This window comes from Numenius arquata, chromosome 5 (genome assembly GCF_964106895.1).
Source record: "Numenius arquata chromosome 5, bNumArq3.hap1.1, whole genome shotgun sequence".
In the NCBI taxonomy this organism is placed as follows: Eukaryota; Metazoa; Chordata; class Aves; order Charadriiformes; family Scolopacidae; genus Numenius; species Numenius arquata.
This window is the reverse complement of record NC_133580.1, coordinates 64,750,011-64,821,818: the sequence shown is the minus strand read 5'-3', so window position 1 is coordinate 64,821,818 and position 71,808 is coordinate 64,750,011. Positions and strand designations below refer to the sequence as shown.

At 41.6% G+C, this 71,808-nt stretch overlaps 1 protein-coding gene across 1 annotated transcript; it reads left to right on the top strand.

Annotated features, from left to right (window-relative positions):
- The first annotated feature begins 15,557 nt into the window (after positions 1 to 15,557).
- CCDC149 (coiled-coil domain containing 149) lies at positions 15,558 to 71,090 on the top strand. Its single transcript, XM_074147865.1, has 14 exons — positions 15,558 to 15,655; positions 24,955 to 25,116; positions 25,659 to 25,697; positions 37,841 to 37,948; positions 43,204 to 43,320; positions 45,726 to 45,898; positions 47,358 to 47,430; positions 49,248 to 49,332; positions 50,575 to 50,719; positions 57,514 to 57,590; positions 59,062 to 59,094; positions 62,848 to 62,955; positions 66,925 to 67,518; positions 68,126 to 71,090. The coding sequence occupies exons 1-13, from the start codon at positions 15,584 to 15,586 to the stop codon at positions 67,515 to 67,517; spliced, it is 1,785 nt and encodes a 594-aa protein (XP_074003966.1). The 5' UTR covers positions 15,558 to 15,583; the 3' UTR covers position 67,518; positions 68,126 to 71,090.
- Positions 71,091 to 71,808: the final 718 nt, after the last annotated feature.

The window sequence follows — 71,808 nt, the reverse complement described above, 5'->3', positions numbered from 1 at the left end:
GTAGGCACCTGGAGACCTACCAAAGGCAAAATGACTTGCTGCAGAGCTGCAACCTGCATCAGTTAAACAAAATTAACTCAGTTAAACAAAAATTAAGCAAACCAGACTAGATTAAGGATGTAGAGTAATCTCCCTTCCACATAGTCTACTTACATGCTCACTAATATAAATATATTTGTAACTATTAACTAGCAACTTCAGTGGTTACAGGTCTGCCCCATATGTTTTAAGGACAAAGTAGAATAGTGAGTGAATAACACTAGTTCCTTGTATTTCTCATAAACATGAAAAATCTACTTCTACCATAGAAATGAAGACTTGTTAATCCTCGTAAAGGCAGCCTTAAGGCATGGGAAATCCCAGATCTGAACACCAATGTGTTGCATCAATAAAAAACATTGAATTCAGCCATTACCTTCTGATAACAGAGAATTGACTGTATCATTTAATTTAGGACAGCCTGCAAAAAGAAACTATAATAGCCAGAAAATATCTTCATTCTCCCTGCCTTGTAATATGGGTAGGTCTGTGTAGAGTAAGATGGAACAGAGAGTTATTTTTCTTCTAAATTTCAGTATTGCACAGTAAAAGGACAAGTGATACGAGTTGCTGTAAGGGACATTGTGTTTAGATCTAAGAAAAGCAATTCTTCTCAATTAGTATGGTCAAACACTGCACCATGTTGCCCAGGGAAGTTGTGGGATCTCCATCCTTGGAGATATTCAGGACTTAACTGCACAGAGTCTAAACTCACCTAACTTTGACGTTTGCCCTGCTTTGAGCAAGGTGTTGGACCAAATAACCTCCAGACATCCCTTTAGCCTCAATTATTTGATAATTTTATGATAGATACCATTTTGACACATTAATTGACAAGGTTTTTTAGATTAACAAGAGGGGGCAAAATGTTTTAACTCACGTACACATATACACACATATGCTGGAAGTAGGCAAGGTGAGTTCTTAAGGCAGCACAAAAACGACCCTGTAGGCTTTAAATACCTATATGTAATAACAGGACTTCAGAGAACAGCCTCCTGCTCCGAGTCTCAAAGATGGATTCTGAGGTCTGCAGGTCTGGCTGTTCCTTAGAGGTGGGTCAACATCTTCATAAAGTGGCTCACAGACAGATTTGTATAGGGACAAGTGAAATTGAAAATAATTTGTCCAGAAGGCCATTTTCAGGCTTTCTCATTGCACTATCAGGGCCTCTTTTTTTTCTGGAAAGAATATACTACCTCAAAATAGACTAGATAGTGTTATGTTCCTCTAAGAGGTCACTAAAATTAGGCCAGTTCTTAAGAAGTTCTTAACAGCAGCTCATGTTTTCAAGTTACTTCTTTCACGATATTTTCCACGAATTCATTTTTAGGTGGTTTTTTTTTTTTTCCTTTTCCTTTACAAAATGACCCATTTTGATACCAAAACTATTTAAAAATTGTGTATGTTCAAGTTTCTATGAAAACACTACAGCAAATATACCGGTGCATGTACGTTCCTCCTTAGCGTGCATGGTCCTGCCAGCCCATTTGCTGTAAACAGTAACAGCATGTTGTACCTTCACACTGGGAAGAGGGAAAAAGCGTTTTCAACAGCAGCCTGAGTAGGATGGTAAACAACATAACAAGCTGTAGAAAGACTAAAGTGATGCTCTCTTGCAGAACAAAGACCTCTAAAGACAGATAAGCCGTGTAAGGTACCTGGGTACCAATACGGTTAGTGCAGATAGGGGCTGAATTTGAATTCCTCCGCTACAGAACTGTGAGATGCAAAGATGCTTTCTGTAGACTGAATGCCATTCTGGTTCAGACTAAACGTTGTAACTCAGTCTCATTAGAAGTTAGTTAAGTAATTTAGATTAGTCTCAGGTAATTTTGATATCCAAATCCAAAGTTTAAGTGACCAAGCAAAAATCTTCCTTCTTTTCATCCCTTTGCTTTCATATCGCCAACACATAGTGGAAACTCAGCGTTGAGAGACAAAGAGACAAAAAACCTCCCAATGTTGTGACACTGATGAGCAGATGACAAGGCAGCAGGTAAATGCCAGATATTTGGATTGCTACTGGTGTTGATAATCAAGAGTGATTTCTCTTTATTGTGATCGCTTTTTACATCATTGAGACTTTGATTTTTTAAATATTTTTTTTTTACTCCTCTATTAGTCTAAATTTTGGTATTTTTTCAGTATTTGGAGATTCACACACATTGAGGAATGGCATTATGGGGAGCATTCCCTCTCATAGTTGAACTTTGCACATCATTTAAGGTCAGAGTTAAGCGGAAGAAGCGTTGTTAGGTTTTGTGGGGAATGATGCTAACTCTCATGGTGGTAGAGATGAACAGTCAACTATGTTTTCTGAAGGCACACTTTGGTAAGTCTACACCAACAGAGCTCTGGGATCAACCAAACCTTCAGATGCTCTCCAAATAAACCATATTTGGAGACTTTTCAGTCTTATGCGGTGACGGGCACAATCCAAAAGAAAAACCGTGCTCCAAACACCTCAGACATTTTGGGAGGTAAGTTTGAAACTCTCACCCTAACATGGAGTCACCTTTAACAACTTTATTTACAGAAGCAAAACTCCCTCTGATTGAGACTGTGGTCCTGAAATCTGTAATGGGATCTGATTTGTGTGGTTTGATTTCATCAGGGGTTTTAAGACGGTTGGTTCATATTTCTTCGTGTGCTATTAATTTGTGTTCCCTGACAGAATAAGCACAAGATTCATTTACATGAATAACCCCTGAGGGCTGAAATGCTCCAGTACTGTAACACAATACCTCGTTTCTATTTATTTTTTGCGGCAGCGTTTTTTTCCCCACTGGTTAGTAACTGCTTTTGTCCCAACGTTACGCCAGTGTAAAACTTCGAAGCTGATTTAAATCCTTCCCTTAACAAAAAAGAAAAATGGTAGCTGTAGTGGCAGGCACCAACCCAACAGGCGATGCAACGGGGGGGTTCACCCCCACATCGGCTCTTGCCGGCGCGATACACGTGATCCAGGTGACAGAAGAAGCTTACACAGCCTTGTTGGCAACCAGACGGGCAACAGAGCTGGTGAGGGGTCTGGAGAACAAGTCTTATGAGGAAAGGCTGAGGGAGCTGGGGGTGTTCAGCCTGGAGAAAAGGAGGCTGAGGGGAGACCTTCTCGCTCTCTACAACTCCCTGAAAGGAGGGTGTAGAGAGGTGGGGTCGGTCTCTTCTCCCAAGTCACGGGCGATAGGACAAGAGGAAACGGCCTCAAGTTGCGCCAGGGCAGGTTCGGATTGGATATTGGGAAAAATTTTAGACTGAAAGGGTTATTAAGCATTGGAATGGGCTGCCTAGTACATACATCCTGCTGTATGAAGGCAAGAACCATCTTCTGGCTTTTTCCCAATCAATAGCCTCTCCCTCTCCCTTTTACTGTTTTTATTCTTTTTTTTTGTTTTCTTTTTTCAGCTGTTGAGATGGAAACAATATTGTCTTCACATATTAAGCTGTTTCCATTATACTCTCAGCTGGATATTCAACGCATTTGGCTTAGCTCAAGCCTATACCTTTTGCATCCCTAGCTTTATATGGTAGGTATTGATCTGGTTTGGTCAATTCTTGCGCTTTCCATCATTTTTCAAAGTCCTGCCTCACATACCCAGCCCACCCTCGTAGGGAGTGGAGTGAACGCTCAGTGCGAGGTGTGGACTGACCTTCTGGACCCAGCTCTTGTGTATCGCCCAAGGGAAAGGTGGTGGCCCAACAGCACGCTGACAGGTCCGTGTCTGTCACACACAGCCTCTGCTCACGCTCCGGTCCACGCGTGCTGCTCGCTCTGCTGATGGTAGTTACTCTCGTGGACTTACTTTATCCTTGGCTCACATTACTGGAGGGTCAGGTAGGATGTGCTGCAGTGCTTCACAAGTGCTTTCTTCATCACGCTCTTAAACAGCTTCTGATCAAACTCCAAACGCGCTTTGCGTCCAAAAGTAACTGCCAGAGTTACGGCAAAGTCACCAGTCCTTGCTCTGGCCTCACTCAAAAATGAGATGGGAGCCATGGATGTGACAGATCTGAGGATTCAGGAGAGGAAACCCTCTCTGATCTAGACTTTTGTGATGGTGAACTAGTCCTTCAGTCAGGTCCCGGGGTGGAGAGCATGGAAAGCTGCCCACAGACAGGCACACAAAATAAAATCTGAGGGAAAAAGGGCCCTTCTAGAGCCAAAGGGCAGAAAGAGATCAAAAATAAAATACAAAGCGGAGGAAAAAGAGCCAGTGAAACAAAATTGGGAAATGCAGAGTAAATTTATTGTAAAGAGGTGGAAAAATGGAAAGGGAAGCTGAAAGCTAGAAAATTACCCAGTGGGCTGATACAGGGCAGGTAGATGCACGCTGTCAGGCTCTAATTGTCCCTTCAGCTAAACTTTTATGCTTTTATTTAGAGTTAAGAGAAAGGAGATGGACTTGTTGGCACATAACGAGCTGCTATTTTAGATCACAGTGGCTATCTTAGATCTTGCAGCCCTGGGGATAATATTTTCTGTATTACCTGTGGGCTATCTCTACAGCACTCACTGCTGAGGTAACCGTGCCACAGCTGCAAAAAACTTCTATAACTCCTGTCTCAAAAGGGAGGATTGAAACCTTGGCCTTTCTACCGCCAAGGAAAAAACTCTGTTTCACTTCAGTGTGAATTCAGGATTTCATCTCAAACATGGAGTTTGCTCAATCCTGAGAGCTCTGTGAACTTAAGGTCATCGCCAAAGCCAAATCTTGGGAGTTCAGGTGGGTTTTTTCCCCGGTAACTAATGTAAGTTGGCAGGAGTTTCTCCCGTTCCTCATAAGTAGAAAGGCTGTACAGGGTTAGTATAAAATAAGCTGCAATTCTTACTTTGAAGAGGAATTGCTCTGTGTGGTATAGCAGGTTTCACAAAGGTGATTAGAAAACAAGCGTTTGCAGACAGGACTTTCAATGAGGACGTTATCTCCCTCTAATCCAATAATTCTCCTTTTTTTTTCCTGGCTTGGGGTGTGCGGGGCTTTACAGGCAAACACAAGGCAAAAACAGCCACGTGCTCTGAATAACTTACATTCAAATTAGATTGACAACATAATGAAAGCTGAATAATGCTATATTTGGAAGTCGTTGATAGAAATCATCCCCAGCTCGTATCTTGAGAGGATAGCAGGATGAGTGGTTATCTATGCCTCTGCTGCTTCTTTCACAGTCATTTTCTTTTCTCAACTTGCCTGGCACTCTTTAAAAATAGCCTCTTGAAGATATGAAATTTATCTTTATTCTTCTAAAAAGATACCCTCCTAACTTTCTGGATGGACTCTTATAACGCTCCGATTATGTTTTAGAGTTGGTGTACTCAAATCCTCACTGATTTCCAGGATGGATCTTAAATCACACGTTATATACCCTTATCCCCCAATACTCTGCTTTGGATTTACAGTTCCAGTTAAAGTTACATCTGTGAAGGAAGATGACATCTTGCTGGTCCCTCTTCTTTTAAAATACCAAATCGATTTAAGGGCTTAACTTATTGTTATAGTTTATCCTGAACCTTCTGAATCAGTTCATTGAATTTTAGCTGTAGCTATATAAAATTCTCTACAGTGAAATTATTTGGCCATACTGAGAAGGGCTACACCATGATCCATCAATGCCACTAACTGCCAGCAATAAAGAAATCCTCCTTTATTCTCCATTCATCTCAGTGAATTTCTAAAACTACTGTCGAACACCAGGAGTATATTTTACTAGGCTTTAATTTTCTTTCTTCTTCTTTTAAAGAGCATATCAATTATATTTACCTGAAATGCACTTCACCATCGAGTGGCTTCGGTAGCTGTCAAAAAGAGACACTGGGAAGACCCAACGAAATACAGACTTGTAAGACTGACTGTAGTAGTGAGCAAGATAATGGAAACATTTATAAGGGAGAAGATTACAATCCAGTTACAGCTGTGATTTAGTAAAGGGAAAGCTGCATGGTACTGTTAAAAGAAGATCATGTATGACAAATGTATTAAGGTCATTTCGATGCCTTGCTGAATTGATAAAGACGAAATCGTTGACATAATTCACCCAGATTTCAGGAAAGTATTTGTTACAGACTGTACGGGAGATCGATTTACAAGGTCAGAAAGCTGAGCATAGGGGACAACTCTTGAAACGGAATACAAATTGGTTTAGGCACAAGAAACAGATGGTGTCAGTAAAATGAAACAATTCAGGGTGCGCTGAGGTAGGGATATGCCTGAGCGCGAATCCTGGATACCACATGATTCAGGTCCCAAATCATTTGTTGCGCTAGGAATGTGGACACAGGCAGGTCTTCACAGCTTTGGAATTAAAAGATTTGCAAGCCTCTCCGGGGTGATTGATTGAAAACAACCATGAAAATGCAAATCATCCTGGAGAAAACCATGCAGTAAACGCACCTCTAAAGTCCTCTATGGACAGCAGAAAAATGCCTAAAATTCACAGGTGATTAACCACTTCTACCTGCTTTTTAACACCATCTGTGCACCTTGTTAAATACCAAATTGAAACAGATACATTTTCCTGGTGTGTCAGAATCTGCCCAGCCACTAAAGTTGAGACAAATGACATTGTGCTGTTAGTGAAACCCATGAACAGTGCAGAACTGGAGGGCTGGAGAGTGCAGAGTGCACTCTCCATCAGAAAAACACCCAAGCAAGTGCCTTAACCAGGCTTTGACTTCTTTGTTCTTACTGCGTGGATTTTTTTTATCTTTATTTTAGGAACAGGCTGAGAACAGTCTGGAACTGATAACAACTATGACTGAGCCCAGCAAGCTCATAAGAGGGTCCTAAAAACCAGCAGTGTTCCACCAAAGTCTCATTTTTTGCGTACACATGTTGGCTGCCATCCTACTCAAACACAGAAACACCGAGGGGCCTCATTACTCAGTACACTCCGTTAGACAATAGTGTTATTGCTTCTTTTAAAGCAGAAGGGCCATAAGTCTTAAAGTTTGGATGGGAATTAGGCTCCTCGTAGCATTTAATGTTCTACCACAGGTCTCTCCGGATCTTCTAGGCCTAAAGTTGCTTAAACAGTGTGGTCCTCTTGGACCCCACCTCCAGTGGTGAAAGCACTAGTTAATTTTATTTATTCCAGCCTTTAAATGTACGCATTTCTGTAGAGCAAAGATGCTTCTACTTAACAAGAACCTTGATAAAGAATCATTCAGGTTGGAAAGACCCTAAGATCATCGAGTCCAACTGTAAGCCTAACGCTGCCAACTCCAGCACTAAACCATGTCCCTCAGCACCACGTCTACACATCTTTTAAATACCTCCAGGGACAGTGACTCAACCACTTCCCTGGGCAGCCTGTTCCAGTTTTTGAGAACCCTTTCGGTGAACATACAAAACTTTTAAGTCCATGGTGGAGAAAACCCTTCACGGAGAAAATATTTCTGGCAAAACCATGTAGGCTCTGACCTATTCAGCGGGGATCTGAAAGTCTTTGGCTCCTTATCTCTGCATACAGCTAGCCACACCAAATTGCTAGTACACACCCTCAAAACCACTCCTTGTGCCCTGTTGGCAGGTTTCAGGAATCTCATTTGCAGAAGGTGGCAGATATAAAACAGATGGCTAAAGAAAGTACCATAGACACACACAGCATTAATGGAAATTAATTTTCACTCATTTCCGTAGGCTTGGCTTAAAATTGTGATTCTGAAGCTGTTTCATAATATTCATTTGTCCCCACAAGCTGCCTCCGGAGGACAAGGCAAAGGCCAGGGAGACTATCTGCTTCAGCCTCTGATTTCTGCCCGCTGCTGAATACGAGCCAGAGCCCTCAGCCCTTACGCCGTTTTATGAGGTTCTGCTTGGTACTGACTGTTTGGTGCCCCCACCCTTTGCCAGAGTAAATAAATAAACATACCACCCACATACGGCCTCTCACTAGGACCAGGAGATTATATTTTAAATTGATTCGGTGACCAACAAGCATGAAGAAAAAGCCCTTGGTGAAAAAGTTTATTTTAAAAATGAACCGTTAGGCACCAAGAATAAAAAGAAAAAGCTGTGAAATTGAAAGGTAAAGCAAGCAGCAATTAATAAATTAAAGGTATAGATTTACTTTCACTGGAATAATAATTTAATAGGATGGTAATCTCATCAGTAAAAACATCACTAATACAAGAAAGCAGCAAGGGAAAAGAAAAGAGACAGTCACCCTAGAACAGCATCTACTCCAATGGCTCCTGTGACAGAGGAATTACAGATTTTAATTTCTTTCCATCTGATTCAAACCGGAGCACAGAAACAGACCTCTTAATTTCTTCTGTTAAAGCTGTTGCACTTTTATAATTAAGTATTTATGTGAAGAGAGAGAGGGAGGCTCTATCCTGCCAGTTATGGCTTTATCTGGGATGTAGAAACCCAAGCTTCAGCTCCTTGATCCAATTAATGTTTAACTGCTCTTACCAACTCAAGAAGCTTCCATGAAGATAAAAGTATGTTCACCAAACTTCACTTAGAAGAGACTGAGGTTGAAGTCCCAAAGGTCTGCACAATTTGTATGTAAAACAGGCAAACCTGAGCTCAGTGTCTCTGTACGGTCCTGTTGCCCATCCTAAGGCGTGCGGTCAGGCTTTGATGAGAAATTTCCTCATTAATCCAGAAAAACTGCATACCAAAGCGCATACGTTTTTCTTTTTTTCCAGATAGACAGTTTCAAATGGAAAATTATTTTGCTGTGATATTCTCAACAAGTTCTGTTTCAATTTAAGTTTTGTGTTCTCTGTCAGCGAGCTTGCTTTCTTTATCCCTTCTACATTGACAAGGAAGCACGGGATCAGGCTGGTTGTCCTTCATGTTCCTCACCTTGTTCTTGGCTTACAGTCTGCCGAGTGGTGACCACATATGTAAAGCGACGGTCTTTGTGCCGAAGAGTCTGGTGTGGTCACAGCAATAAATGTCTTCGCGATGGTCAGACAGCTTTCAGGGATTTGATATGTCCCACCAGTTGAAAAATGAACTTGCAAGTCTGAAAAGCCACTCGTGTCAGATCTGATGACAGGACTAGGTCACTCTTCAACTTCATAGTAGCAGAAAGTAGTTTGAATTCCCCACCTGTATTTCTTAGTAAAATGAACTGTTTCATTTATTTTTCTAACACACTCAGAGGAACATAAAATGCAGTACACGTTTCCTTAGTACCCATCAGTTGTGCCTGTCTGAGTCACTTGACAAAATATTTTCTCTGATCTTATATTGCATTTTTAGTTACATCAATAGCACTATATTTTAAGGGAAATAATAATAATGCAAGGAGGGCAGTGAGAGACTTTCCAGTCTCCCTTGAGAGACTGTCTTGACAGGAGGATTTTGATGCCTCTGGGAAAACAGAATTCATTTACACTAGCTCTGTATTCAATCGTAATGACAAGGCCTTAAAACAGGCTCTGAGATTTTCTACTTTTTTTCTCTACTGCTGTCTTCTAGTTCCTACTGATTTGTCCTTATTCTTTGGGTGAGGGGAAGAAGAGCCATGAATTCTTCTGGTGAACATAAAATAACTTATAGATAATCCCTACACAGTTATCTACTATCGCTAACAGAGACAACAGTGCCAATTTTTTCCAATATAGCTTAGATCAAACCAATTCATTCTACAGATGTTCTTAAAGAACCTAGAGCCTTCATGGCCGCATGGGATTTGAACTCCCCCCAGCACCTTCCAGGGCCTCTTCCACGGCCTGGTGGTTTTGGGGGACTTCACTGAAGTCCATGCTTGGTGTCAGGCTGAGTATATCGACACAAGAGTGTGTTTGAACTGAGCAGTTCTGTATAATGGGTGTTTACTAGGAATGGGAAGTGGTTGAGCCACCATCCCTGGAGGTATTTGAAAGATGGGTAGATGTAGTGCTTAGGCACATCGTTTAGTGATGGTTTTTGTCAGTGTTAGGTGGATGGTTGGACTAGATGATCTGAAAGGTCCCTTCCAACCTCAGCAATTCCATGATTCTACGAATATGTAAGCGCTGGCATCCTGCTCAAACACCTCTTGCCAACCATCCTACCCATTTTCTGAGCACTTCAGCCCCAGCTAGCCAGGAAGTACCCCAACAGCAGTTTTCCAATGAAAACTTCCATATTACAAGAGGCTGAATATTTCTCTAGACGGAAGTGGCCCTACAAGTTAGATGCTGAAACATCACAGGGCCTTGGAGAAACCAGCCTTTAAAAAAAAATTGTTGAAAGCACTTACATATGGAGTTAGATGTAATATAATGCTCCTAGAAAATCTATACAGCAGAGCTGGCTTGTGAGATCACAGTCAGTTTATGTGTCTTCCCTCAAATTCTCCTTTTTCCACTCTCTTTAGGGGAGAGACCTACTCTACTCTGAACTCCACTATCCAGTCGTACCAGCTAACAGTCATACAATAGCTTTAAAAATAAAAAAAAAAAAAAAAAAGCCAAAGAAAACAAAGACTCTCTCCAATTTTAATGTTACACGCAGCATCTAATACACAGAGGAATAGAATACATTGAAGGTCCAAAACTGCTGAAGAGGAAAAAAGAAACACCATCACTTTAAAGATCTTTGTTGTTTGCCTAAGATGTGTCCTTCACGGACTTGACTGGGCACAAAAGGATTCAACATAAATGAATAACTGCTAAACTGCTTCTGATCTGCAGATCATATTGTCCCGCTGACAGATCATGCATGTGAAGTAGAAGAGCTGATACAGGATAGTGAAACCAGCAATGAACCTGAGAAAATTGAGAAGGCGCAGCTGGAATATCAATGGACAAAAAGGAGCCTCTGAGAAGGAAAGGCAAAAGCAAAGGAAAGCAAACAAACAGGGGAACAAATAAATGCTAAAAGTAATAGCACCCCACCCACAAACATAGGACGCTTCCTCCAAAATGTGTGTCTAAGGGTTTGAGTGTGTATTTATCTGTCATCAGATTAGCAAGAACATGAACTAGAATAATGCTGATATAAATTAGCAAAGGTACTAAAGTGGATGTTTTATCTACAATAGGTTATATCCTCATTCAGAGGTATTTAAACCCTGATTAAATGGAACCCTGAAACATCTGTGGAGAGTCAGATTGAATCATCCTTCAGGGGACAAGCACTACATGTTTTCATTACATTTCAATTATGTTGCCTGTCCAGATCTTAAGGATTTACACTGGTTTTTTAATCATATATTTCTTTAGAGTTAGACATGGATGTAATGATGATGTTAGTGCAAGAGACAAATGTTGACAAAAATAAGCTGCAAAATTTGAAGCGATCCATTCATTGGCTTACCCACGGATAAAAAAATGGGTTGTTTCCTTTCTTAATGTCTGACAAAGACAATGATTTCTGAAAGCTGTGTTTTAGAACTGTCGATTAAATCTCCTACAAGTGAAAACTGTTGGTTAAATCTCCTACATATGTTTACCTGAGCAGTTGCATCAAGGAGCCACAATAGCTTGGATCTGATTCTGAATGTGTAATTTGTCCAGGCCAAAAAAAAAAAGAAAAAAAAAGTATTTTTTTAAAAAAGTCTGGAGTCTCCTTAATGAAATGCAGAAAATGCTTAGAGAAGTGGAGGGTAATCTGGTGAAAAAACAGATGAGCTCAAGATACTGAGGGAAAGATTGATCGCAAAGCAGAATTGCAGAGAAGGGAGATGAAACGCTAGAAGCAGATAAACTTATCCAGTGAATGTATGGAGGAAGAAAGCAAAGAAGATAACGGATCTGGAGACAAAGGCAATGGCCTGGTAGCTGAAGTGGAAGATTGAGAGATGATTCTTTTTTTCCTCAGATGTTCAATGACAATACTGCATTCTTCTGATGTTGGCACGGTAACGGTGCAAAAGCAGCAACTGCAGCAGGTAGGAGAAGAATCAAGACATCTTGTTAGTTTTGCAATTAAACCAGCAAAATGGTACTCTTGAAACCTGCAGTTTTGCTTCCTGGTGATGTTTGAAACTTCGGTTTTCTTGGGCAAGGCAATTACTCCTCTCTTCAGTTTCCTATTTATAAACTTGAGGTGATAGTACTTCTTTTCTATCACCTTCTCTTTGACTTGCCTGAGTTAAGGCAGGAGCCATATCTTGATACACGTCTGCCTGGAGGCTGGCAGAGAAACCTGGTCCCAGCCAGGACCATTATGCAGGGGTGTCACAGTAACCCCCAGTAAGACAGACAGAAAGGATCAGGAAAGCTGAAAGAAGCTGCCAAACGGCTTGATAACAGGCACTAAAAGTGCTTACTTAAAAATACATATTTGGGTTCTTTTCTTTCCTTTCTGATCCTATCAAGTGTACTCAAGGCACGTTTCAGCTTATTTTTTATTTATTGCCTTGAATCTTTCTTTTACTTCAAAAGAAAGTGGTTATTCTCATCCAAGAGCTTGGGCTTTCTGAAAAACACCAGCTCTCATCAGACTTTTGATAAAATCATATGAGCTAGAAACACTGAGAGTTGTTTGGTTTTTTTTTTTTTTGTTTTAATAACCTCTCTTTCATGAATATTTACTTCTCATTTGAATAATTATCATCAATAAAAGTTAAAACCTTATGTTTGTAGGGAGCGGAGCAGCTCTGGGATTAAAATGAGTGACATCCCACAAAAATGAGGGCTATTAGAGGGTTATCTTTCTTACAAGCAAAGCTCTTTCTGCAAGAGCATTCTGAGTCTGGAATACTACAAGATCAAGAAAATGAAGGAGAGAAATTGTGTGAATGCAAAGCAGAACTGGGAAAAAGATTCTGTTTGGGTTATCTACCCTAGCAGTTATATAGCTTTAACGAGTAAAAATACTATTCAAATGATGGAGTTTCTAATATCATTAACAATTGTTTTAATCAGTGGGTTTAAATTACAGTTCTCGTTCATTTGATTTTCATTATTTGCTATTTGCCTGTGCAAACAAGATGCTGTTTTCAGCACAGGTTTGCCAAGAAGCACACGCAGGATTGTGATATATCACACCCATGACAACATAAACCACAGAAAAATATGAACAAAGAGGAAAGACAAATGCACGCTCTAGAGCACTGAAGTTACAGAATGCCTAGAGATGAGGAAGAGATAATTTAGGAGAAAATGGGCTATAATTTGGAGAAAACGTCTAAGTTTGATTTATAATTTGCAGGTAAAATGTATGAACTCCATATTTATCAACCTGGAGTTCCATGCTGAAGCTAGCTGCTCTCCTGGACTTTTTTATATGGAGATAACCACGGGCATTTATTAAACTTGAGAATCTTAGATTCAAAGACAGCTCCTGCTTGGTTTAGATGCGGCCTATGTTTCTTCCCATATAAGCCCGTAATTAAGCACCTGGAACAGAAATATTGTCAGTGGCAAGGCCGAGGCATCACCTGCTCAAAGGGATGTGAAGTTGGCAAAGGAGGATCTCTCAGCCATTTTAGAGATCAGAAGGACACTGCCTAGATGCCAAACCACAAACCTTAACAGTGGGGAAACTTCGGTCATAGAATCATAGAATCATAGAATGGTTAGAGTTGGAAGGGACTTTAAAGATCATCCAGTTCCAACCCCCCTGCCATGGGCAGGGACACCTCCCACTAGACCAGGTTGATCAAAGCCCCATCCAGCCTGGCCTTGAACCCCTCCAGGGATGGGGCCTCCACGACTTCCCTGGGCAACCTGTTCCAGTGCTTCACCACCCTCACAGGAAAGAATTTCTTCCTAATATCTAATCTAAATCTCCCCTCTTCCAATTTAAAACCATTACCCCTTGTCCTGTCACTACATCTCCTGACAAAGAGTCCCTCTCCCGCTCTCCTGTAGGCTCCCTTCAGATATTGGAAGGCTGCTATGAGGTCTTCCCGGAGCCTTCTCTTCTCCAGGCTGAACAACCCCAGCTCTCTCAGCCTGTCTTCATAGGGGAGGTGCTCCATCCCTCTGATCATCTTTGTGGCCCTCCACTGGACCCGTTCCAACAGGTCCATGTCCTTCCTGTGTCATGAATGAGACACGCATAGTATATTGTCTTGTCTTGCACTGTTTGTTGTGTTATTTAAAACAAAAAGTAATTGTGGCTGAAACTGACAGAATATTCCATGCAATTACACTTGGACTGTGCCTGGAAAACATAAGTCCTGGGAGCACTCGCCGTGTTAGGAGTATAACAAAGACTGCATGTGATGCGTCTCAAGGTAGACCTGGTCCGTGGGGACATACCATGCAGAGGCTGGGCCACAGGGCTGTGGAGGGTACAGCTGAGCCATGGAGGTACCTGGAAGCCATGGAGGTATTGGGAGGGTTTGGAGTGCCACGTGGGTAAGTGTGATTGGTTTTCAGTGCCCATGGAGGAGTCCGTGCTAGCAAGGAGAAAAAGCAAGTCCTGGGTCATTACATTATTTACACCTCCATGAACTGAGTGACAATAGAGACCTGTGCCCAAAGTGGGCAGTGTTCCAGTATCATGTTTTGAGAAGATGGTTTTCTACCTCTTTGTCCTCCTGCTGTGTCTTACTTTACATGTACAATGTGATTGTGTACCTAACTGACAGGGGTTCTGTTACGTACAAATAATATCTATGGTGGATGAAAAATTGGACACGAGCTGACAATGTGCGCTGGCAGCCCAGAAAGCCAACCATATCCTGGGCTGCATCGTAAGCAGCGTGGCAGCGTGGAAAGCAGGGCGAGGGAGATGATTCTGCCCCTCTGCTCCACTCTGGTGAGATCCCACCTGGAGTACTGTGTCCAGCTCTGGAGTCCTCAGCATAGGGAGGACATGGACCTGTTGGAACAGGTCCAGAGGAGGGGCACAAAGATGATCAGAGTCTGGAGCATTTCTCCTGTGAGGACAGGCTGAGAGAGTTGGGGTTGTCCATCCTGGAGAAGAGAAGGCTCCGGGGGAGACCTCATAGCCCTTTCCAGTACCTCAAGGGGGCTACAAGAGAGATGGGGAGGGAGTCTTCATCAGGGAGTGGAGCCATAGGACGAGGGTTAACCATTTTAAACTGAAAGAGGGGAGACATATTAGATATTAGGAAGAAATTCTTTCCTGTGAGGGTGGTGAGACACTGGAACAGGTTGCCCAGAGAAGCTGTGGCTGCCCCATCCCTGGAGGGGTTCAAGGCCAGGCTGGATGGGGCTTTGAGCAACCTGGTCTGGTGGGAGGTGTCCCTGCCCATGGCAGGGGGGTTGGAACTCGATGGTCTTTAAGGTCCCTGCCAATACTAACCATTCCGGGATTCTACATAAAAACATAAAGAGAGAAGGACCCTCCTCTGAGGAGGACCCTGACCTCTGCCGGGCCCGGGGCAGGCGCCGCTCGCAGCCAGGGGCCCAGCCGCCCGCTCTCTCCTCCGGACCGGCCCTCTCGCCCAGACACCGCGGCCCTGCCGGGGAACTTCGCCGTGTGGAAGCGGCCCGGGGCCCGGCAGGGCCGCGCCAGGCCGCGGGCGGTGGCCCGGCTCCGGCAGCCCCGGCTCCGGCAGGCCCGTGCCCGGGACGCCGCTGGGAGGCCCCGGCCGGGAGGCAAGAGGCGGCTGCAGGCCCCGCCTCTCCCCCCAGGCTCCTCGGCGGAAGGCCGGGGCGGGCGGAGCCGCTTGTCGCCGCATGCCGCCGCGGCCCGCCGGAGCCATGAGCTCCCAGCGCAGCGAGAGCGACTGGCAGGGGCTGGTGAGCGAGGTGAGGCGACGGGGCCGGGGGCAGGCGCCGGGCCGGGGCGCCATGTCTCCCGCGGCGCGGCCTGGACGCTGGGGGAGAGGGGCGGGTGGTGGCCCCGCCGCGGCCCCCTGCTGCTGCTGCCCCGCCGGGGCGGGGGGCACAGCCGGCAGGAGGGAACGCCGGCCCGGAGCCGAGAGGGGCCCCGACTCCCGCGGCCGGGGCGGCGGCAGGGGGGGCATTGAAGCGTCGGCTGGCAAGGCTGAGATGTGCCGCCCCATGGCACGGCCGGCCCCGACCCCCTGCATGGCCGCCGAATATCGGGGAGGAGTGCCTGGGAGTCTCTGGCCTCCATTAGCCGCCGTGTGGCTTGCGGTGGCCGGGGACTCAGCTGTGGGGGTGGCCTCGGGGGCCTGGCCTTCGCCCCGTTGCCGGCTGTGAGGGCGGGCGGGGGACAGCCCTGTCCCGGCGGGTCCCCTCCTCTGGCACAGGCTTCGTGTTCTTCCTTCAGTGGAGTCACGCGTGAAAGGGGTTTGGAACCCACGGTGTCCTGTGTGCAGTCTCTTAATAGGGTAGGGACCATGAGCTTCAACAGGTAGAGGGAGGGTTTTCAGCTTACATTTTATTGTCCGCCTTAAAAGATCCGCAATGGGTAAGTTACCAAACTCAGAACAACTTGAGGTCAGTGTGCTTTAAAGGAGTATCATCGAAGTCAAGGCTGTTTAATAGGCAAAACCGTGAAGTTTGAGTTAGGTTGGCATGCTGATTTTTACATTGCAGGTTTATTTTTAGTTGCGTTAATTTTGCATAACAATAGAAGTAGTATTTTTATGTTTACAGCTCGCAAACAAAACTTCCGTGTAAACGGCATGGGTCTAGATCGCACTGACCGAGTCTGCTGTCCTAGAGCAGGAGTGACACTGGTGAATTCTTCTGATTTCAGGAGGGCTTTGCCTCCCTTATATTGCGTGGCCCCGGTCTGTGCTAGTGCAGTACGTCCAGAAGTGGAGTCTGCCTATGCAAACACACAAACTAATCCAGAAGAAAGTGAAAAGTATACTTTCGGTAGTATCCTGATTGTGCAGAGTTGCATCTGACATCTCATTTCCCAAACGGAGTTTTTATTTGGGGGCCAGGAGTGGTGTCACGTGGCAGGGAAGGCTAAGAGATAGAGACAATTCATTCAAAGGAAATGCCACTGTTCTTGGCTTTTAAAAGTCATTTAGAATTAGTTTGGAACTTTTTTACTTTTGATATGATTTAACCCAGAAACTCAGTCCTGAAATTGAACACCTATTTCTGGTTTAGGGGCTTCTTGATTGCAGTGAAGTTTAATGACTGTACTAAGCTACATTCTTGCAAATACTTAATCAAACATACAATTTTTTTTTTTTTTTTTTTTTTTCAGGAACAATTAGCAGCCTAGTGATTTATATTCCATTTTTTCCTTCCTTTCTCTCTGTTCCCACAGCAGGACTACAGCCAATTTTTCTGCATGAAGTCTGTAGCACGTGCTGTCAGGGGAGAGGCTTCCCTCTTTTGCCTTCCTCTTCCTTTGGCTATTGTGATTAACTTTGTGTGATTTACCTGTTAACTCCAACATTGTAATGGGTCTCTGAGAAAGTGGCTCTGACTTCTGGAGTAACCTGTAATAAGTTTTTCCAGTTTACTGTATCCCTTAGTGGTACAGAGCTTCTCCAGGACTCTTAGCTTCAGCGCTAGGTAATTTAAGTTTTGTTCCCTACACATTTCATAGACCTTTTGAAATTATTTCAAAATGTAAGATAGCACGGGCAAGAAAAGATATGGTAGCTCTAAATAAACACTCTATAATTTTATAGCTTGGCTTTTCATTCTTCATTAGATAAAAAAAATGCTTGGTTTTTTAGGTGTGTTCCAGTCTCTTTCTGTATTTACTCTTTTTTCTTTCCTTTTGACTTCTGTTCCGTTACAGCGCCTTTTGCTCTGTACTCTGTCACACACCTTTCTCTGCTTTTATTATGCTCGTCACTAACTTCTTGCTTGTTCTTTTGCCTCCACGTTCATGTATTTTTCCACTACAGCCACATGTGTTTCGGGCCTAGCGTGCACCTGGAACTCTGAACAATCTTTGTGCCATATGTACCTTGAACATTCTTTAAACTAACTCTAAATAGGATGACGTAGGAAGGAATACTGGGACAAAGCCAGCTTAGCAAATACTGAAGGAGCAGAAAGAGTCATTATTTCCACTGATAATCTCGCCAACTGAATACAAAAGAACAAGCTTCAGGAGTGAGAATCCACATAAATTTTGCCCGTTCTTTAGCTGAGTTCAAGTATTGATGGTGGATGAATATATACACATAATAGGTAAAGTACTCTGTTGGGTTACCACATAATTTTTGCTTGGAGTCTGGGTTTTTGTTAAACGTTTACCTCGCTGAATGACTCATGTTTAGGTTATTTAAAAGCCTGTGTAAAGCTGTAGGATGAAGACCTGGTCAATAACTGCTTGTTTGACACAAGTGAAACTGAACCATAGCAAGAACTTCCTTGCTGGCTGGACTGAGGTGGTCGCCTAAGTCTTCCAGAAACAAGCGATCTTCATGAAGCTCAAAATACTGTCCCAAGAGTAAGGCCCATTGCTTTGAACAAGCCTTTGAATGTCTCTTTATTTTAAAAAAAAAAGAAAAATCCTTGGTGCGAGCAGAATACTTCTGCCACCTGCAAGAGGATGAAAAGAGGAAAGTGTGTCGGTTATTAGTCGCTTTGCTGAGTGCGCTGCTAGGAAGCAGTCACAGAGGGGTGGTTATACTGTACTCTTCACTGAAGAGAATAGAATGCTTGAAAATAATTTTTGTCACCAGAATCTTGGTTGCTGAGTTTTCTTTGTTTGCCTTTAAGTGTTTTTAAATGTACTTACTTCTCAGCCTGACAGCCATGTCTATGGATATGCTAAGCTGTTGATTTACAGGAACTCAAGTGAGTCAACTCCTTAGTGGCTCAGTTTTCCTGTCTCTATAAGGGAGATGAATGAATACGAATGAAAAACACAATATATGAACTTTGTTTGTGGGTAGTTGGGGGCTGCTTTTTGAAAGGTTGTAGAAGCTGCCAGCTGTGTCTGTTCTGCTGTGGAGAAGGGTGTGATTTCAGTTTTTGCCTGAATCCCACGTAATCTGTCTTGGAATCGTTTGTTCTAAGGATGGGTGACAGAATCAGTGATGGAGAAAGTAGTAGGTGGTGTGAATTGTATCTTGGGGTGGTGGGATGAGTTTAACAGTACTGGGACATCAGGTGTGATAGGAAAAAAACCACTTTTACGTGATGTGCATTACCACCTCTGTCCTTGCTTTAGAGACCTGACTTCTACAAGGTTCGGTCTCCGTTCTGCTGAAGTCAGCGAGTGTGCTTCCATTCACTTCATCGGGAGTTGGCACCCATCCTAATTTAATACTGCTTGGGGAACGTGTACTTCTGACGGTGTTTTCCAATGGAAGCAAGAAAGGTTTCCTAGGAAACCCATAAGAGTAGAGTGGTTGTCCTCTGTCCTTTCTGCTCGCTTCTCCCTCGGATTTGCCAACTTATTAAGTCCAATGTCAAAATACTTCTCTTTTCCTTGTCACCTCCCACACATTAGAGCATTTACTCTATGCTATTTACAGCTACTCATATGTGACTGTGCCTCCTAAAATTAGTTGGAAGAAATTTAGTCTCCATTTAATTTGTCACTCTCAAGAGGCTATTTCTTGATTATTAACTGTGTGTGGTTTTCGGCAGCACAGAGGGAAGCGATACGCTTGTGCTCTTGAGCTCCCTTGCCTAGTAATTGCCCACCTAAAACTTGGAGAACGAGTTTTGGGGAATTATTTATTGAATGTGTGACATGTGAGCAGTAGTTCTAGTTGAAATAGCAAAATGTTCCAGAGGTGAATTCTGAATAAGAGTGAGAAAACTAACCTTCCTGTAGTTGGCAGAGCATGCCTTTCCCATTGGCTGCATAATATGTTGTTTTGTTTTTTTTATGTGGACAAGAGAGAAGAGGAAGGAAAATTGGTGAGATTTTTATGTTTATACCACGTCTCTAACTTTCTGTCATGTTGCCTTTTCAAACAGGGTGTGAAATGTAAGTCACCAAACCTATATGAGGGGACCCGACAGGCTTTGGAGCCACTGATTTCAGAGCTTTTTCAAACACGGGCTGTAGGGAAGACCAAAGTGGAGCGGATGCTCTGAGGTCCCTATGGTGATTGGGTTGGCATCAGAATGGCTTTGTCATTTGGAAAAGGAAGTGGAAACACTAAAAGAGCTGGCACCGTGACTTCCTGCTCTCTAAAAGTTCTCGGGAGCTATGGGAGAGGTGCTGCGGAGATCTGCACCCTGGGCTTTAAGGCAACCAAACAAGTCTTTGCTTCTCACGTTTCCATGTTGGACTAAGATACCCACAGGGATGTTGAGGAGCAAACATGGGGAAATTAATCATGTAATCCAATTCACAGCGTACAAAACTTTTAAGGGTTGGGCCACATTGCAATATAGTGTTATTTTGACTAATCAAATTCAATGATGGTGATTCCTAAGTGACCAGTGAACATGTTGTGGTGTAATACTGGCACCAAGACAAGGCATGGTGTTCTGGGGAGCTGCTTCTATCACTTAGATCATCAGTGAGTGGTAACAGCCTGGGGTGTGTTTCAGCAGTCAAGAGGTAGCAAGCACTGGGCAGCAGGAACCAAGGACGCTGCATTGTTTCAGGTGTTATCAAAGGTGAGGACATGAGCAGGCAACTGGCCAGTAATTGTGTATTTCTCTGGCTTTTGAGTGCTTGACTCTTTCAGGTAAGTTGAAAAGTTTTAAGTCAAGGGGAGCAGCATCACTGAAACACACTCAACAAACTCCCCTAATAGTGATGTTACAGTGCATTTTGGGACTCTTCAGTTTGTCATTGGCATAACAAAATTGCTTCCAAGAGTACAGCGAGGAGAAATTGGATAAAACTTCAGCCAGTTCAGTAGCAGTTGGATCTCTTGGCCAAAAGACGGTGAGGAGGATTCATGGTTTCTCCGAGAGCCTGGTGGATGATAGGGTTTCCAGACCTGCATTTGGGAGGACTCTGAGTCCTGGAACGTTGCGAGAACACAGGATATGATCTGCAGTGATTTCAAAGCACAGTTTGGAGATGGTATCTCCACTTTTACCCTCAGCAGATCAGATATTTTCCTTCTTGGCGCTAATTGCCATAAAATCCCCAAGTATAGACCAGTAATTTGTACAAATTTAAAATAAATTATTTTGTGATAGGAATTTGGTGTGTTTGTTGGTTTAAAAAAAGAAAGTCTAAAACCTTGACAGTGTCCCAGCTGCATCAGATTATTAGACCATGTCTACGGCGTCGTTAATGAGATCTATCCAGATTTGTCACTAAAAATAGCCATGGACAAATACAAAGTGTTTGATGTAGAGGGTCACCTTGGAGCAGTTACACTCTCCTGTAACGTCAGTCTTTTTTTACTCAATTTTACTAAAGTAGTTATCTGGCTGTAAAGCAGTTCAGGCAGTAGCGTAGGATGTCGTATATATTCCTTTAATTATTATGATCTTCCTTGTAGCAATTATAATTTGCTTTATTGCAGATAACAGGGAATTGGTAGATAAAAAGTCACTAGACAGATAGGGGAAATTGTACGTTGTAGCTTTTAGATTGAAAGTGTAGCAGCTGGTTCTTGGTTAACTTTGCTTTTTAAACTCAGGTTCTTTTGGGATATCAATGAAAAAGAAACAAAAGATATTAAGAATATTTTATAGTAACTGTAGTGCATAATAGAATTCATTTGTTTGTGTCACTAATAGTATGTGAGACTTGGGCTTTTTCTTTCAATTGCAGTGGAAGAAATCTCTATATGAATGCCAGAAGCATGCAGAGAATGCTTTTTCTCAGCCTATAGGAGAAAATTTTCCTTTTTGCTTGCATTGCTCCAAAAAGATTGTTAAACTCCTATGTTCCTTTTGATAGCATACCAATTTTGGTGCACTTATTTGTCCATAGATGGGAAATTGTTGGTGGGACTCAGTTGTTTCCCTGAGTAGAATCCATTTCTGGTGTACAGTTGTTAGGAAAGTTTATGGCCATTATTAGGACTTTTTTTTTTTTAACGTTCAGAAGCATATATATTGAATAACCTCTTTGAGGCCTGTCTTTGTGTAATTTGTTTTTCCTTCAAAAATGGTAATGGGAATTGGAAACACAGCTCTTTCAAATAATCAAATTGCACAGAAATGCTCTGGCTTTATTGCTTCTTGTACCATAAGCCCATGGAAACAAATTACTATACATGATTAGTATTTTTATCCCATTTATTTTGAAAAGTCAATATACGCAAAAGGCAAAAATGGCTTCAAAAAGTCTGCTGGGTGGTCATTTTTATAGTAAAATCCAAACAGTACGTTGATGAGAGATGCCAAGCCCCTTCCTTCCATCTGGCACATCATCAGTATATAATTCATCAAATTAAAATATACTTTAAACAAGGAGGAGATCATGATTCCTTTTCATTTAGAGCCCCGAACACAACTGTTTCTGGTTCTGTTTAATCTGTTTGTATATTTAATCTGTTTATGGTTCGTTATCCTCAACCTAACAGATAATGGACAATTGCCTTGCCCCTGCCGGCGCCGCTGGGAAAGGTAAAGCCTTCTTTTACGCTTTGAGTGTGTCCTTTGTGGAGAGCTGTGACTCACGGCAGAAGCAAGATTTGTTTAGCGCTAGCTCTGCATTTCCTGCCTGATAAGTATTTTTTTTTTTTTTTATAGTCTTATCCACATGCTCCAGTTAGATTCCCACTCCCTCGTACGCCGTTTCATACACCGGCACTCGTGGCAGGGCTGGGAGGCACCCACTGGTGGTGCGGGTGTCCGAAGGGGAGATGTTTGGCTTTGCTCCCCTCCCGCTGTGTACGTTGAACGGGTTCCGGGTCGGCTTGGCTGAATGGGCCAGCTTTGTTCTTCCTGGTGCTTAAAGGAGCAGGACAGGCTTCTTGGTTCAGGGGTTTTGGGCTGTTGGGGTTTTTTTTTTAAAGTGATTTTGAGGTTTGCTTTTACTCATTTTTATTTGCTATTACTGTTAGTATTTAAAAACAATTTAGTGAAGGTACATTTTAGAATTAAGACATGAAACTGGAATAAAAGAAGAGAGATTCAGAGGCAAATCTTTCACTGTAAGGGAAGGAATTATTTTATCAAGTTTGAAGCAGGTTACCGCATCACTGCAATCACTTGCTGACAATATTAGAGTTTAGCTTCTGATGCCTTTCAGTGCTTTATCAGGGGACTTGACATTTGTGTAAGGTATCAGTAAGGACATAAGTACATAGGTACAGTTGCCTTTGTTGATGCCAAGGCATCATAATCCAGAAAATTTATGGCAGGATTTCAACTTCGGTATTGCCAGAAATAAAATTAATCCAAGGTGGAAGTGTCCTTTTCGAGAGTTCAAATCCTTCTTGGAATTGCTTTTCTCATTCCCTTCCTGCTTTTTTGCAACTAAGCGTTTACCATTTTTGGAAATCGTTGGCTGTACTAATGTACCAAACTCCTTTTTCCCTTTCTCATTGACTTGAAATTGAGGTTAACAGAGTCAAATCCAAGGAAGTAGTACATACGAATGTCCCAAAGAACAGCACTGACTTGAAGAGCATGGAAGTGCTGATGCTCTTGCTTTGTGCAAGAGCCCGTAATGACAAAGTATTCTTGTCAGAGTATATAATGAAACTATAAATTGTTTTCATGACTGCTGTGATATTTGGTCTCTTGCAGAGCACGTTCCGAAAGTATTTAGTGCCACGTCTTATGTGAGTAACATCAGAAATAGAAATATATGCTTTAACATGAGCGGTGTCAAGTAAGGGGTAAAAAGAATCTGCTGATTGAACATCCCCTTAAGTGAAAAAAGTTGCCTGAAACTTCCGATAGGTAACATTCAGCTGCTGCAGGAAAGGATGACACACACGTTACTGTCTCTTCCTCCCGGCAGGGAATGGCAATGAAGCAGATCAGACTGATGCAGAACAGCCAAGATTTGCATGTTCTGCTTTACTTTGTGCATGAGCCCTACGCTCACCTCTGCCTTCCCTCCCCAGTCCGGTCCTTGCAATATTCCTGCATTATTCCCACATTATTCCCATTTTTTTAACTCGGGAAGTGTAGTGACAGGACAAGGGGTAATGGTTTTAAATTGGAAGAGGGGAGATTTAGATATTAGGAGGAAATTCTTTCCTGTGAGGGTGGTGAGACAGTGGAACAGGTTGCCCAGAGAAGCTGTGGCTGCCCCATCCCTGGAGGTGTTCAAGGCCAGGCTGGATGGGGCTTTGATCAACCTGGTCTGGTGGGAGGTGTCCCTGCCCATGGCAGGGGGGTTGGAACTCGATGATCTTTAAGGTCCCTTCCAACTCTAAGCATTCTATGTGTATAGTATCACAGCTGAAATAGTTTTTTACCTGTGCTGACAGGGTGTCACACTGTAATTGCTTCAGACTCAAGGTAAATTTTGATTACCACTCATGGTACCGTGCTCCTGTTTCACTGCCCAGGTGGAAGGCTGAGCCCAGAGGACATTGCTGGTGGCGAGGAAGAGGAGGAGGGAAGGGAGGATGAGGTGGGAAATGCTGGTTGCTAACAGACAGCTGGACAGAAGTAGAAAAGGGAGTTTGCAAAGGCTTCTTCCTTCCAGCAGCCTTCTCAGGACTGTGGGTCAAATTGTGGGATTCCCCATACTATTGCATGTGAGGAAACAGAGGAGAACCTTGAATTGCTGAATTTCTCTAATTCACTGTGGTCAGGTGAGCATGTGGCCTTACAAGTGGATTGCAGGCTTCTGATACAACAGAATTCTTTCTCATCTTTTTTCAGTGACGCCCAGTGACAGGGCAAGAGGTAATGGGCACAAACTGGAACATGGGAAGCTCCTTCTAAACATGAGGAGAAACTTCTTTCCTGTGAGGGTGCCAAAGCCCTGGGACAGGCTGCCCAGAGAAGTGATGGAGTCTCCATCTCTGGAGACATTCAAAACCTGCCTGGACACGTTCCTGTGCAACCTGCTCTGGGTGGACCTGCTCTGGCAGGGGGGTTGGACTAGATGATCTCCAGAGGTCTCTTCCAACCCCATATCATTCTGTCATTCTGTGATTGTTATTAAAAGCGAAGATGACTTGTGGCAGGCTTCGATCTCGTGTGGACAGCCTTCTTCCATCTTTTTAGAGGAAAAATTTGAGCTTCTTGAATCCAGTACAGGCTGTGGTAGAAAAGTCTTGTTACAATTATGGGTTTTTTTTTTTTCTCTTCCACAGTATCTGGTGTGCAAAAGGAAGCTCGAAAGTAAAAAGGAGGCATTGCTAATCCTTTCCAAAGAGCTGGACACCTGTCAACAAGAAAGAGACCAGTACAAGCTCATGGCCAACCAGTTGCGGGAACGACACCAGTCACTGAAAAAGAAGTACCGGGAGCTGATTGTAGGTTGTTCTTTATGAATACTGTATAACTGGGGGACAAGGGTGAACCTCAAAATTAAAAAATGGAAAGAAGTCCATAATGACTGCTGTAAAAATGTTTAGGCACTTGTTTACAGTAGTCCTGCAGTTGTACAGCCCTGATCATATTATTACTCATTTGTTCCGCATTGATGAGGTAGTGCCTGTTATATAAGACACAGAAAGACAGTGCGTGCTCTGAGGAAATTAGTTTCAGTCATAATTCCATTTAAAAACTGACTGCAGTATTATTATTCCACAGCAACTTAATGCACTGTTATGAAAAATAATGCAACATAAATTTGTAATGACTTGCTGCTCTAGAAATGTAAACAAATCTTCAGCCTTAGACAATTTTTTGAGTTGAAATTAATATTACTGGTATTAATCAGGATGCAGTATTTTAGAAACAATTTTGATAACATTTTAGCTAAAATACATGTTTTAAAGCTTGATCCACACAGTTAATATAGTTGCTGGCTTCAGAAATAAGTTGCCAATAAAATGTATCCATTTATTTGTAGGATGGGGATCCATCCCTTCCGCCTGAAAAGAGGAAACAGGTAGGATTTGTTTTTCAGTTGGTGTTATTTATCTGCTACAAAATTACTTTGCAAAAGTGTGAAAATATTACCTAAGAAATCTGGTAAAAAGCAAACATTTCTGTCTATTGAAAAGCTCAGTCTTTAAACTGTGGCTGCTTGTGCTTTTGTCTAAACATTCCACGATTGTTACTGTATTGTTGTGAGTACTGTTTTCCGTTAGGTACCCTCACAAGTCACTTGGGCTCTATGAGTTATAAATGGTCAGAGCAATGGTAATTGCATTTTATGGTTCCCCTGAAAAACTTTTTGCCAGCTCACTTTGGTTTTTTTTGTTCCTGGAGATCCACATAGTGTGTCCCTGTTGTGAAGTGTTGATTATCACCTTCTAAAATTATCTTAAGTTTTAGAGAAAAATGGCACCAAAAAGACAATGTTTGAGCAGGGAGAGGAGGAGAACCCAAAAGAACAAAAATTGTTACTGTAATTGCCAGTTCTAAAAGTCTCTTAGCCGTGTTTAAAACATGGTTATTGCATTCCTTTAATGGGTCAGAAGTTTTACTCGTCTTCCTTTCCCTGGGAGTCTGCATGTAGTTCTTGCCACTTTCTTAAAAGTTTAAGGGCTTTAGGGTTTTGGTTGTTTTAAACTAAACTTTCAGAGGCAGTGTAATTACTCCTTCAGGCACTTAAACAAATAGCTGCCAAGAAATGAGTGGCTCAGTGTAGAATCATTTAACTTGCTCAATATTTAGCATAATTTATTTGGTATTCTGTTATTTCAACAGAGTTCTAATAAAAGTTTATGACCAGATAAGTTTGTGCATTCTGATTACTAAAACTGGAGCTGAGGAATATACAATTAGAAGGACAAAACCCAGTGCACTATATGGGTCATTACAGAGATAAGTAGGAAGGGAGATTTGCCATCCCATGGATGTTGTTCTAATTACTCTTCTGTCTTTCAAAACAAATAAATCTGACACTTAGACTAAATTTTACTATTATTTTAGAAACAAATTCAGAAGCTGCAATTATATTAAGTTTTGGCAAATCTTACCATGTTAGGGGCCTGGAAAGTCATTTAATAATCTAGTTTAGGAGTCTTTTTTTTTTTTTTTTTTTTCTTTCTCCTGAGGAAGTTACATGTTTACGCTAGGTAACAGTGAAAGAAAGAAAATCTTGTAGGGTGTTAGTGCACTTCTCAAGTTTTCATTTTCCCACAAAGTGTGCCGGTAGCATACAAGGTGGGTACTCTGGAGTAGTTAGGGCAACCTTTCTGAGAAAGAGTATAGTTTTGATTTGAGAAATGCATCAAAGGATAATAAAATAAAGTTATTAATATTTTTCCATTATTAATGCACGACATTTCTTAACATTTTCTCATCTAAGAAAGAGTGAAGTTCTCTGTGCTGTTTTGGGCCTTTTCTGTCGCCTTTTTGCCCAGAATCCTAGTTGCCTTCTGGGAGAAGTTTGTGATCTCGCTCGCTTTATAAAAACGGAGACCCTGATCCTGTAATGAATTTTATGTGACACAAAAGTGCATGTTGTTCTCATAGTCAGAAATGAGAGGAAAACATAACATGCTGAACAATATGCAATCTGTTACGTTTCTTTACTGTAACAGAGAAATTTTGTTGAAATTGCAATCTAGACCCTTAAAAGTAATAGGTGGGTTGGAATTGTTACTTTCTTCTCCTTCATCTCTTCATTTTTCACCTTTGTTATCAATTACGCTTTGTCACTTCTTAAAATATCTTTGCTTTTCACACCGTACCTTCTCTCCTTTTTTTTCAACATAGAAATTTCATGTTTTATATGGAAATGCCATGTAACCAGGCAATTTCTATCAGCAAGCAGTTAGCTCGGAATTTGGTTTTGTAAAATTGGTGTTACTTAAAGGTATCTTCACGTGCAGCGTTTTCCCTCTCAAAGCTGTGTGCGCCGTGGTACCAAAGATTGCTCTGTGTGTATTGACTTCTGCCAACCAACAAAAGCAGGAATGAGAAACTGTTCTACTTTTTTCCTGCAGTAAATATTTTACCATTAGTGTTGTTATCGCAGCCTATGAGCTGCCAGTGCTTTCCCGGTCCATCTTACCAAACATTCACAATTAAGGGCTGTGGTTGGAGGTAGTTTTATAGTATCTCGTGGGGTCAGCTGTAGGGTAATTTTTGGATAAGTAATGGAAAGGTGAAATGTTTCAGGAGGACAGGAATAACGAGGAGTTGTTTTTGATGTTAAAATTCACCGGAGATGGTGAACAATAGACACTTCCCATTTTGAAAGGCATCTTGAAAAGTTGCTCTGTCTATAGTTCCTCCATTGTGCATCCTATATAAACAGAAATTCTACCATTCTGCAGTGGTATATGCATTTGCTGTGATATAAAACTTTTTTATGACATTGACAAACAAATACTGGATTTCTGTAGGACAGTGTTGCCATGCTGGGAAACTTAAAGAAAAAAAAACAATAGATGGGATTTCTACCTTGATTTATACTGACTATTATTTTCATCAATATTGCTTATATTTTTAGTATAACTTTAGTTTGGGAGAAGCTTTGTCATTGAAATAACAGATCAGTGAATCCTTGACCTTCTATATGAAGTGGAAGTTCTTTTAATACAAATGAGTTCCTTTGAATAAACAAAGGTGAAGTAAAACGCATGGTTAGGAAAATGACTGTGCTGGGCCACAGTCCTAAATACGCTTTGCTTAATTTCACCTCAGTGCGACCACTCAGTTGGAGATAATGGGTTTGCAGTGGGGCTGTGTGTCAAGAATAAAGCCACGATGCATATATTCACTGGCCAGGGCTTATATTTGTGTTTTAAATGTATGAGGAATCAAATTATATGGAGCTAAACATCACAAGATCACAGAATGGTTGAGGTCGGAAGGCAGCTCTAAAGATCAACTAGTCCAATCCCCCTGCTCAAGCAGGGCCACCTAAAGCAGGATGCCCAGGACCATCTCCAGTCAGGTTTTGAATATCTGCAAGGATGGAGACTCCGCAGCCTCCCTGAGCAACCTATTGCAGCGTTGGACCACTGTCACAGTGAAAAGGGGAGGAGGTGGTATTCAGATACCTGTAGGAATTGGGGTGGCTGAAGTCCCTCGTGAGGAGCAGGGCCTGTGAACAGAAAGCTTCGTCCAGTTGTGTGAAGAAGGCCTTATCTACTGCTGCAATTATATTAAGTTTTGATCTTCCTGATCAGGACATCTGTAGCAGATACCCAATACACCAGCAGGCATGTTGATCTGCCCACTAGTCTTGACCGAGAAGCTCTCAACTGACTCCTAACCTGTCCCAAGGCAGAGCTCTGTGCATTGCAGCTTCTCTGTCACATAAAGGGCACCTCCTGTCACATAAAGGGCACCTCCTCACCTTCTTGCTGTCCTTCCTAAAGAGCCTGTATTCCTCCATCACAGCACTCCAGTTGTATCAGCTATCCCACATTTCTGCATGATCCCAATGAGATTGTAGCCCTGTAACTGCACACAGTCTTCGATCTCCTCCTCTTTGTTCCCCATGCTGCATGTGTTGGAGTAGAGGTCTCTGAGGGGCATCCAAGTGTGCCGGTTCCGCAGTACAGGCTCAAGAGCTTTCCCTACAAGAGTGTTCTGCAGGTGTTTCCTTCCTTGCATGCCTGTGCTCAGAGGAATTACACTTATCATAGAATGGTTAGAATTAGAAGGGACCTTAAAGATCATCGAGTTCCAACCCCCCTGCCATGGGCAGGGACACCTCCCACTAGACCAGGTTGATCAAAGCCCCATCCAGCCTGGCCTTGAACACCTCCAGGGATGGGGCAGCCACAGCTTCTCTGGGCAACTTGTTCCAGTGCCTCACCGCCCTCACAGGAAAGAATTTCTTCTTAAAATATAATCTAAATCTTTCAGTTTAAAATGGTTAACCCTCGTCCTATGGCTCCACTCCCTGATCAAGAGTCCCTCCCTATCTCTCCTGTAGCCCCCTTTAAGTACTGTGAAGGGGCTATAAGGTCTCCCCGGAGCCTTCTCTTCTCCAGGCTGAACAACCCCAACTCTCTCAGCCTGTCTTCATAAGAGAGGTGCTCCAGCCCTCTGGGCATCTTCGTGGCCCTCCACTGGACCCATTCCAACAGGTTCATGTCCTTCTTATGTTGGGGACTCCAAAGCAGGATGCAGTACTGCAGGTGGGATCTCAGGAGAGTGGAGTAGAGGGGTAGAATGACCTCCCTCACCTTGCTGGCTTCAGTTCAATTGCTTTGTGAATTGCTATGTCCCTTGTCTACCCATCATCCCAGGGTCTTGGCTTGCCTACCCTACCTCACGCCTTCTTGTTCCCTTCTCCATAATTTAAAGCTCTCCTCATGAAGTTGGTCCACCTATTGGCAAAGATACTTTTGCCTCATGTAGTCAAGTGGCTCCTGTGTCTTCCAAGCAGCTGTTGAGCCTTAGAGAGAGTCCCATGGTCATAGAACCCTCTTTGAGGCTCCTAATAATGAGCCTCATAACACAATGACATAGTCCTACTGTAGAGCCCAGCTTGAGAAGCTACTTTTTGCCAGGCAAAAAGTCTCGTCGGAGTACCTGTGCGCATCTTTCCTGAAGGTCGTGGTCCTTAACTCTGTTATAGTTATTCGTAGGTGTCCTCGGGTGATTCATTCAAACCAAGACTGACTGCTTCAGTGATGACTGATATCACAGCAACATGCTACCCACTCATCGAGACAGCTTGAGTTCCGCTAATGAATAAACTCACGAGCGTGGCATTTTGGGGAAGCAGAACATCGGAAGAACCGGAGGTTCCAAACAGGAGTATATTGTGACATACCGCAAATGGACCCATTTTGATCCCTTTCACTCCAAGCTTCTAGTTTAACGTACTCAGTTGTCACAATTCACTTTCGAAACAAGCCTCAGGGATTACCTTATGACCGTTCTTGACATCATCAGAAAAAATGACTCATGTGACTATAGTGTGGCTATTTCTTGTTAATTAATGAATTTGGGAAGTTTTGCTAGTCTTGTGCTAAGGCACAAAAGCTGCCTTCAGAGCCCTATGAGACAAAATCTTCAGATAAAATACACTACAGGGTAAGCAATCATTTTGTATTTATCTCACAAGGGTTCTGTGAAGATTGATGTTATTTCCTCTTCTTTTCAGAGGGTCTGAAGATGAAAACCACTATGCATGTGCCGGGTTTAGGCCTGCGTGCTTTGCTCTGGTTTGTAGGTGCATGTGTTTGACTCCCATAATGCGAATTAGCAGATGGAAAACAGTGGGATTGTTTGCCCTTGCAACACATCAGAGAGCAATATTCCCATGGATTTCAAAATGTGCCTGCTCTGAGAGTGTAGCTGGTAGAGAGATTTTGATTTCTGCACACTGAAGTTTGTTGTTTCTTCAACTCGTATGTTCTGCAGTAAACATGAGGCTGGGAGAGAAGAAATGCTGATTCTAGTAGGTGTGATAGTCCCTCGTTAAAATTTGGAATGCTGTTCAGACATGATGTGTACAACAACCTCTCCTCTGGTTGCTGTGTCTTACCTTAATCGAATAGAGAGGCACTTGTCCACACCCCTGCACCTGAATACTCTTGATAAATATTCTGTTAATTAGTCTCAACACTCAAAATGTTTAAGGGATTTTGATTCTTGTGCATTATCCCAAAGTTGGCCTTAAGGTCTCAAAGCAGCTAAAATATTTCTGATAAAACAAGCCAATGAAACGATCTTTTCTTCTATCCTACTGTAGTAGTTTTTGTATAAGTACAAATTAATAATTTCTCTTTGCCCATGTTCATCTACTGTGAACAAAAACGTGATGCCTGCATGAAGTATGGGAGGACTGAAGTACCTTACTCAACCTTCACGGTGAAGGAATTTCTGCCAAGTAACTTCTCGTGATACTGGCAGTTCATACTGACATCCTCCATTGCTGCTTATGATGTATGTTAGCAAGTTGCTTTGCAAAACCTGGCCTCATAAAGGAGTCTGTAATTGGTGTTAACCTTATTTTGTTTGTCAGCCTTCAGCAAATGCTCTCGGTGGTGTTTGGTCCTCTACAACACTATGCGAATCCAACACGCAGAAGACTGGTTGAAAAGGAGGGAAAAAGTATTCATTTTATACGTCTACAGCTAAAAATGTCTTTTTGGTTCTATTAATCAGCTCTATAAAAATTCCAATTGCTGAGTATCTTGAAGGTATGTGAGCCCAAGCGAGTCTTTCTTGTTTTGCAGAGCCTTGTCAAGTTCTGACTGATGTGCTTCTGTGGTGGGATTCCTGCCTGGTTCTCAGAGTGGCAGATGCTCAGAGGAGGGGTTTCTTCTTCTTGTTTTATGTCAAGTCACTGCTTGGCAAGGCTTTGATTTTGTTGTTTTTCTGTGGGGAAATATGAGCCATATTAAGTGTATTTTGTCTAGTATGCCCAGGACCTATAATTTCAGAAGTCTTCCCTACGTGGTTTTTCAACTTGAAGAGAAAAATACAATAATTTTTGCTTTTTATTATAAGGAAGCTAGTGCTGGGGGAAATTGTCAGTTCTTCTGCCTTGGAGTGAAGAGTGGTAGCCGGTAAGCAAAGCAGGTTTTTCCGCATTAATGCAACCAATGCGATCATATGAATGCATTGGAGGAGAAACTGCAATTAAATTTGCTATCAGTCACACCCATCAAGTGTGCTTAATGTTTCATCAGACTTCTTTTTTTCTCTCAGCCCTATAATTCAGTGTTCTTCTTTGTTTGAAGGTGTGACTGAAAGAAACATAAAAGACTGTAAACTGCAGTATAGAAATACTTTTTTCTATTTAAAAATATTTTTAAACCACAAAGGTGGGTTGGAAGTGCCCCCCTCTTCCCCTTTGCCAAATTACTTCTTCAAGCAGTATCTAAAGGCAGAAAGTCTTTTTTTTTTTTTTTTAATTTTTTTTTTAAGTGTCGGATAAGATTTATGTGCAAGAGAATTGAGAGCTATATTAAAGACTGAGTTACTATCCATCATTTTTAAAGTGGTGTGAAGAAAAATAACACTGTGTGTATGTGTGGCTAGATTTGCAAAATTGCTAAAGGAGCCAAATTCAGGTGTAGTGCATAATGCCAGGGATGACTATTTGGAGTCACTTTTTTTTCTTCCCCCCCTCTTCTTCTTGGGTCATCGGTCAGTTGTGAGCAAAGATCTGTTGCTGTCTGACAGGTATTCACTGCCTTATGTTAATAAATATTTATAGGTATTCACTGCCTTATGTTAATAAATATTTATAGGTATTTCCCTCAGTAGTCTCATATGCTCATCTGTAGCTAAAAGTAAGGCTCTCTTCCACCTTCTATCCCAAAAATGTTCTTGCAAATTTGAACAAAGTCTAAGTGGAAAAGGGTGAGGTCTGTGATCCCATCCCATTGAATCTTTCACTCTCTGGTCTATTCTGATTTATGGTGCTTTTTTTCCCCCTGTGTAATAAAGGTTGGCGCTTACCACTCGACGTTCTCACATCAATCTTTTTCTCCTTTCTTCCTGGCTTCTGGTGGGATCGTTGGCTATGATCGTGCTTCCTTTTGGACAGAGGAAAAAGGAACTACAGGGACAGTTTCTTACATCTAGTACTGCAGCGGGGAGTTAGGAGATGGCCTCGCTGGTCCTTAGGGGTTCCTTCCAACTTGAGATATTCTATGATTCTATGATACATGGAAGCTTCCCGTGGCAGATGGATGAAGCGCTGTCTGTTATTTAGTATTACAAACAGTTGCATTGAGAGAGCGTAGGAGAAACAAAGAGGTTGTTGCAGAGGCAAGACAAGATGAGGCAGCAGAAGGGTATAGACCTCCACGTCTTTCCCTCCCATTATCCACCACTCAGAAATTTCTCTTCATCAGTACTTTGGAGTTAGCTCTGAATAGCATGAGTGAAAGAAGTCTCTGGCAGTTACAGGAGCCTTTTTAAGGCTTCACCTAGAATCAAAAGAAACTGTTGAAGAAATTGAGTCTAGAGAAGCTGAATTTGGCTAATTTTCAGAGAGTTGTTCTCTGTTGCATACGTAAATGATATGAGCTTTATTGTCTGCTGAAGTAACCTGTCTTGAATTTCTAAGTGAATTCTGTGTTTGTTCTATGAATATTGAAAAGAATTTGCCAGGTGGAAAAATGAATCGCCTTTCTCCTTGCATAGATTTCTCCCCTTTCCTCAAAAAAACCCCATGCTTACAGGTTCACGAAGCCAGTCCCCCATTGTTAGTTTTATCATCTTTCAACCACATGCTATGTTTTCTTATATATGCCAAAGAAATGGTACCAAGTCCAGGTGTCGTTCAACGTATCCTCTTGGCTGGCTCTCCTTAAGCCCAGTAGAGCACTTCTGAAAATCAAGTATTTCTCCTTCTAACCACATTTAACCGAGAGCTTTAATGAGGTCTTGCCAAAACCTTTAAAACTCGGAACAATCTAAATTATACATTGTATGGAACGTCTAAGCCAGGGAAATGAATAATTGCTGGAGACTACTTCTGTGACATAGCTTGGTTGTTTTAGTGTAACAGAAGTATAATAGAAGCTTTACGTTAAGGAGTGAGTCTATACTTAGCTCATTGTAATGCTCTTAGCATGCTTAAACCAGGCTGGTTTATTTTGGTGTCCAAAATTCTTCATTTAAAGGTGTTTTTTTTTTTCCCAAAATCTCCGTCTCGAGTATAAAGGGTTTTGTCACGTTGTCATTTATATGACTGACAAATAAAATTCAGCATAGAATTGCAATCCCAGAGAAATGGTTTTAAAAGAAATAAATCTGAGCAGGAAGATTTAGTGTAGGCACGGTAATGCCTTTCCTGCAGTTACTGGGAGCTGGGTTTTAACTACAGACTACTAGAATCCTGGTGTTGTGGCTGTAAACACTGATTAGTGAGATTGAGTTCTTCCCAGGTGTTGAAATTACATGTGCTATTGCAGTTAGCAGTTGTTCAAATTCATCATAAAAAGGGGCTTTATAAATAGAAGTGTTTCAGAGAGGTTTGTGCAGATCATGTTCCTTTTAACTAACTCAGGCTGGTGGTTGGATGGTTTTTATTGAAAGTCAGCTTTCTTAAAAAAATAAAAAAAAAATTGCATCTGAGCAATAGCCATAGATACTTCAGTTTAAATACAATTTCCTGCAAATGTGGGTTCTTTCTTTTCTTTCTTTTAAACAGCCATTAAGAAGTACCTCTCAAAACCATTGACTGAATGTGTTCAGAAGCTCCTTGATTCATTCAATGTATGAATGACTATTACGCATTTGTTTAATGTATAGAAAAAAAAAAAAAATCATTCTACCAAAGCCTACTTGAGGAACCTTTGTCATTGCTTGAATGGCTGCTGACTTGAAAAATAAAATTAGAGACAGCTTAATTTTGGCCGTATAATTGGCTATTTACATTTCTTGCTATTACAGTCTTTTCCCAGATTATTTCTTTGCAGTATTCAGGTTTTAAAAAATGCTTTAATCTCTTCCAAAACTGTGGGAAACTTACTGTACTTTCTTCTGAACCTTTGATCTCAGAGCACTAGAAGTAGAGACATGGTTTAGTGATGGCTTTTTATCAGTTAGGTTGATGGTTGGACTAGATGATCTTAAACGTCCCTTCCAACTTAGGCAATTCTATGATTCTAAGTACAGAAGCTGCAGCAGTGAATTAGGCTTCTACTATCAAGTAGGACATATCAGTTTCTCAAGTTATTTTTCCTGATTAAAAATTTGAAGCTGTTGCAATTTTAACCCAAGTGGAATTTTAAGCCGGCTTCTTCATATAGTAGCATCCAAAAGTTCCAGTTGATTACAGTTTAGTAGTTTGTCTAATCCTGCAAATGGTCAGATGCATGCATAGCTATGTTCATGTTAATATTCATGTTCATATATTTGTGTTTATAGTTCTCTTAAATATAAAACAGGATGTGTGGAAATAGCAGTTGTTAGTTAGGAAGGGGAAAGTTGCAGGAACGGCTATCAGACACCTTGTTGGCTTGATAATGTATGAGTTTTAAAGATAAAACTCAGAAAAATATGCTATGAGACTATCAAGTGGTAATGAGAATGACTGGGTAAAAGAGCAGGACTGAAAAAGAGAGAGAGAGATACCCAGATAGAGAAATGGGGGAGTTGAAAGAGAAGCACAGCAAGTAGGGAAACTAAAGCTAAATGTAAAATACCAAGAGAGAACTGAGAACAGACAGTTGATGCATTGGCCTCAAACTCAGGGAGTACGTGTGAGGGTATCCAAGAAATACTGAGTCAGGAGGCTTTGCCAGGTCAAGCTTAGAAGATCTGAAAATTCTTTTTTTTCATTTTTTTTAATATTCTTTAGATTTATGGCAATGAATGACAGACCTAGCTGTCCATAGGCAATGTCTCGAAAGGCTGCACATTAGCCACTATGATTGTAACTCTCTTAGAAAAGAGAGTCATTGGTAGAATTTTCCTGTGCTGGGTCAATGTTTGTATATTCCTGAGAAATTTATTATATTTTTACCGTAAAAATATATCTGTAGTATTTGTTTCTTTTCAGATGTCATAGTTAGGAAAGGAAGAGATTACTAACCAAAAAATAATGCAATCAAGTTGATGGAATTTAATTGTAAAAATTATAGACCAGACTGCTCACCCTGCTAGCTTAGTAGGTTAATGTGAATGATAATTTTTGACCTGAATTGTTTGGGGGTGGGGTGGGTGTTAGTTTTTAGTCTTTAGCTTTCACCTGTATTTTTCTAGAAGTCTGTGTACTAGCTAACAACACAAGTTTTGAAGTTTTATGCCACTAAATATCCATGGTACATCTCTGTATAGGGCCAGGGACGCTGGCTGGCATCCTCATTACTGGCTAAGAATCCACTCTAAACACTATTAGAGAATATAATTATATCATAATCGTTTATCAGCTGTGCCTTTTGTCTAATTATATGGAAGTTTAAAACTAACGTTTTGGCAACTTCATATAAATATTGTCAGAGTACTCTGCATTTTTCTCTTCCCACCAGCCAAGATACCAGAACTAGCACAGATGTTTTCACTTTGTCTTGTTTGGGGCTTGTGTGCTCTTCTGGGAGTGTGTGTGCGCACATAGAATCATAGAATGGTTAGAGTTGGAAGGGACCTTAAAGACCATCGAGTTCCAACCCCCCTGCCATGGGCAGGGACACCTCCCACTAGACCAGGTTGCTCAAAGCCCCATCCAGCCTGGCCTTGAACACCTCCAGGGATGGGGCATCCACAGCTTCTCTGGGCAACCTGTTCCAGTGTCTCACCACCCTCACAGGAAAGAATTTCTTCCTAATATCTAATCTAAATCTGCCCTCTTTCAATTTAAAACCATTACCCCTCATCCTATGGCTCCACTCCCTGATAAAGAGTCCCTCTCCAGCTTTCCTGTACACCTCCTTTAAGTACTGGAAGGGGCTCTAAGGTCTCCCTGGAGCCTTCTCTTCTCCAAGCTGAACAACTCCAACTCTCTCGGCCTCTTCATAGGAGAGGTGCTCCATCCCTCTGAGCATCTTTGTGGCCCTCCTCTCAATCCATTCTGTGCCCAGCCTGTGTTTGTGCTTGGGATTGCTGTGACCCAGGTGCAGGACCTTGCACTTGGCCTGGTTGAACTTCACGGGCCCACCTCAAGCCTGTTCAGGTCCCTCTGAATGGCATCCCTTCCCTCCAGCGTGTTGACACACAGCTTGGGCTGTGTGCCCATGTCGTGCACTGGCCCATGTTAAACAGCACTGGTCCCAGTACTGACCCATGAGGGATGCCACTTGTCACTGGTCACCATTTGGACATCGAGCTGCTGACTACAACTCCATGAGTGTGGCCATCTAGCCAATTCCTTATGCACTAAGTGCATCTATCTATCAAATCCACGTCTCTCCAATTTAGACACCAGGATGTCATGCGGGACAGCATCAAATGCTTTGCAGAAGTCAGGTAGATGACATCAGTCGCTCTTCCCTTATCCATATGTGCTATATGTAATTTCTACTATTAAAGATAAAGGAGCCCTGGTGACTTTTTTTGTTATCTCTCTAATAAACATGAAGTCTCGGTACTAACAATAATAAAACTAAAGATTGTTGCTAGATAAGGAGTAAGTCTAGGGTTTCTTTTCATCACCACTTACACTTCTCTCCATAGGCACTAATTTCTGATTGATATTTACTCTTTTTCTAGGCAAATCTTGCTCAACTACTGAGTGAGGCGCAAGATCGAAATAAGCATCTTGGAGAAGAGATTAGAGAGCTTCAGCAGAGACTGGGAGAAGTAGAAGGGGACAATAAGGTATTATAAACTTTTGTTATCAGTAAATGGCATGGAACGTGGAAACTGGGCTGGAGTTTTGCATTTACTTCTTAGGAAAACAAATAAAACAATGGGTTGCAGAATCTAGAATACCTTGATTACAATAAATGCTCAAAACAGTAGAACAAAAGAAGCTTATACAGGATACCGGTAAGTGCAGCTACACATTTTTGTATGCTGCTTTTGCTTTTTCGTCCTTAACTAAGGACTAGCCTTGCTTTAATGATCTCAGACTTCCTTTATTTTTTTTAATGTATTTTATTAGTGCTATTTCCTCTTAGGAATAATTACAGATAAGCATGTCTTCATCATGTGATGATTTTCTTTTTTGTTTGCAATGAAAATGCAAAATATTAGTAGATGATAATACCAAGGGGGACATAATTTTTCCCTTCAAAAATATGGAGCATTTGATCACAAATATATATAGTGAGCTTTGTATTAGGCCCTCATCCCATTACCCTTACATAACCAATTTATTTTATTGCTAAATTTAGCAAGTTATATGGAACATTGCTCAAAATCTGCCATTTGGTATTAATCAAACTCCTGTTGTCTCTGTTAATTGAAATATTTAAACTCAAGCCAAATGTGTGTAACATTCACAGCTGGAGCTGTATGCAAAAGTACATTCAGAGATCAAACTAGTGAGAGGTTGAATTTGAGAGTCGAGGTGGTTAACGAAGTAAAAAATGAAACAAAAAATGAATAATAACTTCCCTCCCTCAACTACAGGTTTAAAGTTACAGGCTTTAAAAATGTGAATAAAAATGATGCAACTTTTAATTATTCAGGTGTTTTTTTCTTTCCATTTCAGTTCATTTTATTTTAAACATATGTATATTGTGATAACGTGGTTTGATTCATTGTTTATCATAAAGGACTTCAAGGAAGGCGTGCAGGGAGCTGGGAAAGGGTCAAGTGAGACCTGAATTTGTAGCGTGCATAGCATTCAGTGAAACTTGCTCAAGCCTTCAAAGACCAGCTTTCCCAGTGTTTCTTTTCACTTGCGTGTTATTGTTTGAACTATATTGCAGTGTAGAAGACACGGTTCTCCAGTACCAATATTATGCCATACAGCCTTTCCCAAGCCAGTCCTGAGCAGATAACAAGGGTTTGTAAGTACAAACAGAACACAAAGGTAGTAAAGCCACGACGTATTTAAATACCAAGGTTATATACCCTATTCTAATTCCTTACAACAATATGACCTCAGTAACACAGAGGCTACTTTGTGCTTGAACTGACTTCGTTTAGATTTGCCTTTGCTGGTTAACTTGGTACTAGCTGGTCATCGTTGTGACATCTGTATTCTCAGCATGAGTTTAAATTCATGCTCCTCGTAATGAATGGAAAAATACAAAAAAGGGTTATTCTGCCCACCGTGCCCCTCTCCAAAAGGTGCAAAATAGAGCATCACTAAATAAAGAAGGGGAGGAAAGAACTGCATCAGACGGGGATTAATTTAGACTAGGATTTTCATTTTTGGAACACATTCTTCACTTTCCTAGTAAATGAGAAATAGAGCTTATTTTAGAGTCAGGTTGCTGGTTTTTGAACTGCCTAAAAAAGCATTGCCATCTCTCTGAGGGATTTAACACACTCCTCCTGTGTCAGATTTTTGCTCCCTCCTAGTTTCAGGGCTAACATTTTAGGCTTCTTCCTGAAGCCGTTCCGCTCTGCGCATCAGTTCTCCTGCACCGGCAGCTGGAGCTACTTCAGGCAGTGGAGTCCAGACAACGCGTTGTATATACAAAAACAAAGAACTATAATAATTTGCTTGCTCCTACATTATTTTTCCCCCCCTGCATTCTTCTCTCCGCTTTTTCCAAAGGGAGGGAAGGAGGGAGGGCATCCTGCCCAGCTGGTCTACGTCAACCTTACTTCTGGCAAGAGATGAACAAACAGCTGCTTTTGCAGCAAGTGAAGCTGCTTATGGAGGAACAATTCTGCCTGTGTCTGAGCAGGGGTGACTCATGCAGGCTTTGTCACCAAGTGGCAAGAGCTTTGTAGGACCAAAAAGGAAAAAAAAAAAAAAAAACCACCTCTTTAAATATCACACATTAGCTCTATTGATAAAGAAATGTTTTGATGGCTTGGCTTGTTTTTCAGCGCTTTAATGTTTGCTACTAGTAGGATATGGTCACTTGGATTAGCAAGAAGCCCTTAAACTGGTGACATTTTACTTGATAAGTACGTCATCAGTTAGGCAATAACAAATTACTTGCATTTGGTTTAACTGAACTGATTTTTTTTCCTTTAATTTCAGCTAGAATTCTGTTGGCACAAATAATAAAACGTCTTCAGGCAGTCTCTGGAAGGATTTGTTGCTGCAGTTTGAGAAATACAGCAATAGTTAGACTGCAGTGCTCCAGCAGCAGATATCTAAGACTATTTATTTTTATGATTGATCGCAATGTCTTATCAGCTCTGACACATGAAAACTATTCTCTGCTTATGATAGTTATTTGTAAATCTCTTTCCTTCCTCACATTCTGGCAGCAACGCCGGGAGAACAATTACTGAAACTTAGAAGAGGATGGTTAGGAAATCTAATTCTCTCATGTAAAAGGGTGAAAATGGAAAGCATAAGAGAAACTGGAGGCTTCTGGAAGACTAGATGACTCAGTTTGCCTCCACTTGAATTCCTACCCACGCAAAGAAATGGTTTGGTAAGCTGTCGAGGGCAGCGCTGGGCGAGAGGAAGACAGAGGAACACAATGGCTGTGGTATTACTGAGGGTTTGTTACTATAAGGCAGACAATCATTCATGCAGCAAATGTTAAATGTGGTGCGTGTGTTTTGGCAGAACTGGGGCTTAAGGTAACAAATTTGCATAGTACTGGTCCATATCTGGATTTTACTGCAGCGGCACTGGATTGTTTTGGTTAACAGTCTATGGGTTCTTGACAAACAGGAAGGTTTGACCTCTGGGAAGGTGCCGTTAATTTAAATCCATTCTGCTGTGGATGCTGTTCACAGAATCCTGAGGGGTAGCATTAACCTATTCTCCGGCTGCAAAATGAAGCTGAAAATGAGCAGTCCTTTCCTCAGTGATTTCTGAATGACAGAAATAAAACCACAGCAGCCAGAGGGCAGGTGTATAAAGTTTATAACAAAGCACTAATCTATGAAATAAACTCTTAACCCTCCGGCATAACACTTAGTGTCTCTTTGGGTCACGGCATTTTCAGGCAAGATTTTTATAGCAGGTGGTGCTGCCTCATGAGACATTCGCGATGCAGAATTAAAGGACTTGGCCTGTTCTGCCCTGTCAACTCTCTGATTGGCCAACTGTCTGGAAGAAGCACTCTGTTGTTTTATGGATTGGTGTTTTACTTTATTTTATGTATGTTTATAATGCTGCTTTTACTGGCTGAATTTGGATTTCTGAAGCATTCTTTTCATAACGCTTCATGCTTTTTTTTTTTTTTTTTTTTTTGCCTCGAAATTAGTAGTAAATAAAGAGTTCTCCATTTATTGGCAGGCTGTTTGACCTTGCAAGTAATAATTGCTTGCAGTTGTAATTGCATCGTATGCCTCACCCCCTCCCGGGCTGGAGGAGGGTTGGTCGTAGTGCGTGAGTCACAGCTCTGATCCAGTTCCCAGCCTGCGGCCGAGCCTTACGCACAAGTTCTGCTCTGCTGCAGGCATTGGAGATGTCTGGAAAGTGCGATTCTCCTTCCCGTTTCCAGTTTTTCTGAGCAAAAATGAGTCCTCGGAATGTTATTGCGTTTGTTTCTTACTGCCTTTCTCGCTAGAGAGAGATTTGAGAAATTAAATTAATTTAACTGAATTAAATCATGTTACCATGTCTTTTGTTCATCAGCCTTTTAGCATTTTTAAAAAAAAAAAAGTCCCATAGTTGTGAAGCCATTCCAGGATTTGCTAGTTGCCTTTCTGATTCATTCGTATGGATAAAGAAATTAATAGGAATTATATCTCCTAGGATCCATTCAGCCTTACTAACTGTGCAGTGGTTTGTGCTTTCCCTGTGGGGATAGGGAAATGTAGTTTGCCAAAACCAGTTACTTTTGGGGGCACAGCTTCCCCTGCACAAGCAAACTGCTTATCAGAACAAGTTGTACTGGCTTCAGTGACTCGCACTGAACTGGAGCTGAAATAAGTGGGGAGGATGATTTTGGTATTCTGTCTTGCATCAGCAGGATTTTAATTGGCACATTGCAGCTATGGTGACTGGCATCCCATAAATACCAAAGATAGATTTTTAACGTACAATCTTCTACTTCAGAAGATTTATTTTTTTTTATTATTATTATATATTTTTTTTTTCCCCTAACTCGGCACTATAATGATGTACGTTAACTCCTTGGTGCAGTCGAAGATATGGGGAAAGTCAGGCTGGTTATTGTGGTGGGTTTCTCTGGTCTCTGTGGAGCCACTACAAACGAGGCCACGGGGAGGCAACACTTTTGCTTAGTTGTACTCGGCATAAACAACTATAAATGCTGAATGCCTTATAGACTGTTATTTTAATACTCCGTGATTCTTGACAGGTAGTTTCTTTTTGCTTCGGATATTGAACGTAACTCTGTATTAATTCAATTCAGACTGTTTTCAGCCGTTGGAAAGCTCAGGAGTTCATTGGCTGTTTGAGCATTTTGGCCAAAGATTTTTGTTGCTGGCCCATTTGATGGTTTTTTGTTTTTTTTTTTTTTTTTTAACATGAATTAACTTTTGGGAGTAGATGAAAAAAATAATGCATGAGCAAATGTATTAGCAGCTGTTAGTGCAAATTCTGCACGGATGTAGCGCAGTGGTATCAGCAAAATGAAGCTGGGCAAGCCACTTAGTGACTTTTTAGCCTTAACTAGGAAGAGTTCTCTGCTGCAGAGAATTTTAAAATTTGTATATGAAAATGGCTTTCTGGGAATTCTCTAGTTTCATTCTGACCTGAATTCATTCTTGCCATTCCTAAATCTGTGTTTACTTGGTCTGTCATCCTTTGTATACACTGGTGACTATTGTTGCAAGGTCTAATTCAGCTCCTGTTTAATACTTTGAGTGTTGGACTGGAATTTTTCACTGACAACAGGATCGAGCCCTCAGCTCAGAAAATTTCCTCTGGTTGAAGTAATACCAGCTGCTTGGCCTGGAAGAGACCAACCCTGTGACAGCTTTACTCTTTCTAATGCAGATGTAGTCAAATGCTACAGCCTGTGTTCTCTCCCTTACCCAATATTTTTTTTTTTTTTTTTTTTTTGTAATCGCAGCTCCTTCGAATGACAATAGCAAAGCAAAGACTTGGAGATGATGAAGTTGGGGCTCGCCACTTCGCAGCACATGAACGGGAGGACCTTGTTCAACAATTGGAGAAGGCTCGAGAACAAGTAATAACTAAATGGGCGTATACTGACATGTTATAGAGTGCAGTAGCAAGTAAATTACTGCTTCTGTTGTGTTGGAGGGCTGGTAGCTGATTAACATTGTAAATAGTGGTGAAGGCGTTGGGATTTTTTACTCACCTGCTGGAGAGCAGCTCTGAGGAAAAAGACCTGGGAGTCCTGGTGGACAACAGGAGCCAGCAATGTGCCCTTGTGGTCAAGAAGGCCAATGGCATCCTGGGATGCATCAAGAGGAGTGTGGCCAGCAGGTCGAAGGAGGTTATCCTGCCTCTCTACTCTGCCCTGGTGAGGCCCCATCTGGAGTCCTGGGTCCAGTTCTGGGCTCCCCAGTTCAAGAGTAACAGGGAACTGCTGGAGAGGGTATAGCAAAGGGCTACAAAGATGATGAGGGGACTAGACCATCTGTCTTATGAGGAAAGATTGAGGGACGTGGGTCCTTTTAGTCTGGAGAAGAGAAGACTCAGTGGGGAACTGATCAATGCCTGTAAATACTTAAAGGGTGGGTGTCAGGAGGATGGGGCCAGTCTTTTTTCAGTGGTGCCCAATGACAGGACAAGAGGTAATGGGCACAAACTTGAACATAGGAAGTTCCATCTCAACATGAGGAGGAACTTCTTTCCTTGGAGGGTGGCAGAGCCCTGGAACAGGCTGCCCAGAGAGGTGGTGGAGTCTCCATCTCTGGAGACATTCCGAACCCGCCTGGACACGTTCCTGTGCAACCTGCTCTGGGTGGACCTTCTCTGGCAGGGGGATTGGACTAGATGATCTCCAGAGGTCCTTTCCAACCCTGTGATTATGTGAAATAGTTCTTATTGAGCACTAACTTAAACATGCATAGGTGGTTAGAGTGAGTTTCTTAATCTCAGGAATTCCTTCTCTAGATTATTGATTCTCCTCTTTTTATAATGTGCAGCAACAACTTGTGATAATTGAATGCTGTCAATGAATGTCAAGAGATTCCTTAGTGAAAGCTGTTACAAGTATTCAACACAATATGTGGTGGCTGATGCATCTTATAAAGATATTGTCAAAATGAAAATTTCTGTAGAAGCGTTGTTAGTCTCCCCTCACCACCTCCTCTTAGCTGTTTCTTCCCCTCTTCTGAAAAATTCTTGCATCGGGCTTCTTTTCCCTCCCTCAAATCTGTGTTAATGCAGCATCCAATTCATCACACTCTTTCCCTAATAGCGATACGTAGCTTTCTGGACAATCTGTGGGGGTTGTGTTCTCTGTTCCCACACTTATTCCTACCAATGTCAGTTCCACCCTGAATGAGCCTTTCTGTGATCCAGGAGGAGGTTCAGATTTCTTATTTTTTTTCAGTTTTCACTCAAGTGCGGTGCTACTTTAGCAACAGAGGGACTATTGACTGCACTTTGTCTTCTTAAATGGGATTCTCTCTGGTATCTCTGTTCCCAAGCTCGTGCTCTCTCTGTTCATGTTCATCGCCTGGCCTCTTTTCATATGGTCTTCTGTTGTCCTTCCTGGCTTATCAGTGTTTTCTGAGGTGGCAGTGGAGATTTCTCAATTCATTGAAGTCTTTCCTCACACTCTTCATTTCCTTTCCTTGGAAGATTGAAGCTTTTTGTCCCTGAGTATCTTTCATACTGGACTCCTTCAACCTTTTGTTTAATAGCAAAGCTCACGCTGTCAACTACATGCTGGCTTGGTTTGTACTTTTCTCAGTTCTTCTTCCTATTCTGTGTAACTTCATTCCTGAGAATCCCATAATTGGTATAAGTTCCCCCTAACAGACTACTTCTTCATCATCTTCAAATGATCTTCAAAATCTTCAAATTTGCCAAATTCTTATTCAGTTGAGTTCATTCCTGGAGTCCTAGAAATCATATGCTAAAACCAGACCCCTCACCAGCTCCGTTGCCCTTCTCTGGACCCGCTCCAGCACCTCAATGTCTTTTTTTGTGGTGAGGGGCCCAAAACTGGACACAGTACTCAAGGTCGGGGCTCACCAATGCCAAGGGCAGGAGGGCAATCACTGCCCCAGTCCTGCTGGCCACGCTGTTCCTGATACAGTCCAGGATGCTGTTGGCTTTCTTGGCCACCTGGGCACACTGCTGGCTCATATTCAGCTGGCTGGTGACCAACACCCCCAGGTCCTTTTCCGCCAGGCAGCTCTCCAGCCACTCTGCCCCAGGTTGTTCTCTAGAGATTTTATAAAACATGTCTAACTGCTAAAGTTACTTAACTTCAAATTAACAAAATAGAGTAAAAGTGCTGGAGGTTCTGAGCTTTGGAAAGATTTTTGACTGTCCAAAATCAATCCTGTTTAAACCTGCAGTGCTTGTTGCTGTTTCCAGTTTGGGCACTATGTAATCTTTTGTCTAAACTTCGAAATAGTCATACAGCTCTCCTTTTTTTTTTTTTCTCAGATCGAGACTCTGAGATATGATTTTCAGGCTGCGCTGGATGAGCTACAGGATGTGAAAGAGGAACGCTCTTTTTACCAGGATAAGTCTGACAGACTAAACCAGGAACTTAATCACGTCTTAGGAGGGCATGAAAACCGTATCATCGACGTAGATGCTCTGTGTATGGAGAACAGGTGAGTGCGTTGCAAACCTTGCTGTTTCCCTGGAACAAGCAGTGTATGGCTTTAACAGAGAGCGTCAGGAAGTCAATCACAACAAAAATTTAAAGAAAATATGTCCAAGAATAAAAGTCAAGAGATTTGGGTAATTTTTTTTTGTCTGTACTGTAGCTAACCATCAAATAACATTGAGAAAGTTAGGCTGCAGGAAATTGCCAATGTTTTATTTGGCTACAGAGATGTCAGTGATACTCCCAGAGCTAAACAGGGAAAAGGAAGGGAAGTGCAAGCCTTTTTATTCCCATCACTGTATGGCACCAAAAGCAAGAATATTAAAAATCGGTGTCTTCAGAAGCTCATAGTGAGCTGTAATGAGCTAATCTTGGATTGGAAACAGGGACTTTGAGTACCCTGAGTTAACAGTTTTGGACATAATTCTCACCACAGGGAGAGGTTGTCAACATGGAGTGATTTGCCAACAAAAGTTGCTGGTGAAATCACCCATGTAGATATTCTTGCCACTTCCTTGGGAAAAGAATGTTTTTTGTGGCCTCTGCTGAGGACAACACAAAAGAGTCACTGTCAGAGCCAGAGCAGGTACCTCCCTGAATGTCAACAATTATTTTAAAGTGAAATATCTCTTGTAAGACACTTTCATTTTACAGAAACTTATGCTTCAGGTAGGAAAGTATAATACCAAAGGCATCATTTCCTCCCAACAACTCCAGGTTTTTTCTCTTTTGCATGACCTACAGAGTTCTGTATCAATTTAAGGTCCCTGCTTCCCTGACAGTGATAGGATTTTTTTTTTCTCTAAAACAGTTAAATTGTCACAAACCCTGAGACAGCTGCAGTTGCACTACATGAAAGAGGATAATTTATAAACCCTTTGTACATGAAAAAGATATTTTACTATGTGGAAATAGCAGTCTAATCCAAGTGCATAAACTCTATTAGGAAGAACTGTACTGTTTCAGTTAACCGTATACCATTTTTCAACTAGACTGTTAAATTTTCTACTTTGTGATTGCTAATGAGAAGTGCCATGTAAGTGATGGATATTGCGATGCAAAAGTTCTGCATAGTTGAGTCTAGTGTTGACGTATATACAAATCTTCAAGTGTCCATCTCACAAACCTTCAAGTACAGAGGGCTTCCTGAATATTTCCTCTGGACATAAATATCTCCTTTTAGCTTCCCTCCCCAGAAACCAGAGGACCAATATAAACTGGTTGTGCAGCATGCTCGACAAATCTAACAGAAGGGCAGCCTCCTTTTCTGATGCAATTTGTTTCCCTACTTAAAGTTTTATGGGGTCAAGAGCAGTAAGATTTTGCTATTTCATCCTTCACAGAACTGCAGAGGGAAAAGAACTCTCACTAGTTCAAAGAGAGGACATGCCAAATAATAAAGAGGAGTGCTTGAGGCAGTACTTGAAGTTAACGTGAAGTAAAGGATTAAATTTCTTTTTCAGGTATCTTCAAGAGAGATTAAAACAACTTCAAGAGGAAGTCAACCTTCTTAAGTCTAATATTACTAAATATAAGGTAAGATCCTCTCAGTGTATCATCTGAACTGTGCTTCGTTGTGCATGGAGGTTATTGTTCATTCTCATGTTCATATGCATTTAAAGAACAAAATTAGAATCATAGAATTGTCTAGGTTGGAAGGGACCTTTAAGATCATCTAGTCCAACCATCAACCTAACTCTGATTAAAAAAACAAAAAAAAACCCCAAAAACCCCCACATCACTAGACCATGTCACTAAGCACTATGTCAGCCCATCTTTTGAATACCTCCAGGGATGGTGCCTCAACCACTTCCCTGGGCAGCCCATTCCAAGGCTTAAGAACCCTTTCAGTGTAAACATTTTTCCCAATATCCAATCTGAACCTCCCCTGGCACAACTTGAGGCCGTTTCCTCTTGTCCCATCACTGTGACTTGGGAGAAGAGACCGACCCCCACCTCTCTACAGCCTCCTTTCAGGGAGTTGTAGAGAGCGAGAAGGTCTCCCCTCAGCCTCCTTTTCTCCAGGCTGAATAATCCCAGCTCCCTCAGCCTCTCCTCATAAAACTTACTCTCCAAATTGTGTCTTTTAAGAAAAATCCACCACTAACATTCTGACAATATTAGTGTATATATTATATGCTTAGTCTTCCTTGTAGTCTTCTTACCTGATGTAGTACCAAGGGATACCCATTAAGAATATTCTGAAAAATGAATTAAATACCTTTTTTTAACTTCTGTGGGGGAACCCTCCTCCTGCTGGAATCACCCCTGCCCACCATGATCAGGCTTCCAGCCGGCGGGTAGGTAGAAAGTAGCAGGTCACACAGTGTCTTGTGAACGACAGCAACTGGTTGCTGTCACAAACAAGTCTTGTGCCCTAATGGCCGCACAATTTCTTCATATGTCTTAATGATTGCTAAGTCTTCATTGTTCTTCCATTGCTGGGTTAAGATATATGCTGTTTTGCATGCAGTCTTTAGGACTGAATCATAGAATCATAGAATGGTTAGAGTTGGAAGGGACCTTAAAGATCATCTAGTTCCAACCCCCCTGCCATGGCAAAATATTCTTGCTCTTCCCTGAAGTCAAGCACTCTATATTTTGGGGTGTGGGAGGGGAGGGCTTCTTGTCAGGGCATGAGAAGGGTTGTCTTAGGACTGTCAGTAGGACTTCTTAACCATTTGGGTCACTATCAAGCAGTCACGGCACTAATTGCTTTTTGTGCATGAGCAAAGCTCCTCAAAAATACCAAGTTCATTTCAGCGTCTGTTCACGCTTATGACTTGGGTCTCTCGGAGTGTGAGTTAGTTTATCGGTGAGAACTGAGCATCTTGGTGGTTTGGTGGGTTTCACGGAACTGTCATTGTTTTGGAAGAGCTGGACTTCTGTGGCAGGATCATTCTGCTGCTAATTCCTGAAAGTCAGTATTTGCTACTAAAAGGGCTTCTAGAAACTCCGATCAAGGAGTTTGAGCTTTCCCTTTGAAACCTATCCAAATAAATACTGGGGAAGGTCAGCTTTTGTTCCCAACTGATATTCTCTACAGGATACTGTGGTATCTTCAATGGCACTCGGCAGATTATTGTAAAAATTGCGGAGAGTGGGTGGGAGAGACTACAATAAACTGATTGCAATGAGACAGAATGAGTCTTTGTAACATTGCAAAGACTTTTTTTTTTGGCTGGAGAATAATACTGCGGGAGAGTCACACTCCCACAGGTCACTATGGGTGTAAGCTCCAGGTCCTGCAGAATTGTTCTGAGACCAAAATCCAAAGTTCTGGATTCTTTACTGCTAATGAAAAGATTTGTTTGCTTCTGTTTTTCTAAATAAGATATTTGTTGTTTCCTTAGAATGCACTAGAGAGACGAAAAAACTCAAAGACCCATAGCAGATCCAGTAGCAGTGCTCTGACTGGAGTCCTGTCTGCAAAGCAAGGTATTGCATCAACGCAGCATGGTGTTGTATAACTCCTTGAATTCCTTCCATTTTACCTCTTAATTTCAGTAGCCCTTTCCTCACCAACCAAGGCAAAATCTTTCTCCTCTTTCCTGTTTATTATTATGTGCTAATTTTTGTCCTTTTCTCAGTTGACTTGACAATATAAAATCTGCCTCTTGAGTACTGCTCCTCCTTTTGTTACTCTCTTGCCATTCATTCTCTCCCCTGTCAATTTTATCAATCTTTTTTTTTCAATCTCGAAACCCCTCTGCAACTTTGACCCTGAAAAATCACTTATTTATTCATCTCTTTGCTCTGCTAACAATGGCAATCACAATTTGTATTCCAATGAAAAATAGACTGGGTGGTAGAGGAGGGGCCCTAAATCAAGTTCTCTGCTACTGTTCTTGGAAGCTTTTACATTCAGATGTTTTGCAAGAAATCCTTTTGTCCCATGTTTGCTATCCATGGGTAGCAAAATGGAGTAATCTCTTTTTCCCCCTTCAAAGAAAACGTCAAGATTAGGAAAGAAAGGGGAAAAGAAAATTCTCTGAGCTAAACAGTGTACCTGGCAGCCTACTGTTTAGGTGTTGGTGTATTCATACACACACACACGAGATCAGTAGTTATTTGTCATGGTAGGTTGAAACTCGCTTTTCTGGGTTTGACTTATCTTCTGTCCTCTTCTCCATATACTTGCATGTATATATAAAGAGGCAGAGCCAGATTCTGGTTACAGAAGTTAATGATATGAGTGAACTTCCTGATGGATATAATGATATGAGTGAACTTCTGCTGCAGAGGGTGCATTCATGGGTGACTGTATTTTCACATCAGTCTTAAGTAACCTGAAGGATATCATAATTCTAAAAAGTAATATAAAAGCTTCCTTGTGGGCTTATGTTTTAATGTAAGTGGGAGAGAAATGACCGATTTTTGCCAATCTGTAGGCCTGTAGAAGATTAAGTTTGTTTCCTTCTGAACAAAAATAGTTTTCCAAAAGCAGAATTAAGTTACCATAAGATGTGTCTGCCTACACTTGTTCTGGCAATTGAATAACGAACAGTTTAGAAAGCCACCATCTTTGTGCCAGCTAGAGACTGACTTTGTTAATTGAAGAAAAAAAAAAAAAATGTATTCATTTAAGTAATGAGAGTGGTTCTTTAATGCTAAGTAAACGTTTGTGTCACAACTCTGTGCATTAGAAGCCAAAATTTATTTGTGTTTTTAACATTATAGTCCAAGGGCTGTTGTCGGAGGATCATGGATGTAGCCTACCAGCCACACCACAGTCCATTTCAGACCTCAAATCACTGGCCACTGCATTGCTGGAAACTATCCATGAGAAGAACATGGTAATACAACACCAAAGGCAAACCAACAAGTAGGTAGCATGACTTCTAAGTCGTAGTTTTGGGGGACTTTCAGGGAAATGGGAAGGAAGGCCCATTTTCACAGAAAATTAATTGTCATTGTTAACTGGCAGGTTCTTTCGTTTTTGAGATCAGGTATGTATTTAGAGAAAAATTTAATTTTTGAAGTAAAGCCTGGGGTTGACAGAGACCTGCCTACCTCTACTAGGCAAGGATTGGTTTGCAGCTCAGCTTTAAGACAAACTATAATAACACAGAGGGAACTTCTAGCAGGTTGTCTGTAGGGAGGGCTAAAGAAAAGCTGCTGGGAGGAAGAACGCCCTTGAACTGGAGGAGAAGATATGTGTTAATTGGTTGTTAATGTAGGAATTTGGTAATGAACGCTGTTGGGAATAGTAAATGTTGCACCCAGGAAAGGGTCTGAAAAGATTTAGTGTAACATTTGTCACAGGCTCGCAGCCTATGTGTCATCCAAATGATAGCTGTTGCTCTTGTAGTTACTTTGCCAAAAGTTGTAGGGAGATAAACACAGTTGGATTGCCACTGTATGATTATTTTTTTAAAAATCTGAACTGAACTTTCAAGGAGAGTTTGTTTACTCTTAGCTCTTCTACTCATCAGTACAATTCTTCGTGTCTTGCACAGCTCCTATCATGGCAGAATACAATAGTTTTTGACACATTTTCTGACATTCTGATATTATTGTCCTTATACAGTGCATGAAAATCAGAGCTAGGAAGTGTTCCTTGATTCTGTGCTCAGGTTTTTTTTCCCTTTTTTTTTTTTTTTAAACACTGAGTCACTATTGGTAATCAGAGGTTATTCAGGCTTCTCAAAAGCACATCAGGACCAGATGCCAGAAACAGGCAGGCATCTTTCATGAAAGGAAGGAGTAGTACAGAAGTAAACTGTATTGCACTAGAATAGATGATTCATTTTGAAAATTGATAACTCTGATACTAGGCAGACTCCATCGCATAATTCTTGGTGATGCGGCAACAGAAGTGGAGGAGCAGTTTATAGCCACTCTTAATACTCTTGAGAAAGCAAATGCTTAATCAGCGAAAGGGAGACGAAAGCGGTGAAAATGTAGCCCGGGTCGAACTGGTGGCAGCTCAGTTGCTTCGTGTCTGTATGTCATGTAATGCAAGAGGAGTTCCTGCGCTGAGCAATGCTGATGAAGGGCTAACACCCCCTTACTAACCCTTCTTACTGCTAATGTAACATCAGAAGGAAAACATCCAGAGAACAACTTTTGTTATTCCAGATATAACCAATCTTTGCCTTTTACATCCTGATGCTGTATCATTACCCGGTGTTCTAACTTGCATACTCTTGCTTATAACTATAGCAAACTTCTTTCTTAATTTTGTGTCTCTGATCACTCTTGCATCTCTCAAATGCATCACTGCGATGATAGCTTTACTTTCTGATACCACTGTCTGCTTTCAGCTGTTGAGTATGGGTTTTCTCGAGATAAGCCTCCACAAGGAGATACGATTCTTTTATTACGTGCTTAACCAGTCATGTAGAGCCACGGGAACAGAGATTGGATTTGTGCACAAACTAGTATTCTGTGCCCAATAGAAGATCAGGCCTTAGAGGGAGGTGACAGTCTACATCTCTCCTGGGTGCCGACTGTGCTCAGAGCTGTAGTTTGTAGTTTGTATTTGTATGTCCCATCCCTGGAAGTGTTCAAGGCCAGGCTGGATGGGGCTTTGAGCAACCTGGTCTAGTGGGAGGTGTCCCTGCCCATGGCAGGGGGGTTGGAACTCCATGATCTTCAAGGTCCCTTCCAACCTAAACCATTCTATGATTCTATTCAGTTCAGGATGCTTCAGGGAAAAAAAAAGATAAATCCTGGGCAAGTTGAATAAAGAGCCTCAGCAGCATTCCTATGTGGTATGCTCCTTCGTCCTTCTTTTTGTCACCTTTGGATTTAGTTGGGTTGAAGAAGCTTTTAAGGAGCTAGGAGGAAGGGGAACAACTTGAAGTAGAAACACCTAAGACACAAAAGAGTTAAAGTGAAAAAGGGAAATGCAGGTAGGACATCAGAGAAAAACATCCTTTATTTGAGATGCGTTACCTGGTTGTTGGGGCACTTATTTGCCATGTAAAAAGTTACAAGTAAAGACTGCTGACTTCTGCAAATGGGGAAGAAACTGCCCCAAAAATGGGGAAGAAACAGACAGGTCCATAAACTGGTACTAGTAGAAGGTGCATTCTTTTGTTGAAGACATTTCTCCATTCAGAGTAGGAAGCTGAGAAGGATGTGGGGCTAGAGAGAATCGTAACAACAAAAGGTTTTACATAAATCAGAAGGTAAAAGTCTCCTTCACCCCTCTGTCCTGTTTGCCTGGCTTTCCCTGCGCAAAGGAGCATGTTTGAAGGACACAGATAATCCTTGAGATTGTTGTGTGAAGAAAGTGAGATTTATCGGGTGAAGAACGTGAGATTTTGGGGGTTTTTTTTCAGTCAGGGGAGAAGTTCTGCTTTTGATTTTTTGATTGATCAGTTAGTGATTCTGTTATCAGTAAATGAGACTTTTCAGACCGTATCAACTTATTTTCCTCCAAACGGTTAACCTAAAGTCAAAATGTCTTTTGTTACTTGTGGATTGAGCTGTGGCTGTATAAGTTCACAAAAGCAGAATGCTAGATTTGCTTTCTGACTAACTGAAGCAATAACAAGACAGTGAATTTTTTTTTTTTTTTCTTGCGTAGATGAGAATTTGGATGTGCTGTTGAAGTTGACTTTCTGCTGTTACACTGTTGTTAAAAACATCCGTTGCGATGTGCTCTTGGAACAGACACACTATTATTATTGCCGCTTTTCTAAATATGTGGCATGATAAAAAGAGCTGTGGGAGTATGTGCCTAGGAACAAGCAGGCTAAATCCAGCCTTTTTTTTTTTTTTTCTTTTTTTTTTAAGCCTCACTTTTAAGAAAATGTGTTGTTTGGGAAGAAAACAAGACATTTTCCCCACGTGATTCATAGCTACTATTGCTAAGTTTAAGTAACATCCTATGTTTTTCCTCGCAAGCACGTTAGCTTAATTTGAAAAGGCAGTTGTAAATGAATTCTGTATGCAGTAATGTCTTGCCAGATTAAATAGCTACATAAATGCAAAAATGAACAGCCCTAACCTTGCCTAGCAAGTGGATAAAAATCTTTTTTTCCTTCTGCTGGCAATAAGCTGTTTATTAGATGTTCTTTTTAGTGCAATTTGTTCCTGAAATTGCCAGCACCCATGCAAGCCAGATCAGTTGCTCTGCTGCTCAGACATGTTGCGCTAATTTTAACATTTCCAACTTGGGCAAGCTCAGTCATGACCAAAATTACAAAAAGTAATTGTGTCAGTCTGTAACTGAGTAGATGTTTCCAAGTGATGTATAGAACTAGATGTGTGACCCTGACAGACCCTATTTACAGGCATTTGGGGGATTGTATGAGGGTAAATGTCTTCTGTAGCAAGATCTAAACGGAAAGTCTGGAGACTTAGTCTGGAGAAGAGAAGGCTGAGGGGGGATCTGATGAACGCCTATAAATACTTCAAGGGTGGGTGTCAGGAGGATGGGGCCAGTCTTTTTTCAGTGGTGCCCACTGACAGGACAAGAGGGAACAGGCACAAACTTGAACATAGGAAGTTCCCTCTAAACATGAGGAGGAACTTCTTTCCTTGGAGGGTGGCAGAGCCCTGGGACAGGCTGCCCAGAGAGGTGGTGGAGTCTCCATCTCTGGAGACATTCCAAACCCGCCTGGACACATTCCTGTGCAACCTGCTCTGGGTGGACCTTCTCTGGCAGGGGGGTTGGACGAGATGATCTCCAGAGGTCCCTTCCAACCCCATGTGATTCTGTGAAAGTGAAGTGAATGGAGCTCAGGTGTGGTGAACCAGCACGGCTCCCTCCAGATTATGGCTATGTGTGTTGGGAAGCATGGGAGAGCCAGAATGGAGCTTCTGAATTCAGGTGGGATCATTGCTGCTGTCACACAGACAACAGATTTCTGTAAAACCTCCTCCTGGAGGGAGGCTTAGACTAACTCCCTTGTTGACCAACACCTTTGGTCATGGTTGTTAGACACATGACCAAAAGACAACAGAAATACCTACCAATCGGTCCATAACGTGATCTTTCTGTTGTAGTCAAAGGATCTGGTCCACCATGGCTAGAGATTAAAAAAAAAATAGATGAGGGAATTCGGTGCTACCAACCTGTGCAGCGCCTTTAAAAATACCTACTGTTCCAGGCCACCACAGCTCAGTCTTCCCACAGCACACATGGAGGTGGCAAATTATCTGAAGGGGAAAGGAAGGAATGGGGTAAACCACGGTGTGTTCAGGACTGCTTACAATTTCATTATCAAAAAAGGTTTCTATAATAACTCCTAGCTTTATGTAGGGTTCATTTCTGCCATACCTGTCTTCAGATAATGTGGTTTGGAGCAAACTAGAACCATGCTTATAATTGAATGTATTTTTTGCTTTCTTCCTGAATGAAAGGAGCAGGGTTAAGTATTGTCCTTTCTTTTTGCCAACTATCGTTCAGAGCCACAGAATGATCCTTCTACGTGAGAAACTGCAACAAAGGTTAAAAAATAGCTCAGCGCCTCTTCTGAGGATCCAGTAGGAATTACCAGGATCTATTTGCTCCAAAACCTTTAGAAATAGTGTGGTACAGCTGATAAATGAATTTAAGAGAAGCAAGAGAAAAGTGACTTTGCTATTGTTGTCTAAATAACAAGAGCAGTAGCAATAAATGAGCTTGATGCAGAGGGCTGGGTTTCCTTCTGTGATACGGCTGACAATGGGGAGGGCAGTATCTCTCCTTTTTCTGCCCTGGAACTACTGGTGAACTACTTAGGAAAATAATAAGGATTTTTTTTTTTTTTATCTTTTCGCGGCAGAAGTGCTAAACTTGTGACCCGTTTGTGGTGACAATCATTAGCCACATCAGCGTTGTTTTGTCGGCTCCCCGTCTGAGTTGAAAAGACACACAAGAACTCTTGCATCACCTCCGTCCATTCCCTGCCTCTGTAAGCCAGGGGAACTCCATGTCCTTCGGCTGATTCTTGGCCTTAGGGGCATGGGTGGGGGCTCCTCGTGCACAAGGTAGAGCCTCTTGTGACTTCTCTGTGCCTTTCTCCATCACCTGCTGTTGGTGCTGCAGAGCGCAGTTACTGGACGTGAGGCCATACACCGGGATATGAAAATAGAGTTATTAAGGCTTGAGTCTCTCATACCGGATGGAAGCATTCTGAAAGGGAAATCTAGACTTGAACGATTTTGATTGTAATTGGAGAAGACAGTAATAGATCCATCATGACCTCGGTAACCTATTTGATTACCAAATTTCAATGGGGAAATAAACTTAACTGCTCCCAAATGTCTTCTCTCCTCTGCTGGTAAACGTGATGGGCTGTTTGCTTTTTAGCTGATATACACCCCTGTACCTCTCAGAGCTTTATTTGATATTTATTATAAGCTTTCTCTTTCACATTCTGTCTCTCATCTTGATATTTTTGTAATCTTTAAAATACTTACAGGCTTTTGTTGTGTCATTGCAGAGCACTCGCAGTAGAGATTTCAAAAATACTTAGTCCTTGTTAATTGATTTTTGTAGCCCCTTTGATATTTGCTGGGTTTGCCATTCTTCATGTCCTGCCATCCTGTCAGTAATGACATTCCCAGTATGTTCAAACGTCTGCAGCATAAAATCCTTACTGGAAAGCACGCGGTGCACCATTACACGGCTCTGGTGAGCATGGGAAGTTACTATTGCCCTGCTGCCTTGTGATACGCTGCTTCTCAACATTCGGTTCGAATTTAACTGGCTTATCCTCTTGCTGTAATTTGATGAGTAAAACTTGCCGGCCAATATCTCTGCTGTCGTGTTTAGAATTGCTGCCTCGTCTGGTTTTCTCACTCTGTTGAGTATTGTTTGGGATCTATTTAAAGACTTCTGACTCTAGGAGAGTCGCTGCGCCTGCGAGAGAAACACTTTCAAAAAATTCATTGGGGGGAGGGGGGAAGAGCTTTCTTTGCAAGATAGAAATCTCTCATTTGATCTGGGGAGAGAATTAAGACTAAAAGTTAAATCCTGCAGGAGAGCTAACTGCAAATAGTATTTTTGTAGGAACTGGATACAAAGGAAGAGATGACCCAAGAAATCCAGTGAAAACTGAGTGGGTGATAAAGGCACTAAAGAACTTGAAGCTTTTTACTGAAGTAGAAAACAGAGTTCAGTGCTAAAACACTAAAAGAAAAGATGTAGTGGGAAAGATATTCCTTTCCATTTTAAGCAATCTTAGTGATAGAGAAACCTCTGTGAATAAAGGCCTAGGCCAAAATTGTGTCTTAGGACTTCAAAACCAATCTAGATGTTGTCTTGAGTTTTCTGTATTTTGTCTGCATAGCTTTTACCTTCCAGTTTTAGCTGTAGAGACAGTAAAAGTAACTGGGAAGAGATGTTTGCAGGGAAGGAAATAGAAATATTGTGAGTTGCTATTCTTCATCTTTACAGAAAGATAAAGATTAAATGTCCAGTACATCCTAGATGTTTTTTTTTAAACCATGAGATAGATTAGACAACTGTATTCTCTTTTTACTCTGGGGGAGGGTGTCCATTGCCGTTAATGAAAAGAGATGGCTGTATATGTACAAGTTTACTGTACTAGTTAAATAACAAGTTAAAAATTCAGCTGTAGCCATATAAGCAGTTGGGCATTGGTTACCTTCATATAACAAAGAATCTCACCTCAACTAACTCTCCCTGGATTTTGTTTTTGTTGTCTTTTTCCAAAGAATTCTAGGCAATCGAGTGGCAGAACTAGAAAAGAAATTAAGAACTTTGGAAATTGCTGGCTTGTGGAGTCTTCCAGGTTAGTAAAAATTCAAGAGAACAGTTTGCTTTGTTCGGTTTTCAAGGGTATATTTGCATTTAACCAAAGCTGAGCTATGATTTTTTTTTTTTTTTTAATGACAGTTATTTTGCGAATATGCTGTTCAGCACATTAGCAAAATTAGAAACCTCTAATAAACGTTAAGTTGAAACCAACAATCACTAGACTCTTTGAACTCTAAGTCAAATATGTATACTGAAAAAAAAAAGTTTTCAATACTGGAAATAATCAAATTGTCTCCATAGTCTGCAGGAAAAACAAAAGGTATTATTTTATTTGAACAGTCGTATAAAATGATATACAGGATATTGGCCATTATGTTTTTCAATAGATTTTATTCATTAATTTTGTTCTTTTTGTAACTTCCATGGATTTTATTGCTGTCTTTTTAATGTTTTTCTGTACAATCATAAACTCTGAGAAATTGGAAATGTAAATGATCTTAAATTTTCTAGTCCGTCTCTCCAGAACAGGCTTATTCCCTGTAGCATCTTAAGTATTGTATTTGGTTTTGAATTACTCAAGTAATGGGAGATTAATCTGCTTCCTAATAGACCTCGCTGTTAGGAAAACGTGCAATATTTAATTTCCATTTACTTTTTGTTTCTTTTCTTCCCATTACACCTAATTGTGTCTTCTTTAACCACTGTAAATTATGCTCCTCCATTGTTGGTGTTTGCATCATTAGGCTTTGTTTTGTTTACAGCTTCCTAGCAGTGCTGCTGGGGGTGGGAGATGGTGTGGTTTAGGCTTCTAGTTTTTTGGCTCTGTGGGTTTTGGTTTTTTTTATCCCACCTACCCTTTCCATCTAGAAGAAAACATTTGACAAAGCTGAAGAGACCTCGTGACAAACCTGTGCTGTTCAACCCTTGGGCCCAAGGGTTGTATTTCCATTTGGGGTGTATTTCCCAAAATACACTTAATGTATTGTACACAATTGTACACAATGTACAAAATACATTTGGGTGTTTTTCCATTTTAGCTGGCCCGTTGCAGGCTTTCTCAATCACCTTTCTGGAACTGCCTCTCTCTTCTTGATGCTTTCCAAAACTGAGGGTCCCAAAATTGTTTCCGTGGATAGCGTACTTACTGTGTTTGTCCCTCCCCACCTTCTCCAAAAGATGCAGGTGAAATATTTGTCTAAGAACCTGCTAATGCGATTTTGTACATTACTACCAACGTGCACCATAAACTCACCAATTTAAGGTACTGTAGGGTTGGTTTGTGGTTTGTTTGGTTTTTGGTTTTTTGGTTTTTTTTTTTCCAAAAATAGTGTTGTGTGAAATTCATACACTAATAGTTGCAGTGTTTCTAGTCTTTGCAAAATGTATTTAAAAAATGGAACAGCGGGAACTTCTTGCACCACTGTTGGTCTCTGTAGGTAAGACTTCAAATTAATGTTTGTACAATAACAACTGTCTCTTTCCTTCCTTTCTTTTGCTGCCTGAAGGCCTGAGCTACAATGTCTCAGTGGGATTTGGGAGTAGGTTCTGCTTGACGTATATTTTTAGTAACTGATTTTAGCAGTACGTTAAATATTGTCACTGCATGTAAATGAACGGAAATGTTACCTGAACTTTTTTATGCCTGATGGATTAAGATGCTCGGTCAAGTGAGTTAGATGACCACAAGAGAAAAAGAGATTGCTCTACCAGACAGTTCCTTTAAATTGAGGAAAATAGTAAAGAAAGGATGATCTTAAATAGCTGTAAAGGAATTTTATACTGGATTGTGAGATCTGTTGAGTCCCAAGGTTTGTTGATTTGCTTCTTCCCTTTAAATAAAGAGTGCACCTTTGTTTCCAAGTGCACTCTGGTCCCAGAGGTGGCCAGAAAGAGCCTTGCAACACCTGGTAGGTCACTGATTTTCTTCTCGGAGCACGGAAAGCTTCCGCTCCATAAAACAGCAGCATGTACCAAATAGTGTGGGAACTACCACAGCGGACTCTGCAGCCGAATCTTGGCTCGGGTGAGGGGCAGAGCATGGAGAGGATCTCATCTAGTCAGACTTAAAGCCAGAGAGAAAAAACATGTTATTTGTTTGCGATTGAACGTTTTATCATCGGAAAAAATACGCAGATGAAAGCTGATGTTCAGTCTAGCACTGAAAGAAACACATATTATAAATTGCAGGGTTTTAATCTGAAGTTAATGTTCCTGCTTAGGCATCATTGTCCATATAACATTTATAACATCCGCTGTCACCAGGATATTAATATCTTCCAAATGGTGTTAATAAATGAGGTTAATAAGCTTTATCCTATTGAAGAAAGAGCTTGACCAGTTCTGATTTTTATTTTTTTTTGTCGAGTGATATATTTGTCATCTGCTATTTGAGCAATGCATGGATGAACTATACGAAAGCTAAATCACAAGGAAGTGCGTATTTAATTTTTGAAATGGTGAAACTGTTAGCATCATTCATTTTCTGATGATCTTTAAGGTCCCTTCCAACCCAAACCATTCTATGATTCTGCCTACCACAAACTTTAGCTTCCCCTGCTTGGAAAATGGGCTTTAATTAAAGTGAATCTTTTGCAAGGTTCATTGCTGAAAAGAAAGTGAGCTTGGGCCTAGATTTGGCTCTGATTTTTCTCTTTATGAGGCCACTTGCCTTGAAAAGGAAGCAGAGAATGCGGTGTTTGCAGACGCATTGAATTCTTTGCTTTATCTTGGGTACATTGTGGTTCAAATGTGTGTTCGGTAATAGTATATAGTAAACACCACCTTATTCCTCTCACAATTTGATGTCACTAGACATTCAGATAAGTAATTCTGTATTTTTTTTTATTTTTTTTTTTAAATCTGAAAAAATTCCAGATTTCCACTGGAAAATAGCCTTAGAAAAGAGCCGACTGTGACTCAGCCTTTTTCTGTCTGGGATGATAAGAAAGTTTCGGCGCTGCCCCTTGCTCTGCAGTAATCGGCGTGGAGCAGAGGCGAGGCAGAATTAATGGGCTCAGCAGCTCCCGTGGGTTTAACCAGTTACACTGGTGTAGGGGCCAGCAGAGGGTTGTAAGAGGATGCCCAACCCTGGAGAAGAAAACGGAAGAATTTACTACTATCGAAAGAAATGTATATGTCTGCTTATTTTGAGATCTGCATACTTTTCACTGAAGTCCTTGAAAAATGCATTAAACAGAGAAACACAAAGATATATAAGTTACAAAATTGAGTTTACAAACCAACTAATTGAAATTCCCTGGGTGCCATCCAACTTCAGATGGTGAATCACAGACTTTAGCGCAGCAATGCCCCCGTGTCCCTCCTTCGCGAATGGCTGTGAGTCACTGTTAATAAATAAATACTCCTCGGACTCTTTGGGCCACATCTGTTGCTTAGATGCGTGGATACTGAGCTTAGCTCTATTTTCTGTCACCAAGTTGGTTTTCAGAGAAAAATGTGAAAGTGAATGTGTTTGCTGTCTAAATGCTGGCTGGAAGTCAAGAAGTTTCTTTTTTTGAAGCTTGTCTTGCAATCTTCAGGGGTTTTAGCTCAGGCTTTACTTTTTTATTAAAAAAAAAAAAAAAGGAAAGAAAAATACTCTGTTTTCTACTTTCCTGTTAAAGGTTCCCCCTTCCAATTCTTTATTCGTCATCTTTTTGAATTTTACTTCCTCTGTTAGATTCTTTCGTATCTTTTTGGATATGTGGCTACTTCTGGCTGTGTATGAATATCTATTGGATGTTTTCATACCACGGCTCCCTTGTATGATTTCATTCTTTTTCCAACACAAAATTCCTTCACTGTTACAGGAAAGCACATTCCTCCAGGGACTTTTGCATTTTAAAATAGCCATCGGATTTGTTTTGCCCTTTTTTTTTTTCTTTCATTTTAATTAATTTTGCCTTACAGTAGGTGAGTTCTCTTTGCTGTTAGTATTTTTTTTTTTTTTTTTTTTAATTCTTGCTATAGTGAAGGCAGAATTCTGTTGCATTCTTGGCAGGGGGAGCAAAGCTTGACAAATCCGTGTTTCAAAAGCATTAATTGCATTCCCATTGCTGCAGTATATACCCCAGCACTTTAAGGATATAGAAACATCATTAATGCCTTCAGGATCAAGGTATTTACAGCCAGTATTTTCAAAAGGGATTGGGATAGTCCAGTTAGACTCCATGGGAACGGCTTGACTTTCATTATCTCTTAGTAGGTACCAGAACTTTTCTCGGAGCTGGATTTATTCTGGGTGTCTCCTGACCTGGTGCTCTTTCGACAGTCTTTGTCTCGGACGGGTGATTAGATTTAGGATGTTGCCTTAAGGTGAAACGTGCAAACAGATTTAGAGGGGAGAAGCGGTTGTTACACAAACGTCCCTTCTTATGGAGATAAATGGAGCGGTAGCTTCTGCCTCCCCAGCCATGACTTATGGGCTGGCAGTTGTCCTGGAGGCCACACAAACCCCATGCTCAGCTGATTTTGCACATTTCCTGCCGTTTCCCCTCCACGTTTAAGGTGGTGTCAGTCACTAAAAACAGGAGCATCCTGAATAGTGGAGGACTTCCTAAAGGAACTGCAGGTGTTGCTTTCTCTATTGCTAAAATACGTAAAGACGAGGCATCTACAGCAGAGTCCCAGCTGATGGGTTTCTTGCACTATTTTGTCTGCAAAAGAGCTGGAAAATTGCCCTTTTCCATTTGGCTTCAAACCAAAATGCTCAGAAACGTTCTTGGAATTTTCAGATTAAAATCCCTCCCGTTCCCTAGTAGTTCTTAGTTATGCTTAGCTTTTAATGTATTTTTTTTAAGGCAGTATTGTAGGATAATATGGATGTGTATTTGTACAGTAAAATTACATGTATTATGTGAGCAGTTTCATCACTGAGGCAGAGTAGGAGAGTAAAGAGTCAGCGCCTGAACACTTGCTGGCAATAGCATGCAAATGATCCATTATTCTTTGTAAAATTTTTTGGTATGGTCCGATTATTAATATTCTGAATTGAATGCTAATTGCTAATACAATTTGCCGCACGCGCCACCTGGTCTTCTTTAAAAATCTGTCCTTTACTCAGTACTGCGGGTAAAAACATACGCCTTTGCTGTATTTCACTTGCATATTCCAGCTCCAGTACAGAGTATTTTTTTCCGTGCCGCAGCAGGATCATTTGAGATGCTTTTCCTCTTCTGTACTTTTCAATAACATTGCAAAAAAAAAAATAAAAAATTGTAGGATATGCTTGAATCTCGTTAGTGCACAATGGATGTAATTGGTGAATTAACGGTTCTAACACTGTGTTTCAGGTGGAAAGGATACCATTACGTTCAGTGACCCAACCTTGCCCGTTATACAGCGGTCCAGGTCGCCGTTGTTAGCGTTTACTGATAAGCCCCAGAAAACTGAAGTACAAGGTGAGCACCTGTAACGTAAGGAACATGATGAGAGCCGAGCACTCCTTTCTTTCCAAATAAAAAGCAATAAATTTTCGTGCTGGGGTAGCAGAAGGCAAAGTTTCAGTGGTCACAGAGATTGAATAAATCATCCACAAGTAAAATGGATAGATGGTCCCAGTACAAATAGCAAAGAAACGACTGAGAAATGACTGTTGAATAGATTGCACAGGGCTAGGGATCGGGTCTTACACCTCAAAGAATTTCCCTACCAGATAACTTGATACTGTTAGAAGTTATTCATGCCATCTATGTTACTGTTAACTGCCTCCCGCTCTTCTTCCCTCGGTTAAAATGCACAGTAGGAAGGCAGTCTGTGGAACTGGCTTAGCACTTTCCTGCATTATAGCTGATATCTAGATGAAAGGCTTCCTGATTGCACCTGGTAAATTGAAATACCCGACTCGTTTTCCCAGAGAAATTGGCTGCTTTTTTTCTTTTTTAGAGCCTTGCATGTGTTTTGTTAAAAATCCTTCCCCAATAGCAAGCTTTAACATCCATCCAAAGTCAAGCTTAACTTTATTTGACAGTAGCAAGAGATAGTGTTTTACTGATAACCTTGATTATTTTTTTTTTTGTCCTTAGTTTTTCATAATGGATGGGAGATGGATTATTATGGTTGCCTATCAGTATTTGGATAAGCTCTTTAATGGGCGTAACATTTTGGTATGCCCAGATCTTACTCAGCTAACCATGAAGCATCATAAACAATTTATTTGTTAGTCCTGCAACTAAATAGATTGTGGCTTAATTTTGACTTTATTATCCATGTCATCATCTGATAAAACCTGACAGCCAGACTGGTTGTTTTTTTATAACCTTGATCAGCTGATATTTTTGCTAAAAATAAGAAGTGAAACTATATTGAATAGTTCTCTGGTGAGTAATAATAACTCATAAATATTAATTTTTTGCCTGCTTAATCATTGATTATTTTTTTAATTAAATTTGCAGTTACTGAAAATATTTACTTGGTGGCATTATGCTCTTTCCTTTACGTATTTGTCCTAGGTGAGGTTGGTATTAGAGTTTTGATTAAAGCTGTCTGTCATATCTCGTCAGACCCAGTTTCTGTAACACTGCCAGACTTTCCTTGCTGTGTTTTCTACTTCAGCTGATTTTTTTTTTTTTTTTTTTTTATGTCAGCCAGATCACTTTTTTGTCTTAAATTCTGATGACCGTGTGATTTTTATTTTTTGGGGGGGGGGGGGATTGTTTTTTTTTTCCAGTTTGTCTGTTGTTGGTTTGTTGTTTTCTTTTAAACATGAAAGCATTTAGTATATTTGTAATTGAAAGCAAGTAATTGATAAGCGAATAGCAATGAAATTCTTACATATCTTTAAATCCCAGGCCTGATGTGGCATCGGTCAGCTACGGTCCTTTAAATAGCACCGTTGATATTTGGTGCCTGTTTGGCCCAGGAAACATTTTTAGCTTTTGCGCTAATGTACATTCTTTATCAGAACTTTCTATATGACGTCAAATGTCGCTCTAGCTAGATCTGCAGATAATCAGAGGGCTTTTTCAGGCTTTTTTTATCTAATCTATCTGCTTACCCTGATCTCATCAAGGCTTAGTTTAGTCTGTGCTTGTTATCGTCGTTTCAGTGAAGCTGGATGCCAGGAGTCTGGAGGATATACTGATGCCAGGAGGCTGTAGGATAATACCGTGCAGTTCCTGTGTGAAAATACATAATGACATCGTACAACCATATGAATTAAAGACTGTCTTGTGCCACTAAATCTCACTTTATCCAGTGGGCAGGATGGGTAACGTTGTGGCATAGATCATACTTGAGCATCGCAGCTGCTAACGAGCAGCTAGTCGGGTTTTTTTCCTCCCCGTTGTTGAACGCGTTGCTCCTGCTGCGTTGCCTCTGCGCTGTTTCAAGCGTTCCCTGAAGACAAAAGCACTGGTTTTCTGTAAACTTTTCTCTGCTGTTCTAGTGCTTGGAAACAATTTATCTTTAGAAAATTGCAGCGAGGTGATGCGATGGTGTTATCCCAGTGTAGTGGGGGGAAACTGAGGCACACAGAGAATAAAGTAGAGTCCCTGCTAATTTCCAGTGCTGAGGTACATGCGTTTTGGCTCTTTTTGGAGCACTTTGAGTGTGTGTGTTCGGATATACAACGTGAGCAGAGCAGTACTGCAAATCAAGCTCCTGGCTTTCCAGCTGAGCGCTCAGATAATGAGGATTAGATCCAGCGGGTGATCACCTTTTGAAAGTTAATTTATCCCTCCCTGCCTTTTCCACAGGCTTAAATTCCAGCTCTTCAGAGTTGGAAGCTTCCTTAATGGTAGGAAGGGTGTCTGTTCCCTTCATGCCAGTCCTTGTCTCATTCAGGCAGCTCCCGAATTCTAAATGAAATGGGTCTGATAGAGACAGTGGCTTCCTCTGTTGGGCGGCTCCGGTTCTCCCTGCAGCCAGGCTGTCCCGTGCATTGTGTGAGGCAGGATTCCTGCGGGAGAAATAGAGTAAACGCTCACGTACTAAAAGGTAATGCATCTGCATGACAAGAGTCATTTTAAGCTGTCAACGCAGCCAGTGCTTCTGGCATTTCCTAATTTTTCTTGACTTCGCAAGCTTATTTTCAATGAGGCTTTTTGTTCTTAACTGAGATGAGGACAAATTCCCTCTTTCACAAAGCTGTTTGTTTGCACATCGCTGTTTCTCTATTCTGACACTTTGTTCAGTGTTTGCCTTTTGGTATAATGGTATATTTAAAATTCTTCCACTGCTGCTTTGGTTTCTGCTGTTACCCAAATTAGAATAATCTTTTATGTTAGGAGAAATGTTGCAGGACCAATAACGAAGCTTCGTTATTGGGCGAAAGCCCATGAAAAGCTTCAAATCAAGGGACCTTGTGTTAACCCCTGAAAGTGCTAGTGATGGGGGGGTTAATGTTAAGCTGGGCCAAAAATTTCTGTAGCCGGTGCCTTGCTTAGAGTTGATATAGAATCATAGAATCTTCATGGTTGGAAAGAGTCTCTGAGATCACCACATACACACACAAAAGACCCCCACAATCTCAGGCACTAGAGCATGCCCTGAAGTGCCACATCTACACGTTTCTTAAATACCTCCAGGGATGGCGACTCCACCACCTCCCTGGGCAGGCTGTTCCAGTGCCTGACCACCCTCTCAGTAAAGTAATTCTTCCTGATATCTAGTCTAAACCTCCCCTGCCCCAACTTCAGACCATTTCCTCTGGTCCTGTCGTTATTCCCTTGGGAGAAGAGGCCAACACCCACCTCTCTACAACCTCCTTTCAGGTAGTTGTAGAGGGCAATGAGGGCCCCCCTCAGCCTCCTCTTCTCCAAACTAAACATGCCCGGTTCCCTCAGCCTCTCCTCATAGGACTTGTTCTCCACACCCCTCACCAGCTTGGTGAAACAGTCTGCCTGAGCTTGCTGTTCTATGGTATCAACTGCAACTCTTCTAGAGTTGTTCACGTTGGGGAAGGACAGGCTCCAAAACTGGGCCAGATCCAGCAAGAAAAGTTGTGTTGCTCGCTTGTCATCTAAGAAATGGGCCTGGGATGGGCCTGAGAGGAATCACTCTTAGAAATTCCTTACTGAGATAAACAACTCTGTGGTCTGGCACTGGTGGTTGTGGTCTTCAGGGCAGATCTAAACTGAAAGCGGGGAGATTTAGGTGGGATATTAGGAAGAAATTCTTTCCTGTGAGGGTGGTGAGACACTGGAACAGGTTGCCCAGAGAAGCTGTGGCTGCCCCATCCCTGGAGGTGTTCAAGGCCAGGCTGGATGGGGCTTGGAGCAACCTGGTCTAGTGGGAGGTGTCCCTGCCCATGGCAGGGGGGTTGGAACTCAGTGATCTTTTAAGGTCCCTTCCAACTCGAACCATTCTATGATTCTATAATAAATACCTGTGACTGACCAGAGCATCTCATTGTCCCATTTCTCTTTCAGCAGAACAGAAGGGAGAACGTGATGAAACTTGTGCCGTTGCAAGTGAGTCCCTGGCTCCAGAGGGAACCAACTTAAATAACAGAAACCAAAATAAACATTTTTATCCTTCATTACCCCAGCTACCTTCCGAGGAGGAAGAAATAAACAAGCTCGGAAGTCAGATAATTAAACTGACAGAGCAGGCAGTTGCAGAGTTGGAAGGGAAAAGAGCAGGCGCTTCTGCAGGGGAGAAGAACACGGTGGTTGGAGCAGAGTTTAATGGTTCCTCTGAGGGAGAGTTCCCACTTTCCAGCCCTGACTCATCCGACCCCACGGATCCCTCAAACTCAGAAAATGAACAGACAGCTGAAACTGAGGCCCTGAAAGACAATGACGAGACCTCGGAGAGCGATTGTGACATTCCCAGTGAAAGAGGGGATGGAAGTAACAGCGCCGTGGATGTGGCACACGCTGAGGACCCCGGAAGGCACGGAGCGCTCGGTGTTACAACTGCACAGAGAAATAATAGCTTTGAGGAGCTCCTGGAATCCGAAAGCAAGAAACCATCTGATTCTGCTGAAAACTGTGAATATTTGGACAACAGTTTGTCTTGAGGTATGAAGTCCAGGCCCTGGAGCTTCTCACCATAATCCTTTTGCATTGGCTGAGCTGCTGCCAATATGATCGGTGAAACAGTGTGCCGTAGGGTTGATTTGTTAATATTTGTCTAATAAAGGTGTTCTTCTGTTACGTTAAGGGTATAACGTACCAAAAACGTAAATTACCTAAGGGAAAGAATTTGAAGCTGATGAGGTTTAATCATGTTGATTCTTTGTAATGATTTAAAGTTTCTGCATAGATTGATGTAATTTACATTAGTGGAGCAAAGAGCCCGGTGATAATGATGTATCATATTATCCCTAGGCCTCTGAAATGGGTATGGTCCAGTGCTGGACTGTATTTTAATGGTTAGAAGTGTCTTCCGAGGATAAAAAATTTGGAGTGATAAATTCAGAAGCATCTTAAAGTAGCAAGCTTTTGCTTGTTTCTCAGACTGCATTCTATTTCTCGTTACATATAGAGCCTGTAAGTACAGCCATAGAATAAATTCACCATTCCCTTATAGGAAGCTTCTGAAAACCATCCCTGTGTGTATATAGTTCTCTCATTTCAAACCTTTGTATCTTCTCAACTGTATGAAATTTTTTCTTCCCTCTCCCAGCTCATCTCCTGAAAATACAGGGAGTTCTTTCGCCAGATACTGAGAACCCCATTTAGCGAAGCTCTGAAGGAAACATTGTCGGAGAAGCCAGAAGGCTTTCTGTGAGAAGCGGCGATGCTGTTCTCAAGCAAAGAGAACGGCAAGAGGGGAACCAGCGCTGCCCTGTCCACCTGCTCGGCTCCCTGTTACTGGAATTACATTCCTCAGCCCACAGGAGCTGGAACAGCCCTCGGGGCTGAGTAACCGGTGGTAGATTTCAGCCTGCTCCATCTGTGCCCTCCTTTTTAAAGGAGTCTGTGTCTTTTTATTTTCTGATGTTTTGGAATTAAGGATAGCTCTTCCTTTCCTCCTCCTTTCACCAGTCTATGGGGTGGTGGAAGGTTTATTTGCGTTGTTGCTGCTTTCTTAAACTGCTTCCCTTGTCGATATTTAGTCATAGGAAAGCGTCCCTATAATAACCGGAGAAAAGGGAGGCTGCTGTGTCATTCCCCAGCTCGCTCCTGGTGCTGGAGCCGTGCCACTCTGCTCCTGGGAAGGCAGCAACACGGGAATACTTCACGTTGAAGTTAGCAGCTGTCGGAGAAGGGGAGGCACGTCCTTCCTCTCCTGTTTGTAGCAGAAGGAATAGGCTCTGCAGCTGTGGAGCTTCTATGGGCCAGCAGCCGTCAAGGCAATTTTTCTGCTGGCTTGGGACCTAATTGTCTGTAAATGTTCATTTCTCACTCCTAGAACTTGAAACCAATCAGAGAGAATGAAACCAAATTTAATAAAATACTACTAATAAAAAGGAAAATCCCTCCCAGATTGAGTCCTCCTTTGACAAATAACTGCCAGCTGCAGATTTTTACGGCCCACTTGTCAGCGACTGAATGAACGGAGTTTATATTAGCAATACTGACAAACTCCTCTGTATGTGGAAGATGAGCGAGCAGGTGCCGCCGTAATCAAGGTGTCAGAGTCCATGAGCAGTTTGCATTCAGCAGAAGAAAGGCTGTATGTAAATGATTACGTAGAAGTATAAGGAATGGTAGTGGGAAGGTGAAAGATGTGGCTTGTCTCTGTTCTCCTGTGTTTTCCCCAGCAGGTGCGTTGCTGTAACCCTTTCAGTGCCTGTGCAGGCAGTAAAGCCGTACTCGCAGCGCCCCTCAAACGTGTTTCCTTTCTCTTTAAAGGTAATTCGACGTTGCAGCATTTCACTGATATTCAGCAGCAGCCCTTAGGAATAAAAACCATCTGTATATTTCAGCGTGTCAGGAACACGAAGCAGTAAAAAGTTTTTCTTTCATTACCCTGATCGCCATTTAAGTTCCTCATCACCTGAAAAAAAACAAGAAGAGTTTTAAGTATTCGGAAGATCGTTATGCTGTTCCCATTAATTGTAACTGACTGTGTTATTGGCTCATTCGTGTGACAGCACTGACAGGTCGGAAGAGAAATAGCTGCAGAAACTGAAATCTCCTGGAGAATGTGGCAGGATTTTTTTTTCCTTTAATGCTTGAATGTCACATGAAGTAGCATTTTATTCAAGACGTATTCTTTTCCATCTTTCACAGGCTAATCCTGCGCGGAGCTAAATATCAGTGCAGTCAGAACTGAGGCAGGCGAATAAGAAGGTCAGGGTTTCACGTAGCTGAGCTCTGGAACGTTCAGAGGCTGATGTTGTTTCCCTGCCCTGTGTCTTTCCTGACCCACGGTTGTGTGAGTTGGCATTTGCTCCCGGTCCCTTAACAGCCAGTTAATGCTATTAATTAACGAGGAGCTTCTTGCAAAAATCCGAGCAGATAGAAGCAGTGCTGGACTAACAGCTTTTTAGTGCCTCAGTCGTTCATTCTTTTTTAGTATCGTTTTTTCTGTGAGGGCACAGTGATGTACAACCCAGCCATTAGGGCATCTTGGTAATTATCCTCACACCATTCTCCCTCTTAGATGCCGTTTTTATATCTTTGCAATCACGAGATTCCAGTGAGATATCTAGATCTCTGGAAAACTCCTATTTAGTGTTATATCACTGCTGCAGTCCCATCCCTCTCCTCTCTGCTCCAGTCAATGTGTATTCCAGCTACGTTTTTAGCCTTCTCCCAGGAACACACAAGGCTTCAAAGCCAGGAGACTTGTGAAAGTAAGACACCTTTGCTGCACTATGTGGTAATTAATTGAATATTCTTGTCAGTATCTTCCTTGGATATTGCTTTAATTGAAATTGGTGTGCTATTGGAACAATGATTTTTATTTTTTCCCTAGTAAATTAATTAATTGTTGCTTTGTTGTGGAATCAACACTGCATCACGTTTTTCAGGGATGACTTGGTTTGGTTGTTTGGGGGGGCTTTGGATTTTTTTTTTTTTTTTTTTTTTAGACTTGTGTTCCCTTTTTTTAGGACTTCAGAAATGCAGAAATGGCATCCAGACAAACACACCGTTTTGGTGTTGGGCTCTGGGGAAGCGAACTGGGAAGGGAACGTTGTGGGAGGGGTGTGGAGGAGATGCCTTTCACAAAGTGAAGGAGCTTGTCTCACCTAAAACTGAACTCGCACGTTATCTGTGAGAAGGATTTCGTTTGAAAGTACAATGTTGTGGCTGTTTGAAAAACAATGTTCACCGAATTTATAAATTAAGTGTGTGAAAACGACAGATTAAGAAGCATCTTTGAGGATGCTGTTTCTTTTCTAAGTGAGACTATTTTTAAGCATATGGGAATTTGTATCATAAAGACAGTGGAATTTGTTTAATCCATACGAGCTCAGGAATGTATTTCAAAATCTTTACTGAGATTAAGTTGAAAGTCTGCTACATTTCTAAAAGACAGCTTTTTGTTTACCAGCTTCTTTTTTGTAGTTCTACTTTGTAAATTATGCAGTTTAATTTATTTGCAAACCTCTCCTTTGTTGCTGCCTGGGTTAAGTGCACAACACGGTTCAACTCTATTAATATGTTTTGTCATCTTTAATAAAAACATTTCCTGATACGCTTGTTCTACCTGCTTGTTTCCTTTTCTCTTCTCGCTCTCAGATGAACGATAGCCATGAGGTGGTGTTTTAGTAGTTTCAGTGAGTTGTGTTAAATTTTAAAAGTAAAGCTTTATTGAGTGAGAGTTTCAAGTCTAAAAATTATATGACTTAAGTCTTTTCACTGTCACTTCTCCCAGTCTGAATTGACTGATTTACTTCCTACATTTTTTGTATGAAGAAACACACTCAGTATTTTTTGGCTGTGAAAATAATATTTATCTCTGATCTGCTAACTTTATCGTCATTGTCTGAGCAGCGTTCAAACTTTTGTCTACCAAACTTAATTACTGATGGGCACAAACTAGAGGCTTTAGAGAATTTTTGCTGGGGAGCGATGGTAAACTGGAATATTCTATTTCTGTTTAAGGTGTAAACAGCGTGACTTGGCTGTAGCGATGTGGACAATTTAAAATAGTTAAGAGGCTTATACATGTTTGAGAACTGAATTTCACTGAATTTTTAGAGTTGGAAGGGACCATAAAGATCATCTAGTCCAGCTCCCCTGCCGAAGCAGGATTGCCCAGAGCATGTCAGAGCATGTTACTCAGGACGGCATCCAGGCGGGTCTTGAAAATCTCCAGAGAAGGGGACTCCACACCCTCCCTGGGCAGCCTGTTCCAGGGCTCTGTCACCCTCACCGTGAAGAAGTTTCTTCTCATATTTGAGTGGAACCTCC

What these genes read in the sequence shown, in the direction of transcription:
- CCDC149 (XM_074147865.1), top strand. Translation starts at nt 15,584, where the DNA reads ATGCCGCCGCGGCCCGCCGGAGCCATGAGCTCCCAGCGCAGCGAGAGC. An exon ending in TGGAGAAGGCTCGAGAACAA is followed by an intron (nt 43,321 to 45,725) that starts GTAATAACTAAA and finishes TTTTTTTCTCAG; the next exon opens with ATCGAGACTCTGAGATATGA. An exon ending in GCTCTGTGTATGGAGAACAG is followed by an intron (nt 45,899 to 47,357) that starts GTGAGTGCGTTG and finishes TTTCTTTTTCAG; the next exon opens with GTATCTTCAAGAGAGATTAA.